General features: G+C 37.7%; 2 protein-coding genes across 2 annotated transcripts; both read left to right on the forward strand.

Moving 5' to 3' along the window:
* Positions 1–15,625: 15,625 nt before the first annotated feature.
* On the forward strand, positions 15,626–46,520 carry EPYC (epiphycan). Its single transcript, XM_023559545.2, has 6 exons — positions 15,626–15,817; positions 35,359–35,533; positions 38,916–39,074; positions 39,945–40,147; positions 42,092–42,187; positions 46,167–46,520. The coding sequence occupies exons 1-6, from the start codon at positions 15,653–15,655 to the stop codon at positions 46,335–46,337; spliced, it is 969 nt and encodes a 322-aa protein (XP_023415313.1). The 5' UTR covers positions 15,626–15,652; the 3' UTR covers positions 46,338–46,520.
* A 12,626-nt stretch (positions 46,521–59,146) lies between these two features.
* CCER1 (coiled-coil glutamate rich protein 1) lies at positions 59,147–61,081 on the forward strand. Its single transcript, XM_003405612.3, has one exon. The coding sequence runs from the start codon at positions 59,147–59,149 to the stop codon at positions 60,395–60,397; it is 1,251 nt and encodes a 416-aa protein (XP_003405660.2). The 3' UTR covers positions 60,398–61,081.
* Positions 61,082–72,089: the final 11,008 nt, after the last annotated feature.

A 72,089-nucleotide genomic window follows, 5' to 3' on the forward strand; every position in this document is an offset into this window, starting at 1 on the left:
TTTAAATGTTTTACTCTCTTCTTGTTTGCACGGTTTCTGAAAAAAAGTTGATGTAATTCTCATCCTTGTTTCTTTACGAATAAGAGTTTTTTCTCTCCCTCTGGCTTGTTTCAAGATTTTCTCTGTTTTTCATGTTTTGCAGTTTGAATGTGATATGTCTCAGTGTAAATTTCTTTCTTTATTCATTCATTCATTCATTTATTGATTGATTGATTGTTATTTAACCTGCTTGGTGTTCTCTGAGCTTCCTGGATCTATGGTTTGGTGTCTGTAAAAAATTTTGGAAAATTTTCACTGTCATTACTTCATATATTTCTTCTATTCCTATTTCTCTTTCTTATTCCTTTGGTATTCCCATTATGTATATGTTATGATTTTTTCAATTGTCCCATAGTCCCTAGATGTTCTACTCCTTCCCCCCCCCCTTATTCTATTTGCGTTTCAGTTTAGAAAGTTTCTAATGACATGTCTTCAACCCCAACAATTCTTTTCTTGGCCATGTTCAGTGTAATGATGAACCCATCAAAGTCATTCTTCATTTCTATTAGAGTGTTTCTGATTTCTAGCATTTCCTTTGATTCTTTCTTAAAATTTTCATCTCTCTGCTTGTATTGCCCATCTGTTCTTGCGTGGTGTCCACTTTTCTCATTAGAAACCTTAATATGTTAATCATAGTTATTTTAAATTCCCTACCTTACAGTTCCAAAATCTATGCCATGTCTAAGTATATTTCTGATGCTTGCTTTGTCTCTTTAGACTGTGTTTTTTCATGGTTTTTAATAGGCCTTGCAATTTTTTGTTGTTGTTGTTGTTAAAAACTAGACATGGTACATTGGGTAATAAGCACTGAGGCCATTATTAATAGGCTTTTATATTTGATCAATTTTTATTAACAGGCAATTATTATTAATAGGTCTTTAAAGTGAGGTTTTGTTATTCTGGCTATGACCTGGGTTATGTTTGATGCTTGCTACAGTTATAGGTGCCAGAAGTTTCAGTTTCCTCTAATTTTCTTTTCTACCCACCTACCTCCCCCCTCATTTCCTGTAGTCTTTGGGTTTTCCTAAGAATTCCTTCTTAAATAGAATGCATGTCTTGAAGTACTCTTAGTTTTAATCCACTGTTACTATACTGAAGTCCTGTTAATGTAAAGTGTTAGGGTGGGAAAGCTTTCTATATTCTTCAGATTAAATCTCAGATTTTTAGTGGGTCTGAGTCTTTGGTCACACAGTTTCCTATGGAGAGAAGGCCCTTGTTACTCTTCCTTTTGGCACCTTTCAAATCAGTTACTAAAAACATTAGTAGAGGAATAGTAGGCTTAAGAAAATACATAGAAAACAAAACTGACTGGAGCAAAAAATGATGGTGATGGAAAAATGCATAAAGAACTTTGTTGTTATTTTTAGATACCACTGAGTAGATTATGACTCATAGCAATCCTATGCACAGCAGAACAAAACACTGTCCATTCCTGTGCCATTCTCATAATCATTGCTATGTTTGAGCCCATTGTTGCAGCCACTGTGTCAATCTATCTCCTTGAGGATCTTTCTCTTTTTTTGCTGACCCACTGCTTTACCTAGCATGATGTTCTTCCCTAGGCACTGGTCGCTCCTGATAACATGTCCAAATTCAATGAGACTAGGTCTCACTATCCTCTCTTCTAAGGAGCATTCTGGCTGTATTTCTTCCAGAACAGATTTATTTGTTCTTCTGGCAGTCCACAGCGTATTCAATATTCTTTGCCAACACCGTAACTCAATGGCATCAATTCTTTGGTCTTCCGTATTCATTGTCTAGCTTTGCATATGAGGGAATTGAAAATACCAAGGCTTGGGACAGGCACACCTTAGTCCTCAAAGTGACATCTTTGCTTTTTAACACTTTAAAGAGTTCTTTTGCAGCAGATTTGCTCAATGCAATGCATCTTTTGATTTATTGACTGCCACATCCATGGGTGTTGATTGTAGACCCACGTAAAATGAAATTCATGACAACTTCAGTATTCAAAGAACCTTAGTGGAACATAATTATTATTTTAGAAAACTAATCACAACCAATTAAAGAAAATAAAAATTCAAAGTTACAATAGAAGAACTTTTTGCTGAAACTCAGAAAATAAATAATCTGCAAATTAAAAAAAATGGACACTCTTTCCCAGGTAAGACTGATATATAACCATTGAGATCCAGCCATCATTTGATGATGTTACCAATTTTTAAGGTCTGGTAACATCTTATGAGCCTTCAGAGAGAAAAAAACAATTCACCTACAGGGTCGAAAATAATTAGGCTGATTTCAGACTTTTCCATTGCAACTTTTAATGCCAGAAAACAATGAAGCAATGTCTATATTTTCTAAGGAAAATGTAATGTAAGACTATTCCATTAATAAAAAATGCATGCTTAAAGTAAAAAATTCACTGATATTTTCCATCTTTCAAGGACTCAGGGAATATGGAACATACGAGCTTTTATTTTTTGAAAAAAAAATGTGAAAAAGAGACAGAGTTGGGTTGGATCAAAATTGTACATCTGAAAAATGAGAATATATGGGAAGAAGAATAGCTAGTTAGTATTGAATACCATTGTGTATATATCTAATATCAAAAATCAGTGACACAATATTATTTAACGAGACCAAGAGAACAGTCTAGATCTAGACGTTTGTGTTACAATATCAGCTATGATATTTTTTAAAAATGCATGCATATGAAAGCCAGATGATGAATAAGGAAGGCCAAAGAAGAATTGATGCCTTTGAATTGTGGTATTGGTGAAGAGTATCGAATATACCATGGACTGCCAAAAGAATGAACATGTCTGTCTGGAAGAAGTAAACTAGAATGCTCCTTAGAAGCAAGTATGGTGGGACTGCGCCTCACACACTTTGGACGTGTTATCAGGAGGGATCAGTCCCTAGAAAAGGGCATCATGCTTGGTAAAGTAGAGGGCCAGCAGAAAAGAGGAAGACTCTCAACAAGATGGATTTACACGGTGGCTGCGACAATGGGCTTAAGCATAACAATGATTGTGAGGATGGCACAGGACCGGGTAGTGTTTCATTCTGTTATACATAGTCATAACTCATAGTCTATGAGTTAGAACCAACTTGATGGCGCCTAACAACATGACATTTTTTAGATGTGTGACCTTGGGCAAGTTAATAATAGTAACTATTTCATACGGTTGTCTTAAAAATTAAATATGATATGTAAATAAAAGTACAAAAGACATTAGAACCCTTCAAAAATCTTAGCTAAATTAAACAAACTGTGCATTCCATTTCTTTTCTCTGTTTATCAAGATGTTGCTTATTGGTCCAGTTGTGAGGATTTTTGTTTTCTTTAGGTTGAGGTGTAACCCATACTGAAGGCTGTGGTCTTTGATCATCAGTAAGTGCTTCTTCCCTTTCAGCAAGCAAGGCTGTGTCATCTGCATATTGCAGGCTGTTAATGAGTCTTCCTCTTATCATGGTACTCTGTTATTCTTCATATAGTCCAGCTTCTTGGATTATTTGCTCAGCATACAGATGGAATAGGTATGGTGAAAGGATATAAGCCTGATGCATACCTTTCCTGACTTTAAACCACACAGTATCCTCTTGTTCTCTTCCAACAACTGCCTCTTGATCTACATACAGTTTCCTTATGAGCACAAGTAAGGGTTCTGGAATTCTCATTCTTTGAAATGTTATACATAATTTGTTATGATCCACACAGTTGAATGCCTTTACATACTCAATAAAACACAGGTAAGCATCTTTCTGGTATTCTCTGTTTTCAGCCAAGATCCATTTTGGGTGGTAAGCATTTGGATTATTACTTTTCCTTTTTCTTAAATGTTATAGTCTTTGAATTATAATTATAATGACTACTATGTATGAATTAAAATCACACTATATATGATTACTGCATATAATTTTTAACAAAGCAATATACATTTTTAAAAGCAACATATGGTGAAAAATAATTTGGAATAAAAATTGTGATGCTAAAATAATCAATACTAGTGGCTATAATTGTCGAATTATGAATAGTTGTTAAATTGGTTAACAGTAAAATTAGTTGTTAAGCATGGGTGATGAGAAAAATAATATAAAAACATAATATACTGAAAGATGAACATGAAGTAGAAAATTATTAATATTACCATAACATCTTGTCTATCAATGATGTTGTATCCGATTCATTTGGAACAGAAGACAGCTAAGAATCAGAAATCCACAAAAGATGCCTCACCTCAGTCAAAAAATAAAAAATGTTTCAGAAAGGTCATGCACTGAAGTTCAAAGACTTTTACTACTCATAATCCATTCATTCTTCTTTCATTAATCACTACTGAGGAACCACTCTGCCCCTTTTTCAGTTCACTGCCAGCTAAGGAATAAAGCATTTGAACTAAGGTCAGTTCATTTCATTTATTCAACAAATATTTATTGAATGCCTAATGGGTGTTAGGGACTGGAAATAAAGCAACAAATAAAATAGATAAACTGTATTTTCATGGAGATAACATGCTGGTAGAGGAAATAATTAATTTTACTCTATGAAGTCGGGCAGTTATAAGTGTTATGAAGAAGTTGGTACTCTTTTATCTGGGACAGTTAAGAGAATGTCACTGAAGACAAGGTATTTGATCAGAAACCTGAATAAGGTAAATGATTCAGCCAATTAGGGCACTGGATTCTCTCCGTTCCAATTGTGCTTGTGTGTGTTTGCTTGTTTGAGTGAGTGATGAACACATGATTTGATCAGGACCGTTGACACAAGAGGAAAAGTTTACTTGTGTTTCTAGAATGAAGAATTCCCCTCTTCCTCTCTGCATTTTACCTAAAAAGATATAAGATATGGAGCTGTTGTGACCATTTCCTTTGTTTGGAAGACCATCTGAGAAACTTGCACTTTTCACATACTTGAGCCAACAAATTCACTTTGCCCTAAGCCAGTTTGATTTTGATTTTCTATACTTCCATCCAGAAGGAGTCCTAAGTGGTAGAGAAACTTCCTCATATTCTCATAAAAAATTCGTATATATGTGATCCAAGGAAATCTTAGCAGCAATTTGAAGTAAAACCTTGCTACAAGATGTGCATGGGTAGTAGCTTGAAAAGTATCACCTGACAGTTTGGCAATGAAACAAGGATGGTAACAAGTAATAAAAAGAAAAAAAAAATAGACACAGGGACTCATTTAACAGATTCATCAAAAGCCAGTTATCACAAGTGAAGTAGTTCATATACATTAGAATAACCAAAACAAATCATAGCAGCACAGTAAGTAATTATTTATTAATTAACTTGGTCCATCACTCATTGATTCATTCGTCCAAAAAATAAACTTGTTACCATTGAGTAGATTTTAACTCACAGCGATTTTAGGACAAAGTAAAACTGTCCTATAGGATTTCTAAGGCTCTAAACCTTTATGGAAGCAGACTGCCACATCTTTGTCCTGTGGAGTGTCTGGTGGGTTTAAACCTTCAACCTTTAGATTAGCAGCTGAGCTCTTAACCACTGCACCTCCAGCATTCCTCATTCAAAAAATATCAAGCACAAATTATGGGCCAAGGACTATTTTAGATGCTAAGGATACAACTGTGAATACGACCAGTAAAGTTCCTGCATTATGGAGCTTATATTCACTTGGGAGAGACATATAATATGCAAGAACAGAGAAATACAATAACAGGTCATGGCAACTGTTATGAAGAATTAAAAGTGGTGAGGTATTACATTGGAATGGGAGGGAAAAGGGTCTACTTTGATAGTGGGTCAGGGAAAGCCTCGTGGTATTGATATTTATGCTGAAACTTGAAAAGTTTCAAAAGTGAGCCTACCATTCTAAAATATAGGGGAAAATATTAAATGCAGTTCTTTGACAAAACAATGATTTTATATGATTATTTAAGAACAGAAAGGTAATCCATATGACTGTACCTAAGTGAGTGTGATGAAAGAAAAAAGAAGAAAGAGAACAAAAAGTTCTTAATAGTTCTTTAGAGGGAGTAACTGTGATCATGGTTCATTAATCTTAAGGATAAAGAGAGAAGTAAAGACAGTAGGAGATTTAACGGATAATGAAAAAGCTATGGGGTCTATGGGCTGAAGGACTAAAGGAGCAAAAAGAAAAATTACAACAGTGCTACCAGTAGGGTCCTGTAATTACTAGTGATGACAAGCTAGAGTGTATGACAATGATGGCAGACGGCTGGGTGAGAGGGCTTAACAAGGAGATTAGTAGATGACAGGGGAAAAGTTGTGGTTAATTAAGCCAAATGTCACAAATTCCAGAATAGATAAAGTTTTTGAAAGAGAAAAGAGATGAAAACAAATGGAAGAAAAAAATTAGAACAACAAGGACTCCTCCAAGAAAACAGCACCCCCCCTTTTAAAGGATCACAGCAGAAAATTTTTGTCAGAAGACAGCCAGATTCTTTTAAGGTAATGGAAGTAAATGGAAATTTTCTAAAAGAAAGTGAGGACAAAAGGGAGTTGGAAGATTTCAGATTAGACTTGAAAGAGTCTGAGGAGAGGTGATTGGGTAAGATTTGGCTATAGAGGCAACACAATGAAGTTGAGCTTCTGGTGAAGGTGGAAGGCCTAGCATCTTGGACATCTCTTGATGAGTAGAAAGTCTCTGAGACAATGTGTGATTTTTTTCTAATAGTTCTTTACAGGAAGATGCCTGTAATCGATTGAAGTGATGGTTTGATTTGTTATGGTAAGTTTCGTGGGATATCTACACTCTTTGGCAGCTTTTATGATGTGGCCATTTGGAGTTGAGGGAGAATAGTTGGGGAGTAGGGTAGGCATCGATGGGCTGTCCTCAAAGTGATGGCTGCTCGAAAGGCATTTGACAAAGTCCAACTCCCATTCATGATAAAAACTCTCAGCAAAATAAGAATAGAAGGAAATTCCTCAACATAATAAAGGGCATTGATACAAAGCCAACAGCCAACTCATCCTAAATGGAGAGAGTCTGAAAGCATTCCCCTTGAGAATGGGAACCAGCAAGGATGCACTTTATCGTCGCTCTTATTCAACATTGTGCTGGAGGTCCTAGCAAGGGCAATTCAGCTACATAAAGAAATAAAGGGCATCCAAATTGGTAAGGAAGAAGTAAAGTGTCTCTGTTTGCAGATGATATGATCTTATGCACAGAAAATCCCAAAGAATCCACACAAAAAACTACTGGAACTAAGAACAACAAACTATCAGGATACAAGATAAACATAAAAAATCAGTTAGATTCCTCTATACCAACAAAGAGAACATTGAAGAGGAAATCACCAAGTCAATACCATTTACAGTAGCCTCTAAGAAGACAAAATAATTAGGAATAAATTTAACCAGAGATGTAAAAGACCTATACAAAGAAAACTACAAGACACTACTGCAAGAAACCAAGAGACCTACATAAGTGGAAGAACATACCTTGCTTGTGGATAGGAAGACTCAACCTTCTAAACATGTCTATCTTACCTAAAGCAATCTATTGATACGATGCAATTCCAATCCAAATTTCAGTGACTTTTTTAATGAGACAGAGAAACAAATCACCACCTTCATATGGAAGGGAAAGAGGTCCTAAATAAGTAAAGCATTACTGAAAAAGAAGAACAAAGTGGGAGGCCTCACACTACCTGATTTTGGAACATATTATACTGCCATGGTAGTCAAAACAGCCTGGTACTGGTACAATAACAGATACATAGACCAGTGGAACAGAATTGAGAATCCAGACATAAATCCATCTACATATGAGCAGCTGATATTTGACAAAGGCAGAAAATCTGTTAAATAGGAAAAAGAGAGTCTCTTTAACAAATTGTGCTGGCATAACTGGATATCCATCTGCAAAAAAAAATGAAACAAGACTTATACTTCACACTGTGCACAAAAACTAACTCAAAATGAATCAAAGACCTAAATACATGGCATAAACAGTATACAAAAAACACCAGAAGAGACGCTAGATAACTGGGAGCTTCTAAAAATCAAACACCCATGCTCATCCAAAGACTTCAGCAAAAGAATAAAAAGATTACCTACAGACTGGGAAAAAGTTTTTGGCTATGAAAAATTGGATCAGCATCTGATCTCTAAAATCTACATGATACTGCAAAAACTCCACAACAAAAAGACATATAATCCAATTAAAAAAATATAAGCAAAGGATATAAACAGGCACTTCACCAAAGAAAACATTCAGGCGGCTAACAGATACAAGAGGAAATGCTCTCAATCATTAGCCATTAGAGAAATGCAAATCAAAACTACCATGAAATACCGTCTCACCCCAACAAGGTGGGAATTAATCCAAAAAACACAAAATAATAAATGTTGGAGAGGTTATGGAGAGACTGGAACACTTTTACACTGTTGGTAGGAATGTAAAATGGTACAACCATTTTGGAAATCGATTTGGCACTTCCTTAAAAAGCTAGAAATGGAACTACCATATTATCCAGCAATCCCACTTCTTGGAATATACCCTAGAGAAATAAGAGCCTTTACGCGAGCAGATATATTCACACCCACATTCATTGCAGCACTGTTTACAATAGCAAAAAGATGGAAGCAACCAAGGTGCCGTCAGTGAATGAATGGATGAATAAATTCTGGTACATTCACACAATGGAATACTATGCAATGATTAAGAACAAAGATGCATGTGTGAAACATCTCATAACATGGAGGAATGTGGAAGGCATTATGCTGAGTGAAATTAGTCGCAAAAGGACAAATATTGTAGGAGACCACTATTATAAGAACTCAAGAAAAAGTTTAAACACACAAGAAAATACTCTTTGATGGTTACGAGAGTGGGGAGGGAGGGAGAGGGTTATTTACCAATTAGATAGTAGACAATAACTATTTTAGGTGAAGGGAAAGACGACACACAATACAGGGGATGTCAGCACAACTGGGCTAGACCAAAACCTAAGAGGTTTCCTGAATACAACTGAACACTTCAAAGGCCAGAGTAGCAGGGATGGGGTTCTGGGGGCCACAGTTTCAAGGGGACATCTGGGTCAATTGGCGTAATAAAATGTATTAAGAAAACATTCTGCATCCCACTTTGGTGAGTGGTGCCTGGGGTCTCAAATGCTAGCAAGTGACCATCTAAGATGCATCAATTGTTCTCAACCAACCTGGAGAAAAAGAGAATGAAGAACACCAAAGACATAAGGTCAATATAAGCCCAAGAGAGAGAAAGGGCCACATAAACCAGAGACTACATTACGCTGAGACCAGAAGAAGTGGATGGCTACCACCTATGACTGCCCTGACAGGGAACACAACAGAGAGCCCCTGAGGGAGCAGGAGAGCAGTGGGATGCAGATCTCAAATTCTAGTAAAAAGACCAGACTTAATAGTCCGACTGAGACTAGATGGATGCCAGAGTTCATAGTCTCTGGACCCTCTGTTAGCTCAAGACTGGAACCATTTCCAAAGTCGTCAACTTCAAACAGGGATTGGAATTGACTATAAGACAGAAAATAATACTGGTAAGGAGTGAGCTTCTTGGCTCAAGGAGACACACGAGACTATGTTGGCAGCTCCTGTCTGGGGGTGAGAAGAGAAGGCAGAGGGGGACAGGAGCTGATTGAATGGTCACGGGGAATTCAGGGTAGAGACAAGGAATGTGCTGTCTCATTAGGGGAAGAGCAGCTAGAAGTACATAACAAGGTGTCTATACATTTTTGTATGAGAGAGTGACTTGATTTGTAAACTTCCACATAAAACACATTTAAAAAAAAAAAAGTGATGGCCACTCTGCTCATCACTGCTGCTAAACATAGGTAGGACAATTATTAGAAGATGGCATTTTGTTTAAAATTACAGGGAGTCCCTGGGTTATGAATGTCCAACTTATATACAACCTGTAGTTACGAACCAACCCCCATAAAATCTATTATATTAAAAATTTGAGGTTCATAATAACAAATGTGTGCTACTTTAGTCATGCATCAAAACATTATTATTAATGTATTATAATGTCAAAGATGTTTTAGCTTATCTGAAAGTGTTTCTTGAAATTTTTTTATGCATAGGAAGGTACACTGTATACTAAGACAAACATTTGACTGACGTTATATACAAACCGTACCTAACTATTCTAATTTATGTACAAGTTCGACTTAAAGACAAATTTAGGAATGGAATTCATTCATAATCCAGGGACTGCCTATAATTATATTTAAGTAAACAGGATGCTGTTTAATTTTGTGAAGAGTTGTAGCCAAAAGGATTTGTAAAATGTTTTGGAGATTAAAGGGATAAAGTCCCAATTATTAGAAAACACACCTAGTCATAATAAATGATCCTCTGAGAGTATCTGGTAACCAAGCTCAGGCTCTATTAAAAAAATTATCATGAGAGTAGAATTTATTTACCAAGTACAAAAGGCTGGAAGAGGTAATTAATCCTTCTTCTCTGTTCAGTGAGATTAGGTCCTCATGAGAGTGTTACAAATTTGAGCTCCCACAGTTCAAAATACATTTTAAAATACTGGACAGGGTCTAAATAAGACCAAGAGAAATGGTTAAAGAAATTGTCCGTTTTCATAGGGAAAGGTAAAAGGTTTATTTAATTGGAAGAAGTGAAGTTTCAAAAATGATAACTTCTGCTTTCAAGAATACACTAATACAAGTACTTTGCTTATTAAGTTGTCACAAAATGGGACTTCAACTACATTAGTAGATAGAGTCCTGAAGACTAAGGAGGATACCATTTCGATAGCAATAGTTCATCAATGGATAGTGTGAAAATGTTGTTTCTAAAAATAGAGTCTTACAGGTTTACCAAGTGCGCCCCAGAAAGCAAAGGACCAGATCTTACCTCTGTGACACCTGACAATATATGTAGAATACTGGATTAAATAATGCAGAAAAAGGAAGAAATGTTAGGTATTTCCAAGGATATCCTATTAATCTATTTTCATTCTGTTATTAGTTGCTGTCCAGTCAGCTCTGACTCATGGAGGCCTTATGTATAACAGAACAAAATATTACTTTGGTCCTGTGCTGTCTTCATGATCATTGGTATGTTTGAGTCCATTGTTTAGGCTCTTGTGTAGAGCCTTCCAACCTAGGGGGGCTCATTTTCCAGCACTATATTGGACAACATTCAATTGTGATCCATAAAGCTCTCATTAGTTAATTTTCAGAAGCAGATCATCACTACATTTCCTTCTAATCTGTCTTAGTCTGGAAGCTCCACTGAAACCTGTCCACCATGTGTGACATGTATTTTAAATAATGGTGGCATAGCTTCCAGCATCATTGCAATATGTAAGACATCACCTCAAGACACTAGAACAACCAGAAAAAAAAAAAAAAAAAAGCCTAAAATGTAGTTACGGATAAATAACACTTGAAACAAAATCTCAGGAACTGAGAGCTACCACCAGGCCACCTGTATTCCTCAGACATGCCTCATTGATGTCTGTGGACGTAATCCAGTTCAGTTTTCTCTTTCTTTGTGTCACATGGGATGTTGAATAGCTTAATATCTGAGTCCCTTTTTTCCCATCTGTGAATAGTGATAACCACTATGCTTAAGACTTGTGTTAAAGAAAATTAAGAATATTACATGAAATCACCTAACATACAATGTGAGGCATTGTTCCTAAAGACAGCCAGCTTGGGAACTCAGATTCAGGCTTTTTCCCAAGATACTTCTGAAAGTAGCCTCCCTGTGATATAATGAGACTGAACAGATGAAGGAAAGGAGCCCCTCCTCAAGAGATGGCCTCTCAAATTTTTGAAAGGTCTTGACAACTTCAGATCTTATTAAGGTCGCTTTTTCTTGCCCAAATAAATTTTGCCCCAAGAAAAATAATACACACTGAGAGCAAATCATTTGGAAGCAGTTTTGGACGGTGAAGACGATGAATGAGAATGCTTTGAATAAATTGGCAAAGAGGTTTTCTGGGGAGGAAAGTTGGGGAGGCAACAGGAAGGAGAATGGGACGATCCTGAAGACAGACTTTTTATTTTCTCAGCAATTCGTGCAGGACAAACCCAGCTTTCCAAAGATTAAGTGCCTGGCTGCTAACTGAAAGTCGGGGATTCAAACCCACCAGGGGCTCTGTGGAAGAAAAGACCTGGCAATTTGCTCCCTTAAAGATTGTTGTCGTTGTGTGCCCTTGAATAGATTCTAACTCATAGAGCCTGTACAGGAAACCCTATGGGGCAGTTCTACTCTGTCGTATAGGGTCGCTATGAGTCTGAATCTACTCGAAGGCAATTAACAACATTTGTACCTGGTCATGGAGGAAAGAGGCCTTATGCACAGGTGAGATCCAGAGTCGTAGATTTATGTAAAGCGTACCAGAATACATGATGCAGGATTCATTATTCTCTAGAACTTTTACAGTATAAAAGCAAGGAATGAAAATTTAATAAATATATACTTTTCCTAACTGTAAAAAAACCCGATTTCGCAAACTGTGTCAAGTATCAAGAGCCTAAACAAATCTTGTCTTCCAGAAGAAAAAAAAAAAGCAATTTGATTTGTTTGGCTCTGATAGATAAGAGAGAAATAAGAGCCTTTCTTTCAAAACACTTTGATCCTATTTAAGCATTATTTCTGAACATATTTTTTGTAGATTTTCATGCAAGAGGTTTATTGTTTCTTTGCTATCAAAGCTTTCCAAGTGATCCAAATAATTTGAGTACCTCTTTTTACCTACCCAACATTAAACAGGTAAGGCTTTTGTAATATTTACTAAATTTCAGTTAACATTAATGAAAAGTGAGGAAAGCAATTCAAGATATGCAAGGTTTGGAAAAATGATTTCTCATAAGAACTTTCCTATAGTATCACTGCATATATTAATTGTATTTCTTAATCAATGCATTTGTTATAGATGAAATATGTTAAAGCCAACTTTTGCCATTTTAAAAAAGTTAAAGTGAGGCATTGACAGTTCTAACTATCTTAAAATAATTTTGAAAGCTTTATATACTATGTAGTTTGGATTCTACTGCTTAGCTTGGGTGACTATAAAATAATTTGAGGTTTTTAGGAACTGAGAAGCATTTCTCGAGGTTAGCTTTTCCAAACAGAAAATTGAGTGTGATAAATTCCACCTCCCACAGACCCAGAATTCACATCCATTGGTCAGGGGCAAATACCACTGGCTCTGCGTTCTCAGTCAGTTCATGCCATTTCACCAAGTAGGAGCCAAAGGTAAGTTTTTACACTTGCTTTCTTGTTGGGTTAGAGACTTTTTTTTTTCTTCCTCGACTATAACAACCTTTAAAAGATAATTCGACTTGCTTTAATCTCTCTTGGTGAGCTTTGATTCAATCAGGTTGGTTTAATTTTGCTATTGACTTTATATTTATATTATTCTTGGAAAATCCAAAATCCTGAATTAGCTTAGGAATTAATAACATACAGCAACCTAGTTGATCTTAATAGCCATGACAGATGCCAATAAAATTACAGTAGTTTCCAATATGCACCCTAAATCAAGGGCACGGACGCAGACCACATCCTTTGCCGGTATAGACAGGCACTATTGATTTCTATTGATTGAAAGATTATGCAAAGGGAGAGAAGGTGAGGCTAAGGTCTTTACAAATATTCTGATGATCATCTGGCATTATGTATGTAGAATGTCTTTTTTAAAGTTTTATATAAGCATACATTTTAAAATGTTATTAAATGGAGTAAAGTGGAGAAAAAATTTCAACAAAGGAACTACATTGAATGCTAATATAATTACTCAAAAGAAGGAATCTCACTTTTATAACTAAACAGAGGTCAGCGCTCTTCACATTTCTAAGGTTCACACATCTGCCTCATCACTGGTAGCTTTAGGAGACAGGCCAAACTCAAGGAAACCCAGGTAAGTAGCCATTTGTAATCAAACGTAGAGTAGGAAGTAAGGAAAAGCACCAGCAAGTACATGCTTTTTTTGAATAATGAAAGCTGCCAGACATACACAACAAAAATGTATTTTTTTTTAGGTTAGTAGTGGCCACTGTCAATGCTTTCCATTTGAATTTGCAAGAATGGTTCCTGGAAGGCTTGCAAATTATACCGTTTTATTAAGTAGGACTTTGTTGGTAATTGCCTAGAACAGTTCCAAATCCGCAATCTTTCAACGACCTCTGCAAAAAGGCAAGTAAAATAGAGGCTTAGTTTATCCCGTGTGAATAAAAAGTTTATTTGAAGAACGCATAGGAGGGGATCAAAATGAGCTCCTTGTACTGCTTCTTATTCTCAGAGGAACTGCATATCCTTCTGCCTAAACCTGCTTCATAAAGACTTTCATTCAAGTAACTGAAGGTCAGCTTGTCTGCCAGTGTATTCAAGTAGACGAGCAACATTTATCATGAATTCCTTTTTATATGTGTGCATAGGCACAAACACCATATGCACTGTTCTTCAAGTAAAACCAAAAAGAGTATCTAAAACACAAAACCTTTTTAAAATTACAAATGCTGGATAAAGAATTCTGTAATACTTTGCATGCTAATAAATGACCACTAGGTAACATATATCACTAGGTAACATAGAGGGTGGCTATGAGTCAGAATTGACTCGATAGCAGTGTTTTCTTTTTTTTTTTGGTAACATTTTAATTATTTAAAATTAAACTTGAGAATTGTTTTTTTCTATACTGATTATATCCAAAGCATGCATACAAATCTAAAATAGTTAAAGTTATAAGATCTTGACTGAGCGCCCCAAAAGCATCATGTTATAATGTAAAATAAGAATTGTGTTTATTAAAGAACTATAAAACAAAATATTATTCTAATCTTACATGTGCCCAAATTTCTCCAAGTAATTCTTGCCATATAGTGCCTTTTGAAAGTGTATTCCTATTAGCTCTGAGTTCAAACCTTAGGTAGCTGTTAAGAATTAAAATGAAAGAAAGAACTAACGGGAAAAGTGCTTTCTTTTCTGCTCCATTTAGTTAAGAACTTTGTAAAAAATGTGTGCAATACATTAAATTATGTGTGTATTTACGATACCCAGAGGTAACAAAGCAGTAACTGGAAAAAACTAATTCTTTATTATATTGTTCTGGAAAAACTCTGGCTTGAATTCACAAGAAGCATTTATGAGTCCTGTCTCAGTTTCCTTATCTGTAAAATGGTACAGCAGTCTTGGTAATCTTCACCATTATCATCATTATCATCATCATTCCTATCTCCCAGAGCTGATGAAAGGATCAAGTGGAACTTAAATGCTTATTAATAAGTGAAAATTTAGCTAATACAACGGCTATTGTGAGTAAGCATATCATCTTTCTGCATCCTATTTTCTCCATTGTTCTTTATAAAATGTCTCCTTCTTTAAAAACATTGAGATGTTTGTGAATTAATGTGCACATCTGGCATCAATGGTCCTCAGATATCATGTAATTTCATATTATGTTTGTAACTTATCCATATAAAGAAAGCTACCAGCTTGAGTTTCTCAGTGTTAGCATTGATTTATCAATTCCTATTGAGCACACTGATTGTGAGGGTGGCGCAGGACCAGGCAGTGTTTTGTTCTGTTGCTACGAGCTGGAACTGACTCAATGGCACCTAATGGCAACAATGAATGCAAGCTCTTCATGAGTTATCATCAATTAGATGTTTATGCATTTTAATATTTTATCATCAGGAAAGTTTGAAAAATGAAAACCTTTGCAAGGCTTGTTCTGGGACTTGTCATCTTGGATGTTGCTGTGGCTGCTCCCACTCTAGAGCCCATCAACTATGACTCGGAAAACTATGAGGCCACCTTGGAAGACCTGGAAAATTTGTACAACTATGAAAATGTACCCATTGATCAAGCTGAGGTAACTGATTGCTTCCATTCTTAAGACTTCTAAAAGTGATGTATGAGAGCTGATTTGGGTTTGTTCTCTTCGTGTACATTTTGTTTATATATAAGTAGAGATGTTCTACCTTAATAATTTCATATTAACATTTTCTCCAGAGCATGTTCACTATGTTTAAGTCTAATTTGGGGACAATCTTTGCTTTCTTACAGTTTATTTCATTTCCTTAATATCTCCTTATCAAATAGAGCAAAGTTTGAGGGAAAGGCAATCAGAAAAGAGTTAAAATAGTAAGCAATACAGAAATTTGGAGTAAAGGAGAAAGAAGTGAGATTGAAATAAATTAGAATAAAATAAAATATAGTGAAAAGACAGTGGTTTGGAACTTCACGGAATCCCAAGGGTGAACATGCTTCCTAAATGACTGATTATCTTTCCAGCAGTAATGTGGGCGGTAACAAGGTTACAGTCCATGACATAAATCTGATGTGACATGTTCATAATTAAGTGCTAAACTTTTTACATAACTAAAGGATACAGACTAATTTTTTCTGAAACGGAAAGCAAACAGACCTTGAAATCCTGGAATGAAATTAGTGTACAACATTGGCAGAACTAATTAACTATAAATAAACAAAAGGGAAATTACATCACTTTTACTGGATCGTAACGTATTTTGAGCAGTCTTTCAAGTGTAAATCTTCTTAGAATAACTACTTCTGAAAACCAGGAATATGAAATATTTAGGCAAAAGCATATATTTAAATTGTGTGATTTACATGTATCTTTATTAAGAAGATTGTAAATATTTCCAATACTGTTTATGCTACCTTATGAAATAGTCATATATTCATAATATGTTTTCATAGATCTTCTCTCTCCCCTCAACCCCCTTTGTCTTTCTCTCTTTGTTTTGCCTTCACTTCCTCTCTGCCTCTCCCTTTCCCTCTTTTTAGTAACTTTTCAGGTTCCACAGAAGATGGCTTTTCTTCCGAACATTGAGTTGTGACTCCATTTTCTGTTAATCTTCATTTTTTGATGCACTTCACTGTATGGCTTCTATTTTGTTAAGGGGAATTTCCATTGAAAATTTTTGGTTATTAACACCAATCTTCTGGAAACCCTGGTGGCGTAGTGGTTAAGTGCTACAGCTGCTAACCAAAAGGTCGGCAGTTCGAATCCACCAGGCACTCCTTGGAAGCTCTATGGGGCAGTTCTACTCTGTCCTATAGGGTCGCTATGAGTCAAAATCCACTTGAGGGCAATGGGTTTTAACACCAATTTTGCTCTATGTGACCTCTACATCTTCAACCTAATGCATAAATGTGGAGTATAAGAACGTTTTCAGTGCTTAACACATCTGTTCTCTTCCTCTTTCCATCTTCCATTACAAAAAAAAAAAAAAACAACTATTGGTGCATATCTGCACTTATCTACCGAATAAAATGATTTTAATTCAAACTTATTCTGCCATTCCTCCAAAAATATTTCATACAATGACAAATTCAATGATTACCATAAGCAGATAGTCCATTTTGAGTAGGAAGTGGAGGAAAAGGTTCCTTGCATTCCCTTCAGAAGGCCAAAAGCACCAAAGAGGGGATACTGTTTGATACCAGGGTTGCCCTAGGCAAAATTGTCTAGTAGATAGGCTTTATCTGCAGGACTTTTTTAACCCATTCCTCCCCTTCCAGGATCCTTTTCACTGTACCAAAGGCCCTAAGATTCTCATGCGGTTCTAAAATTTGAAGTCTGAACTAATACTGAAATTTATATTTATGTTTATACATTTATATAAAGATGATTTAATATGCAGCTTTTCCTAGTATTTACATATCCTAGTATTTACATTACATATTTACACTTACATTTAACAGCCTAGCTGCAAGTAAAAAAAATAAAAAAAATAAAAAAATACATGGTATTATATTCCGTCACACCCCCTGCTCTTAGCCCATGCAATCATCTCTAATTTTCCACAGAATTCTTTTGCGCTGGCCTTGACAAACTCAGAATCCTTAACAACTGAGGGCTCTAGGCAATCACTAGCAATCATTTATTGTTGATGGAAATCTATTAGTCACTCCTGACTTAATCTTTTGGGGCGATACCCTCATCAGAAAATCCATTTATGGATAGATGGATGTAACTGTAGGTAAAGATATAGATAAGGACATTGGTGGTTCAGTGGTAGAATTCTCGCCTTCCATGTGGGACACCCAGGCTGAAGTCCCACCTAATGCACCTCAAGCGAAGCCACCACTTGACTGTCAATACAGCCTTGAGTGTTGCTTTGATCTAAACAGGTTTCAGCAGAGGTTCCAGGCAAAGACAAACTAGAAAAAAAGGCCTGGAAATCTGTTTTCAAAAAAAATGTCATCCAATGGAAACCCTATGGATCACAAAAATCCTGATTTGCATGGAGTTGCCATGAATTAGGGGTCAAGTTCACCACAGCTAACAACATGTTATGTTGTTTTGTGTCATCGAGTTGATTCTGACTCAGAGTGACCGTGTAAGACAAAGTAGAAATGCTCCATAGGGTTTCCTAGGTTGTACAACAACATATACAATGATAATATATTTGAAAAAGTAAACTGTACATAATTAAACAATATTTGCAAGGTTGGTCCAACCCACCTACCACCTACCAAAAAAGCAATAAATAATAATAATATGGTATGAAATAAATAAGATGACATGAGAAATGAAATTCAGAAGAGCTTTACCTCAGATCTTGACAAATTTTTAATATAAAGTGCTTCACAAACACACAAACAACCCAAATACCTAGTGTATAATTCCATATGGGAAGGCTTGAAATAAAGCCAATAGATCCAGTGATGTGATGGATTCTAGAATATAGTTACTCATGACATGAATGTTTTGGATCCAGCCTTGGAAGTCCAGATTCTGGTGACTCCTGTTAAGCGCACATGTCTCAGATGTTCTTAATTCTATGTGACACTTCCTTGCTGAACATTTGTTACACACCCTTATGAGTTAGAGTTGATGAAAAATTCATGCCAACTAAAGTACATGGCAAATGGGTGAAATTAGATTCTTCAATTTTTTACCTTTAGTGCCAAGGGTGTGGTTCTGCCTGTTTTAGCCTTAAATTTATCTTGTCTGTAGGAAAGGCAACCTTATATCCCAAAACTGTAAACTTATAGGCTAACTGAACAATGCTTCTACAATACCAACCAGTTTGTTCCTTACAAATTATATTGGTTTAGTCTTTGACTGATTAATTCTTAAAATCTTTGACATGTGCGATAAGACATCCCTTAAGAGAGCCATCTCTTGGTATGCCCGTGCCTTATATAATTCTTGAAAGCATGAATGTGTTGGGATATTATGCCTGTGATAAAGTTATATGATATGGCACATTTTACCGTAAGACAGGGAGATTCTCTAGGTGGGCCTGACCTAACCTCATGAGTCCTTTAAATTAGCATCTTGAGGTCAGGGATGAGATTGAAATGTGAGAGAAATTAAATACAAGGGAAATTATCTGTTTCAGGCTTTTAAGATAGACGGGACCAGGCAATCAGTAATGCAGGTAATCTCTAGGAACTGAGAAAGGCTGATAGTTAGCAAGAAAACTATATGATTGTTTTTACATAATTGTACCTATGGTGTATCTACGTCATCAATAAAAACCAAAACAAACAAAACCATTGTTGTTAATTCCTACTCATGGTGGCTCCATGTACTACAGAGTAGGACTGCTCCATAGAGTTTTCTTGACTGTAATCTTTATGGAGGCATATCGCCAGGCATTTCTTCTGCAGTGCCACTGGGTGGGTTCAAATCTCCACCCTTTAGGTTAGTAGATGAGTACAAACTGTTTGCACCACCTACCCAGTGCCCTCGAGTCAATTCCGACTCACAGCGACCCGTCCTGTGCCACTGGGTGGGTTCAAATCTCCAACCTTTAGGTTAGTAGATGAGTACAAACTGTTTGCACCACCTAGGGATCTCTATATCATCAATACACACCAAGAAGTGTTATACTACGAAGCTCTCTGGAGCTGTTGATTGTTTTTACAGCAGGAACAGTGTACAAGGCATTTGCAATGACACCACACAATGCTCTTTATGAGGACAAGTAGGAGGAATTTCTGTCAGGGCTCAGTGTCAGAATGGATTGCAACTTCTAAAGAATCTGTTTATTTTCTGCTCTCTATATCTTTTCGTTTTTTATATCTTGCAACAGATTGTATTTGTCATTTTTCCTTGCCTACTCAGAAACCTGGAGCCTAATTTTTGGCTCAGTTCTCCCCTACTTTCATATTATTTTCCCCATCTTTATGTTCCTGTCACTCTAAACTCCTTATGTAGTTTTATTGAAGTATTACCACACGTGCTTTTTAAAAATTACCTCATATCCTCTCTGGAATGAGATGGGGCATGCAATCATAAACAACAACAACTAATAAAAGATTATCAGTAGTAGGCCAATAGGAAATCTGTTCAATTAGGGATGTTTTCCTTGTTATTACCCCTTAAATGATCTTAAATTTGAGACCAATTCTTCTCTTTCATGAGAGAAAAATGAGTGACCACATTGTTTAAAATCATCTTCATAAAGAAAACTGTCATTGAAATAAATTAATTCAGCTCAGGGGGGAAAAAAGTGTTTAGTGATGAAGAAGCTGTCAGGTTTGTCAAAGGAATGAAATTTAATTTTGACAGAGTTTTAAGGAAAAGGGAGAGAACTCAATGGAAACAATTTTATCAATTAACAGTTGAGGAATGGATTCGTTTCACCTGTCATCTTGATAATTTGGTGTTACGCGGAATAATTTTAGAATGAATGGCCATGTCCCTGTAACACCAGAAAGCACTTAAGCAGAATCAAGCTAATTCTGGACCAAGGCTTCGAACCAGATGAATCACTGCTGAGAGTTTGTATTTCTAACAAGTTTCCTGTTGAGAATTTGCATTTCTAATAAGTTTCCAGGAAGATCTGAGGATTTTGTCAAACTATAGATTCTGATTCAGTATATTGGGGCTGGAAAGGCAAATTCTCAGCAGGGAACTTGTTAGAAATGCAAATACTCAGCAAGGGTTCAAACCAGAATGAACCAGTTCAAAGCCCTGTTTCTAGGCTACTTATGAAAATCCAAGTCCTCTTGATATAATGATATATAGAAAGGTCTTAAAATTACATTTTGTCAATATAATAAATCGGTATAGATCTTTGTTAATGCTAAAGGGTAGTTTGTCTCAAAATTATCTCTATGTTTTTGGAACACAAAGCATTTAAATTAGTAATATATGTTCTATTTATTTCCTCTGGTTGGGGATGGATTATCCAATAGGTAAGGTAAGCATGGTTCTTATGGTGCTTACCTTACTTACCAGATGATCTGTAGTGAACAATTTCACATTTTTTCACCACATCAAAGACTCTGCTTCTAAGTATGGCTGGCATCTGTTTCTCTTCGAAATCCACAGCACTTTCCTATAGAATCCAAGCCTCTTTTCAAATTTACAGTCCTTGACAGTGACAGGTGACCCAGTAAGCAAGGTAATCACAGCTTAGCTTACTTGTGTGTATTTATTAATGAAAGATGTGGTGAAACCCACGTGAAATTTTTCACACCAGATGATCCGGATAACCCACGCCTGCCTCTGGTGGCAATGGACATGACGTATAAAGATTCTTATTTATGACTGGAAGTATGTGTCACCTTTGCCACTTTATACATCCCGACCACATGGTTTGCATATAAAACAGCTCTTAAGGTTAAAAGAAACTTTAACTCAGTCAGTCTGAATATTCTTTTCAGAATATGGAAAAGTATATATATAGCTAATCTTCCCCTTCACTGAAGACATTCTAGAGGAAGAGAGGGAAGAATTTTTGCTGATGAGCCTTTAATATGGTTGATTGATGGACTTTCCATATGCTTCTTTTAAAAACAGTGTTAAAACCATTAATTCTTATTTAAGCTATTTAAAAACATCTTCAAGTGAAAGAAACAAGAAATATACAATTATATTGTATAAGTCCATAAGGAGAAGGAAAGGATATTGATAGTCTTTATGAGCAAATTCTTTGGTTTCATATATTATGAGATCCCAAACATAATTCTTAAAACTATCTCTTGAAAAAAGATATGATTTTATCCATTTAATAAGAATAATGGAAAATCATAATCTTGCCCAAGGTTATTCAGCTAAAAAAAGTTTTAGAGTAAAATTTTAGCTGGGTTATTTTAATGCCAAAACAGAGAGGCTTTGGCACAAAAATCTTCCAGGGTTTCTCTACATCTTTAATCTTTACTCCTTCAAACAGCAACTCATATTGAGGTGTCTTTTCTCTGAAATGAAGTAATTTGATTTAAAAAAAAATCAGAATAATAATTTTCAAGTGATTACAATCAACACACTGTCTAAGCATCTCTTTTAGCTGTCAAAGTATTTAAGGGAGGGAGAGGTAAGATGATCCTTTGGCACTGAAAGCTGCTTTGGCAGAAATACAAGGGTTGAGCAATCTCTGCCAAACACATTTCTTCCTCATCCATTTTCAAGATAAAATACAAAATAAGATATAGCTTTTATTGCCAGGTGTTCATGGTCACATTCTTTTATATAATTAATATGATCACTTTAATAAATTTGAGCACTAGGCTCATGTTTAAAGCAGAATTACATCTCTCTTAACATACCTAGATGCCAGTACGTGAAACCCATAAGAATATGTCTTTAAGAACTCAGGCTGACAAGCTCAGGGTCTTTTAACACCTTTGGAAGCCAAAGTAATGACAAAATAACTTCAAGATTTATTGTCGAGTATGTAGAAAATTTGAGGAGAAAAATAAGTTTAAAATTCAATTTTGTTTAATAGAACCTCAGTGCTTGAGTGAAAATCCAAATACCATCCTGGATTTCAAATTAACAAACACACACGCAAAATAGAAACGAAGACCAATCTGTAATTATATATTGTCTGCTGAAGCCCTGGGGTTGCTGGACAGGGCTGACAGGCACCATGTGGATTGTTACTGAGTGAATAATTTGGGGAGGACCTTTGCTTCCCAGCTGCCTTTGTCCAGGTGCCTAAACCATTAACACACATAAACACTACAGCGAATGGTGGGAGAGACCATTGGATTAGGGTGTTGTTTATTTGCCTATTTCATTATCGGAAGGCAGTTGGTTACTGTGTTGAGCAGTACAAGCTCTGGAGTCAGACTCCCTAGATGTCAATCCCAGGACTGCCACACCAACTGCATGGCTTTGATCAAGTCATTCAAGACTACTAGGCCTCAGTTTCCTATGTATAAAATACCATGTGAGGGTTACCTAAAGTAAACATGTTAGCTGTTTAACACAGAGCCTCTCACTTGGTAAATACTGAATAAAGGTTAGTAGTTTTACCATCAAATCACTTAGTCAATTAACAGCCATTGAGGCTTATGCACTGGTGATCAGGGAAGCTTTCATGGGTGGGATGGGATTTTTGGTTATAATAAAAATTAGCCTGTCCATTGTGCTTGGGTTCACTTTAGGCCCGCTCACCAGGCTTTTTTTTTTTTTTGACATCAAATCCATTTTTAATCATTTTCTTCCAATAGGGACAATAACCAAAACAACATGAAACAAAAGAGTTCTGTCAATTTAGTGGTTGTTTTCTTATATTTTCCTAGCCCAGAGAATATTCTGACGTTCCATTGATATAAACAAATCTGATCATAAACAATCAGTAAGTAGGTCCTAGATTTAGTTCTAAATTAACAAAATCTCATTTACAGTTATGTATCCAAAAAAGGTTAACAAAAAAACAAACGAACAAATCCATTGTCATCAAGTCTATTCCAACTCATAGCGACCCTACAGGACAGAGTAGAACTGCCCCATATTGTTTCTAAGGAGCTGCTGGAACGCACTAGTCTTTTATTGAAAGCCAGGGATTGGGACAGTTAAAATTAGGCCCACTTTCAAGTACCTCCCAGTCTAGCAGTCTTATAAACAATTTCAACAGAGTAGAGCTGCTAAATTTTATTACCTATTAAAGATAAGTAAAAGTAAGATCTATAATTATCTATTGGGATATAGCTTGAAGGGTTGGAATCAACTTCTTTCAAACTCCTATTAACGTTGATAGTTTGACCTTTTCCTGTGAATTACAATGTTCTTAATGGCATCTGGAATGGTGAATACTTTCCAGATGGTTTTCAATTTACTTTGCCCAAATCCATCAGAGGAATCACTATCTATGGCAGTTATAGGCTTACAAAATTTATTTCTTAAATAAGAAGACTTAAAAGTCAAAATTATGCCTTGCCATGGGTTGCAGAATGGATATTGTGTTACCAAGCATGGAAACATATTGATCTCTTTGTATATCTCCACCAGAGCTCTTGGGTGACCAAGTTCATTGTCAATGAACAGTAATATTTTGAAAGAAATCTTTTTTTTCTGAGCAGTAGGTCTCAACAGTGGGCTTAAAATAGCCAGTAAACCTTGTTGTAAACAGATGTGCTGTCATCCAGTCTTTGTTGTTCCATTTATAGAGCACAGACAGAGTAGACTTAGCATGATTTCTAAGGGCTCTAAGATCTTCAGAATGGTAAATGAGAATTTACTTCAATTTAAGTCACCAGCTGCATTCAACCCTAACAAGAGAGTCAGTCTTTCCTTCGAAGCTTTCAAGCCAGGCATTGGCTTCTCCTCTCTAGCTGTGAAAGTCCTAGATGGCATCTTCTTCCAATATAAGGCTGTTTTGTCTACACTGAAAATCCGTTGTTCACTGTGGCCACCTTCATCAGTTATCTTAGCTCGATCTTCTGGCTAACTTGTTGTAGCTTCTACATCATCACTTACTACTTCACCTTGCTCTTCTCTGTTATGGAGAAGGTTTCTTTCCTTAAACCTCATGAACAAACTTCCGCTAGCTTCAAAATTTTCTTCTGTAGCCTCCTCACTTCTCTTAGTCTTCATAGAATTAAAGAGAGTTAGGGCCTTGTTCCGGATTAGGTTTTGGCTTAAGGGAATGTTGTGGCTGGTTTGATCTATTCAGACCACTAAAACTTTCTCTATATCAGCAAATAGGCTGTTTCGCTTTCTTATCATTTGTGTATTCCCTGGAGTAGAATTTTTAATTTCCTTCAGGAACTATTCCTTTGCATTCACAATGTGGCTAACTGCTTGGAGCAAGAGGCCTAGCTTTTGGCCTTCCTCACGAAACTTAATCATTTCTAGTTTTTGATTTGAAGTGAGAGATGTGCGACTCTTCCTTTCACTTGAACACATAGAGGCCATTGTTGGGTTATTAACTGGCCTAATTTCAATATTGTCATTCTCAGAGAATAGGGAAGCCTGAGGAGAGGGAGAGAGATGGTGGAACAGCCAGTTGGTAGAGCAGTCAGAACACATACAACATTTATATCTATTAAGCTCTCTGTCTTACATGGGCATGGTCTGTAGCACCCCCAAACAATTACAATAGTAACACCAAAGATTACTGATCACAGATCACCATAACAGATATAATGATAATGAAAGAGTCTGAAATATTGTGAGAATTACCAAAATGTGACACAGAGACACGAAGGCAACACATGCTGCTGTAAAAATGGCACCAACAAATTTGTCGGATGTAGGGTTTTTTTTTTTTTTTGTAGGGTTGCCACAAACCTTCAATTTCTAAAAAACGCAGTATCTGCGAAGCACAATGAAGGGAAGCACAATGAAAGGAGGTATGCTTGTATACATCATCGTCGTTATCATAAGTGAAAAACACTTCTATGGAGAGAAGTGCTACTGCTTAAAAAGCATGGTTTTCTGTGCTATGTTATAGTACTTTGTGTCTCTGTGAAGGCTGTGTTAGAAGAAACAATTTGCCATGTGTTGTGATGGGAAAAACTGAAACTTAAACAACAATAAAAAAAAAAACATTAAATTGCTCCATCAAAAAATCAATAGCTAGAGTTTGCAAGGTTCCAAAAATCTTGATTTTCATTTAAACTTCTTTGTTTTCAATTACTGTGACTGACTGCCTCTCTGCCTCCCTCCCTCCAACTCTAACCTCAAGAGATTACTGATTTCAGCCTACACTTAATTGCCCTTCTGGCATCCCTAGTTGGGGAACTAAGGGAGTGAGGGGAAAGGGAATACAAACTGGCTTTGATTTTAGGTAATGTTTCTAAATCCTTTGCCAAAGTTCCCTACTGAAATTATTTGGAGACATTCAATTAGGACTAGATGATACATTTTGTGAGAACTAAGATATTGGAAGCCTATGAAATTTCTGTAGCCTAAGGAAATGATGGTGAATACAGTCTTGAATAAGCTGAGATAAAACTAAGGTAGAAAGTATTTCTGACAACTGGAAATGGAATATTGCCATTTTCTGACAATTAAGAGAAAATGAGAAAATAAATATGGGGACAAAGAAAAAAATACTGAATCCCAGAGGACACACAGAATAGCAAGGGGTATGTTTGAAGGAAACATTTAAATAATCAGTCTTTGTTGTGTGTGTATGTGTGCTGACGTTTTCACTTAAACGTTACATATAATACAAAGAGGTATTTAATCTTTAGAGGTACGAATTTATGAAGAGTTACCATACATTGTGATAGAGGAAAAAAAAATACAAAACACGAAGGATACTCTACATCTTGGTTGCGTTGTGGTTAAGAGTTCAGCTGCTAACCAAAAGGTCAGCAGTTCAAATCCACCAGTCACCCTTTGGAAACCCTATGGGACAGTTCTACTCTGTTCTATACGGTCACTATGAGTCAAAACTGACTGAACGGCACCTAACAACAACAGCAACAAGAATACACCAGGATCATTCTATCGAGAGATTGAGGGAAGAGAACAAATGTGGAAAGCATACATTTGCTTTTCACTGGCTTGGACCAGACATGACACGTTACTTCTTCTCACATTAATTGGCTAGAACTAGCCACATAGCCCAACATAAATTTTAGGATAGTAGTAAATTTCAGGATATATTTTAGCTGAGTGGCCAAAAGAAAAATTAAACAGTTGGGTGAATACATAAAACTATGTCATCCATCATGTTTAACCAGGCTAAAGCTTCACTTTGATATAATACCGATTTCTCACAAAAATAGAGAAAATTATAATATATGCTGATTGGATTTTACAATCCAAGTTATAGGATATTCTTCACACTTGTCAATGCTACTATTAGGTCACATGGCTTTGGTATGGTCTTCAGCCTTCAGATCCAGGAACTAAATTTTATCAACACAATGAGTCATGATCAGACTCTAGGTGAGGAATGATGCCAATCAAAAATCACATGAGGCTTAAAATATGAATAAGAAAATCCCATTTATGAATTTACAAAGTGAATATGCATTTTCCAATGACCATAATTCTTACTTTTCCTATCCAGACTCCCTCTTACTTAGAATGAAGGTACCTAGGAGCTGGATTATTCAGCAGAATTTCACTTGGCTGAGAACAGAATCAAAATTACGGAAGTTGATTAGTCCTGTGACAGCACTGATTAGATTCAAATCCTAACCTTACTATTTAAAAGCTTAAGATCTATTTAACCCCTCAAACTTGTTTAAAAATCTTTCACATGTGCACAATTATTATACTTTCTTCATAGGGCTATTCTGAGAATTCAGTGAGAATCAATGGAAAGAGCATAACAGTTTCTCATGCACAATGTATACTCAATCCATGTCAGTTATTTTTATAATTAAGGGTATTTCATCTAGCCCATGGTAAGATCCAGTGAATTTTCTCTTCTTCCTGTCAGAGATGGTCCCTTTAGTGGCAGTATTGTTCATGTCCCACAAATTTAATATTTCTCTCCTCCAGATACTGCTGGTAACAGTAACAGACTTTTCTTCCCTGAATCCAATTTTTCTAGGTTGTCGCCATCTTCAATTTACTTATTCTTGCTCCAGTTGTATTATCATCACCAATGAGGTAGAGTCAAGAAGCTACTCCCAAAGACTTAGGAGGAATGATTGCCTCTCATTGTGATTTTTAATATCAGTTTTACATCATAAAAACTACCTCAAAATAACTTTAATTTCTTAAATTGCGTTGAGGGATGCCTCCATGTGACTATCCCTGACACACTATCCTGTGTATCTATATTAAAACCTTCATTATTTTTCCTATTCTAATAAAAAAAAAAATGCCCTCATTCTTCAGTGAATACCAATGAGTCAGCAAGGATCTCAATGTACACATGCATTCCCTTTCTATTTCTTCAGAGATTTCTTGGACTCACTTATTTCACAACTGCATATATGAGTAAAGGAAAGATTAATAAAAATGTTCCCATCTCAACCTAAAATGGGGCATCAAATCAAAATTGGATGTTTGGTTGAGATGAAGAGAAGCCTAAAATTCAGGACTGATTAATGGATCTCTTAAAACTGACAGATACTCATGTAGGGCTCTTACTCCAGGGAGCACCATTCATACAGAATTTTTCATAAATGATACCTTTCAGAGTTGTGCAGTGAACTGGCTCTAATTCTGGATATTTAATTCCATCTTTCCCTCAAATAGAGATCCAACCTAAGCAACATCCTAGGGCCAGCAGTAGATCCTAGGATGCTGGTTAGGTTGGCAACTACAACAAAGGTCTCTCGGGAAACATAGAGATGTTGGAGCTATAACATATATCTTTTTACAGCTGTTCTTTTATACATCTTTAAAAAAAATTTTTTTTTTAATGTTTTATTACTCTGATATCCAAAACAATCCCTAAATTATAAAAGATTGCCATTGTTTGTACTGACTGAACAGTTTTTATCAAGATGCCTACGAGGTGCAGGACACACTGGAGTAGGAACTGGGTACATAATGATGAAAACAAAACAAAAGTGAGATAGAGTACTTGTCCTTATAGGAAAACATATATTAATAAAATATTCACATGTATAACATAAAACCTGTATCAGTTAGTTTTTGTGGTATCAGAAACAACCTGAAATTTTAGTGACTTAAAACAATCATTTATTTAGCTCACAGTTCTGTAGTGGACTAATTTGGGCTGTGCTGTGCTTCTGGTTTGTGCTGGGCTCACTTACCTGCTGCTGGATTGGTTCAGGGCTAGCTGTAGTAGGTTGGCCTCCCAGAGGCTAGCCTCAGCTTGTTCATATGGTAACTAGGCAGTGTTCCTAAAGAGAAAATGGAAATGTGTTATGTTTCTGGAGAGCCTCAAAACTGACACAACTTCTACCACATTCTATTAAGTGAATCAAATCACGAGTCAAAGTCTAAATTCAAGGAATGATGAAGTAGTCTTTACCTCTTAGTTGTTGGAGCTGAAAAGTCATATTGCAAAGGGACTTGGTTGTGAGGGGGTGGGGGGAAAGTGCAACAATTAAAAAGAAATCTATCATAAATTCAATGATAGATGTTGCTAAAAGAAGCAAACCATGCTATAAGAGCCCAATAAGGGTATTTATCTAAGTTAGGTAGAAGATAAGTAGTTACCCTGGTGAAGCGACATTTGAAATGGATCTGAAGGATGAATAAAGAGTTAATTAGATGGGAAAAGGAGGGAATCCCAGGCAGGAGGACTAATGTATGCAAACAGAAGAAAGAGTAATGGGAACTCAGAAACTAAAAATGGCCAATGCAGCTTAATCAGACGCATCAAGTCTGAATCCTTCCTCTTACCCAATATGCTAAAGTGCTTCTGCAGGGCCATTGCTCTTGTAGTTCTTAAGAATTTGAAAAACTATTGAAGGACTTTAAGCAGGTGTCAACATGATCTGGTTTGTATTTTGAAGAGGTCATTCTGGAAGCAGGGTAAATATATATTGGAGGATATTCCAACTTCATAAGTAGACCACTGCTGCATTTCAGGCAAGAGATGATAGTAACCAGATTTGGGTAAATTTGAGAGAAAAAATAGTACTCTTGATAGGTGTTTAGAAATAACATTGACAGGTAAAATGGGCAGTTGATCTTGACTGAAGCATAGAAATTCAGTCTGATTGGTTACATGATCACATAATTATAAAGACTGGCAAACCTATCAATTTACAAACTCATTTATTCAGTGATTCTATGATTCATTCATGAAGGTAGAAATCTAATTGAAACAATTTAAATTCTTAAGTAGTATTCTTTTCATCTGACATTTCTTAGGATGGGTTCTCTAGAGAAGCAAAACCAGTAAAGCATATAAATATATGTAAAGAGAGATTTATATCAAGGAAATAGCTCACACAATTGTAGAGGCTGGAAAGTCTCAAGTCCGTGGATCAGTATAGAGGCTTCTCCTGATTCACGTAGCCACAAGGGCTGATGAACCCAAGATTAGCAGGTCGGTGAGCAGGGCTCTTACTCACAGGCTGTGAATGTCAGCAAATCCCAAGATTGGCAGGCAAGATCTGAAGGTTTCTCCTGATTCACATAGCTGCATGGGCTGGCAAATGCAAAATCAGCAGGTAGGAGAGCAGGACTCTTGCACACAGGCTGTGAAGATTGAGGAATCCCAAGATCGGCAGGTAACCTGCTAGCTCAAGTTCCAAGAACTGGACCTCAGCAAACAAGAGTCAGCTGCAGAATCCAGACAGGGAAAATGCCAGAACGTCCACTTATATTTGGATACAGGCCACACACCCAAGAAATCTTCCTTTCAATCGACTGGCTATTCACAGCAGATCCCTTCATGGGAGTGAGCACATATAAACACTGAGAATCATGGCCCAGCCAAGTTGATACACAATCTTAACCATCACACTACATATGTTACCTCTTCGTTGAGTTCCTCATTGGAAACGTAGCTGCAGATTAAGTACTGAAGGGTATTAAATATCAAAAAGACACAGTGAGTTCAAAAAATTCAAACACAATGCTTAATGACAACAGATGATTTATGACTGACAGGTATGATCACTAGCAGGGGGGTCAGCATGCTTATCAAGAAGTTTATACTGAAGGAGCTCAGTAGCTAACGAGGCAATCAGGAAAGAGTACAATGGCTGTTTTTTAACACACTATTTTTTTAATATATATTTTTTACTCTGAAATTAAGACAAATAAATTAAGTAGGTTTAATGGTAGAGATAGGGTTATATTGATCATGTAGATGTGCTTTTTGCTAAGGAACAGATGAATTTGATAAAAATTATTTTTAATGAAATTACGATCTTTTAAAATGCTGCTGAGTACTTTCATAGACAGACTGTTCTACAGACAATCTTGCTGATTATGACAGAATGAAAGTCTCCAGTCTTCTGCAGCAGAATTAATAACAATATAAATATTGCTGTACTTATGTATCAGTACACATAATCTGGTACAAGAAATGCCACTAAATAATTTTTTACTGAGAGTCCTTATTTCTCTGGGGAGCAGAAACCTAGTCTGAGACACTTCAGGGTCATTTCAGTCCCCTTTACCCTGGGATTGTATTGAGGGTCTGTGCTTCTTGCAAGGAAGGAAGGCTGTGTGGATTGCAGAGGCTGAGACAGGCCCGAGGACTCTTTCTTTGGGCACTGTAATTTCTCCAGGCTGACATCTACCGGGACTTCAGTCTACCAGATTACTGTGGGTGGGCTACGCGCTTGCCATCTGTTGTGGATTGAATTGTGTCCCTCCAAAATATGTGTCAACTTGGCTAGGCCGTGATTCCCAGTACTGTGTGATTGTTCACCATTTTGTCATGTGATGTGATTTTCCTATGTGTTGTAAATCTTACCCTTATGATGTTAATAAGGCAGAATTAGAGGCAGTTACGTTAATGAGGCAAGACTCAATCTACAAGATTAGGTTTTAAGTCAATCTCTTTAAGAGAGAAGGGAGCAGAAACATAGGGGGACCTCATACCACCAAGAAACAAGAGCCAGGAGAATAGTGAGTCCTTTGGACCCGGGACGACTGCACTGAGAAGCTCCTAGTCCAGGCGAAGATTGATGACAAGGAACTTTTATAGCCAACAGACAGAAAAAGAATTCCCCTGGAGACTTATAGCCTCCTAGACTGTGAAAGAATAAATTTCTCTTTGTTAAAGCCATGCGCTTGTGGTACTTCTGTTATAGCAGCACTAGATGACCAACACACCATCTTTGATAGAGATATATGCTTACACAAACACAGAATGTACTCCTAAGCACAGTTTATTAGGTCATAAATTATGTTCTAAGATCAAGTAAAAAAGAGACTAGAAATAGATAACTCACTGCAAACCAATCAACTCTAAGATATACTGTGCTCTGACTAGGTCAAGAAGATAGGTAAGTGCAATGACGCACAAGATCACAGGCATATGTAAGAATGACCCTTTGTATGTATTGTTTTTTAGAGGTCCATGATTTTTATTATGATGGCGCAGTGATTAATAGCCCAAGCTGCTAACCAAAAGGTTGGCAGTTTGAATCCACGAGCTGCTCCTTGGAAACCCTAACGGGCAGTTCTACTCTGTCCTGTAGGTCCTCTATGAGTTGGAATAGACTCGATGGCAATGTTCTTTTTTTTTTTGAGTGGTGCAAATGGTTAAGCATTCAACTACTAGCGGAAGGGTTGGTGGTTTGAATCCACCCAGAGATGCCTTAGAAGATAGGCCTGACAATCTGCTTCCAAAGGTTCACAGCCTTGAAAACCCTGTGGAGCAGTTCTACTCTGCACACATGGGATTGCCATGAGTCAGAATCAACTCTATGTCAATTAAGAATGACAAAGCTGTATTTTTAAACTAAGGGAAACATGATGAAAAAGTGGATGCAGTAGGAAGCATGTCAGAGTAAAATAAAGTATAAAGGCCAAAGAATGGAGGAAAACTCTAAGAGAATTAGTAGATATATCAGAGGCATAATTACATTTACATTTGAGTGTTATCAGCTGTAGCTTGGGGTAAAACATGAGTGGTGTTTTCTGGCCATTTATGTTATTGCCCAAATTCAGGTTTCTGCACCTTAAGTATAAAAGTTTACCACACAGTGAATCACGCGGTTATGTTTCTCTGGCCTCGTTTCTTTGCACGCATTGCTTCACACTTTCATATCCCAGTATGAAAACAGTTAAAAGAGGAAAAAAGACAGAAGCCTAAATCCCTTCCTTTTAATAGTGAGAATAAATGCATCCACAATGCAAAAGGCTCTGCAGACAGAGCACTTTGAGGTTAAATGTTCTGCAATTTTGCTGAGCTGAAAAGGCATTCCTTTCCCTTGGTTTTAAAAGTTGTTCAACAATCACATCTCGATAGCAAGGGAGCATGAGCAAAGCAGCGCCTGATAAACACACAAAGCTGTTTTTCCTCATTACATTGGATGACAAGTGAAATCATACAGCTTCACATCCAATCAGTGGAAAAACAACGATCTGGAAAACAGTATGTGCAAATATTTTTCCTGCAAAGCTAAAGATTCAAGGCAACGTATCTGGAATGTGTTTCTCCCTGTAGGCTCCCTCCGTTCCATGAAACATCTGTCTCAATTTCCGCTCTTCCTGGAGCCTCCTTTTCGTCTCCCTGCAAACCCATTCCTTCTTAATCTACCTCATTCTGACCCCACAGATGGGAACCGTATGTTTCTCTGTTTAAAGAGCTAGACCCATGATTCTCACCAGAGGTTTCGGGCCAAGCTTCCTAATATCCTCACGTATGGCTTCTGAGTGCACCAAAAACGGTGTGATCTGTTTTTGATTTGATTTCATGGTTTTATCTTTGATTCTTCTCAGCAAAATCTGTAAAATGAAGCACAGAGTTGTGAATTAGGTATGTTTTGGACAAGCAAATGAATTTTTCTTTTTTTTAAAGTGTACTCCAATAAGGACCTGTTGAGCGTCTATTGTGCCACAGCTTGTAGGTACGAAGATAAAAGACGCAACTCAGAGTTTACCATCAAATTGGTCTAGACAGTCAGGAAATGGTTGGAACTAAAACAATACAGTGTAAGAAGGCTTGAAATAGAGAGATGTAGAATGCCCCAGAAACACAGAAGGTACAAATGAGAAAAGCAAACTCACAAAAGAAATTGTAGTGTTTTTTGAGAGAGAGTTTTGATTCGTGAAACAATTTACTCAAATCTGTCAAAAGCATCATTGAATAATAGATGTATCTTTAAAATGTTATGATTAACTAAAACATCTTGAAGATGTTGTTGGTGTTAGGTGCCGTCGAGTCAGTTCTGACTCATTGCAACTCTGTGCACAACAGAATAAAACACTGCCTGGTCCTGCACCACCATCACAATTGTTGTTATGCTTGAGCCTGTTGTTGCAGCCACCAAGTCAGTCCATCTCATTGAGAGTCTTCCTCTTTTTCACTGACCCTCTACTTTACCAGGCATGATGTCATTCTCCAGGAACTGGTTCCCCTTGATGACACATTCAAAGTATGTGAGATGAAGTCTCACCATCCTTGCTTCTAAGGAACATTCTGGCCCAATTATGTACCCATTTTATATATGAAAGTAATAACTTGTGTATCATTTTGGCAATAAATAATTACAAAGTGATTTAGGTATTCTTTGCTTTTTAAATGAATGCAAGTGAAGAAGGGTGGAGAGGAGCAAGAGGCTACAGAGTTGTAGTTAAGGGAGAACCTGGGATTTGGGGGACGACATGAGGACGGCTCCAAAGGGTAGTCTCTGTATGTGGCCACCCCAGTTGATTTCGGGAAGACTTCCTGCCCAAGCCTACAAGGTCTTAAGGGAGATAGACATTTACTAAGTAATGCAAAGAAATTGACATTGAGACAAGGGAAGGGAGCTGAGAGTTAGGTGTTGTTCTAAACTCAAACGGTGTTCTTAGAAGCAACAACTCATTACTTAGAAGACGAAAGTAAGAAGGAAAAAAGCAAGTGTAATTTAAAATATGAGCTCTGAAAAAATTGTTGAGTGTTTTCTCAAACTTATAAAAGCCTCCTACTCTCTAAGCTGTCTAAAATGTCAATTTTAAGATACCAAATATTTTGTTGGTAATATTTGGCATTCAAAACAATACTGAAAATATGTGAGAAATGGCAGATGATAATCAAATTACGTAGTTGTTATTTTTTCATATATCGTAGTTTAGTAAAAATGACACTTTTCAGTAAAATGCCATTGGAGGAAGTATAAATGGGAAGGGTCAAAACATTTGAATCTAAGAAACCTAGGATTAAAAGGATTGGAAAATAAGCATCAATTTCTTACCAGTTATTATTATTATCTTTAAGGAGAATATGTTAGGGTTGGTTGGAGAAGGGAACTTTCACATTTTATTTTGAGTACTTCTGTGGTAATTTGAATCTTTCACAACCATAATGCATTTTTGCAATGCTATGTATTCGGAAAACAATAAAGGCGTTTTTCCAAATCTATGACATAAAAAGACACAGGACATTAAAAGGAGCAAAAAGACAAAAAAAAAAAAAAAAAAAAGGCATTGGAAAAGATTGCTAAGGCTTGAGAAGGCAGAAGTAATTAAAAACAATAACATAACAAGAACCATATGCGCCCTATCTGGCAAGCAGGCCATAGTGAGTTGAACTTCAGAACAGGAGTGCCCTCTTGTGGCCATTGTGGGTACATTTTAAATTTGTGTCACTGCCCCAGTTGGTGATGAAAAGGTTGCCTGATGAAACTGTGCTTCTCTCTCAGATTGAAATAGGGACTGTGATGCCGTCTGGGAACAGAGAGCTCCTGACTCCGCCGCCATTGCCTGAAGAGGAGGAGGGTGAAGAGAAAGAGGAAGAGTCCACCCCCAGGCTGATCGATGGCTCTTCCCCACAGGAGCCGGAATTCACTGGTGTTTTGGGCCCCGACACCAATGAAGGTTGGGTACATCAAAGCTGAATTGTAATTCAGTCCACTTAGCCATCCCTCAAAACTGCCAACCTCCAACTCCCAAGAGAACCTGCATGACACAAGGAAAATTTTGGAAGAAACTAGGTTTGAAGCAGGGGATACACATGCATTTTTTTATTCCAATATAAATTGGTTTTAACAATTCTGCTTTGGTTTTATTCAAATTATCAAAAAAAAAAAAAAAAAACTAAAGATTTTTGAAGAAAATATGTCTCTGGCATGCTTATTCAAAACCTTTTTGTGAAATGTATTCCTGGAAAACCAAATCAGAGTCTATGCCTCTGAGATCAGACCAAAGCAGTTCAAAGTGAAGATAAAGATGACGATTGTGATGATACAAATAATAATATTTTACATTGGCTGACTGCTTACTATCTGTGGGCCATAATACTCAGCACTTCACAAGATTACCTCATTTGGCTATTACAATCTCCTTATAAAGGAGTTAGTAATACTCTTTTCATTATCACCAAGGAAACTGTAGCTCAAAGAGCTGTCAGAGATCATATAGATATTAGTTTCACAAACTGGGTTTGAAGCCAGCCCCTTCTGATCCTTCTCTGTGTTATGTGATAGGCAACGGGCATCTTACTCAGTCCCAGGAAGCCGCAGAGAGAGGCAAAGACAGGAAAGCATTCCGTAACTTCCGGCTCCATTTTAAATGGCCCGAAAATTGATCTAAATTAGAGCCGTTTAGTTCGTGAGAAGGAATTCCTGGTGCTGGATGTGATTCTATGATTTACTATATTTCTTTCTAGAATTTGTCAGTGTCAGCCTTGAGGATACTCAGGCGGACTTACACCAGGATGAATTTACACACTGCAGAGAGGTGCCTTGAGGGGATGTAAAAAAATGAGCAGGGTTTCCGCTGCAAATGTTTTGTTAGTATCGAGTGTCTCTATACTCTAAATTCTGAAGATACAGAGATGATTTTAAAATGGCCACTGTTCTCAAGGATCTTTATGTCTAGTACAGGGAGTCTGACATGTAAACAAATATAGAGGCAATAATGTATTACAGGTATTATGGAAAGTCTGTACAGAACATACGGGAAGAAAAAAAGCAAGGGAAGAGCAAGATAACATAGGGCAAGACTAAGAGCACCCTTAACTGAAAGGTTGGCAGTTTAAACCCATCCAGCAGTGCCTCAGGAAAAAGGCCTGGTGATCTGCTTCTTAAAGATTACAGCCAAGAGAACTCTATAGAGCTCAGTTCTACTCTGTAAGACATAGGGTCGTCAGAATTGACTGGACAGCAGTGGGTTTGGTTTTGGTGTTTTGAACTAAGGGCAAGGGCACAGGAATCAAAACTGAGAGTCTCTTGGAGGAACCAAACCATCCGTATCAATCCCTTCCACTTGCCGCACATACAGCCTAGCGCAAGACATTTAATCTTTTTATGCCTCATCTAAAGAAATGGAATAATATAATAATAAAACCTACATCATAGATTTGTTGTGAGGATTAAATGAATGAATGCCGTGCCTGGCCCATAAAAAAACATAGCAAATCATAATTATCATCAATATTCTATTAATGGAAAAGTTCATTCATTTTAACTGCACACTAACTCTGAATAGTTCCAATAACTCTATGTCCTAGGTACTGTTTTCTCCATTTTATAGACAGAAAAACTGACTGCAACATCCTATAAAGTTTGTCCAGGATCACAGAGGTGGTACATAGTGGTGCTCAGATTTAAAGGTAGACCACTAAATCCTAAGACAGTATCTACTAGAAGGATAGACACACACAATATGATAAGGAAGTAATTATCTAACGGAAAACCTCCACAATAAGAAAACTAAAGATCCCAAGAACATTGTTTACTTTTACAGAATCTCAGATCCTTCAAGGATTGACTGATTTATTTTCTTTTTACCTTATCGAGAAACAACGGTGAAACATAACCCCCAATCTTTTAAATGAGATATATATTTTTTAAAGTTTTAGTTCAAATCATGGCTCAATAATGGCAGTTTTGAAATAATAAAAAAAAGCTAAGACTTTTTTTTCTTATTTGTGTCTCAAAAGTAATATGATGGTGAATAATGAAGTTAAAACTTCAATTCTCATGTTAATTTCCATATAAGAAGCACCTGCAGAAATTTCAAAATGAAATTTAAGTCTCATGAATTCATCAAAGTTAGGTACACTGGTAACATTCAGTACCTTAAAAATCAAAATACATTTCTATTAATAACACAGTTTTTTAAGAATATAGTCTTGAGTGAACAAACTAGAGTTAAATTACAACTGGTGTGAGTTTATAAAAATGACCCTAAGCAATTTTTGCTAAATTAATGAGGCTACGAATATGTAGAAGAATCAAATGCCTTACTTTTTAAAGTTTTATGGTAAGTGAGAAAGGTTAATTTATGACTGGGAGAAATTAGCAAGTATTAAATATTTTATAACTTCCCCTTAAAGAGCCTGGCATGCTCTTCCCTTCCGTCTTGCACAATTAACTCCTTCCCTTCCTGCAGATCTCGGCTCAATTATCACCTCCTCAGACAACCTTTCCATGGCTCCCAAAAAAAAAAAAAAAACTGGGTCAAATTCCTCTATTTTATGCTCATTTAGTTCTTATGACACTTATCACAGTCATAATTTTTATTTCCTTGTGTAATTGTTTAATTCACATCTATCTTAAATAGACATTGCCATCAAGTTGATTCCAACCCATAGTGACCCTGTAGGACACAGTAGAACTGCCCCATAGGGTTTCCAAGGAGCTGGTGGATTCGAACTGCTGATCTTCTAGTTAGCAGCCAAACTTTTAACCACTGGGCCACCATGGCTCCGTATCTTACATAGCAGGTTATGAAATACAGCAGTGTCTCTATGCTCACCACTGTTTAACCAGCTAGTCTGGTGCCAGTTACCTAGACATGATTAATGTATTGAGTAAATGAACGTTAATTAAAATTAGTTTTGCACTATCTTTCTCTTGCATCCGATTTTCTTTAAGTGGGATGTTTAAAAAGTGAGCCAAAAACCTAATTAAATATTACATGCAGTGTTTTAACTCCATAAAACTCATGATTTTAATATTCACATCTTGAAAACAGATTTTCTAATAAGTATAAAATTAGCAACAATACTGTAGCCACATCATAATGTAAAATACAATTTTAAAATATTACAAAGAATGTGCTCATTGTTGGGGCAGCTTTAATTGATACATTTGACTTAAATATTCCATTTACAGAAAACTATCTGAGACCATAGGCAATATACCACAAAGGTTTGTGTGAGAGTTTTATCTTATTTATCAAACATATCTAACCACATTCTTTCTTATAAACTGTTTTTGTTACTTACATGTAATTATCTGCCTCTACCTTTTAGACCTTCCCACCTGCCTTCTGTGTACTTGTATAAGTACCACCGTATACTGCGATGACCATGAACTTGATGCTATTCCGCCACTGCCCAAGAGCACTGCTTATTTCTATTCCCGCTTTAACAGGATTAAAAAGATCAACAAAAATGACTTTGCAAGCCTAAGTATGAATGACAATAATTAATATCCCTTTCTTCCTTACACACTTTCTGGAACTTTTTACAGTGTAAAATGTTAGTACTGAGAATGAAACTTAAATGCCAAATTTGGTTCAAGAATCTTTTTTTTTTTTTTTCTTATTTAGAAATTTGTTTGAATAATAAGAAAACATAACAAATAATTAAAAGGTTGTTACAAAACTAAGTGTAGTTGCTATTGCTTTTGATTTGACTATTTTCAACTAAGTAGAAATAATAAATAATTATATCTTTATGTGGCTAAATCTTATTATCACGTTCTGGCATTAAGAGTGAGTATAGCACAAAATATCAGTCATATAGTTGATAGGATTTGGCTTTCTTGAGCAAAGTTCAATTAAAGTGTAATTGCTTTATGATTGATGATGCACACCTAAATTCTAATTATACTTTTTGCCAACTAAAAAGAAGAATTTTGACTCTTTTATTTATTTTTCATAAAATATTTTATTTATTTGAAGATACCGTTAATGCCTATATCACTGACTATTAGAAAATACAACAATCTACCATCACTGAGAAAAATGTTTTAAAAAGTAAAATTCAGACAAAGTATATGAGAATATGGGGAAAATAGCAGCTGTTTAAATATAATGTGCCAATTTCTTTCGTAGAGTTACACTTTCTTATAATTATATACATACGAATACTATCTAGAGGAAGCAATGAATTTTTAATAAAGTAGTTTAAAAAATAATTACTTCATTAACTGTCCATTGCTAATTAAATTCATATTTATACTTGCTTTTACATGAGAAATTTTCTGTTGATATTTATTTTCAGGTGACCAAGTAGTATTCAAGAATACTTAAGTATTCCCTTCATTTTTCCTCCTAGATGACTTAAAAAGGATTGATCTGACATCAAATTTAATATCTGAGATTGATGAAGATGCATTCAGAAAGCTGCCTCAACTTCGAGAGCTTGTCCTGCGTGACAATAAAATAAGGCAGCTCCCAGAATTGCCAACCACTTTGACATTTATTGATGTTAGCAACAATAGACTTGGTAGAAAAGGGATAAAGCAAGAAGCATTTAAAGTAAGTTTTAAGTTTGGATATGAAAGAAGGACTTTCATTTCATTCCACTCACCGTCAATGAGCAGCCTTTTTATTTCTATAATTCACGTTGGTGAGATTTTTAACTTCTAAAATAAACCAGGTGGCCCTATTTTTTATGTTTGTTAAGAAATACTGTATCCTACTAAGTTCTGAGAGTAGTCAAGCCCCAAGAACAGAAAGCAGAGTTGGAATAAGAAGTAGGTGGCTACCAGGAGCACTCATCTATAAGAAGCACTTGAAAATAGTGTAAGCCAGAGAATTCATTTTTACCAAGAATTCTGCTTAGGGAAAGTATGTGGTTAAAAGGATAAGCCATTTGTACATGGTGTGGATAATGTCTTCAGGATAGAAGGCTCCTAAAGTAACTTGTAAGGAAGATAGCTATTAATCTTAAAGGATTTTGTTCTCTAAGTAGAGGAAGAAAGTATGCGGTCAGACTGACTTGCTTGAAACAACAGTATAGAGTCTGAAAACAGTTACCAGCAGGCTTTCTAACCCACTTATCTTCCATTCAAGCTGCCCCCTTAAGTACTTATTCAACAGACAGTTATAAAATACAATTTGAAGGAGTTGCACAGTATTCCCCCTGAGGCCACACGTCCTAATCTGGTTTGTTTGGAAAGGAAAAGAAAACTCAGGAAGGGGATGATATCCAGCAATTAAAAGGTTGGCTCCTGCATCTTTCCATGGCTGAGTCATCATGGGTGGAAGTGACAAGGACAAGACGGTAGTAGGCTCCCACCACATGGCTCTCACTGTTGTATTACCCACCATTACCATCAAAGTTATCATTTATGACAGTGTATTACACTTCATATGTTATCATAATTCTGGAGACGTTTATATTCGTATGTACCACAACAAGAAAAACCTGGCATATATTTCCAAATACATGTAGCACGTATTATGTGTGCCAGGCATTAATTGAAGCACTTCACATTTAGTAACTTTTTAATCCTTACAGTCACCTTTTGTGGTTGATATTAGTATTATCACCATTCTACTTATGAAAAAACGGAGACACAGAGAGATTAACTAACTTGCTCAGTGTCTCACATCAGTCAATGAGAAAGTCAGGGTTTGAACCCGTGTTTGTTCCAGAGCCATGCCCTTAAATCACTATACTATCTCAGTGTTTTGTTTTGCTGTCATTATTGTTTTGGTATTTTTTAAAGAAAAAACAAAAGAAGAGTCTCATTGTTGCTCCAGTGGGGTCATCTGAATTGCTAGATGACTTACTAGTTGTTTGTCCTTGAGTTCATTCATTCATTGCTAGGAGCCCTGAACCTTTAGGCTGCTGTTTAAAACCATCAGAATCAGGAACCTGCTTTCACCTTGTTTTTCTTGTCTATGTCGAGACTAGTAGCTTATATATTTCTTTCCTCATCTCAGCTCAGAATTTAAGTCTCTTTATCCAGCAACGCCTTCATGTGAAAAAACAGAGCTGTAGTATCTTCCTTTAAACCCAATTCTGACAAACCATAGTCTATAAAGTTCCTCTACAATTCCTAGCCCTGCTTAATCCCTGCGAGTTAAATCAGTTCTCATTTCTTCATACATATAAAATTGAAGAAAATTCTTGTGATGCCTCACAAAAATCTTCAAAATCCTACCCAAAAATGACTTCCATGGGAAGTAGCTGCCTTGCTTAAGCTGAAAAAGTTAGAGTGGACAAAGATTCTTCTAAAGATTGAGAAACAATTTTCATCTTCATGAAGAAATAGTTGCTAGCTATCAAGCATTCCAAAACTCATTTAAATTGTCTAGTTTTAGTAGCAGAGAGCATTAGTCTGCCTCAACTTTATGAAATAAGAACTGGCTGGGTACATATTACTTTACAAATAGTTGCGTGTGTAGGGAATAGAAAATACAACTGAGACATCAATAACTTCTACTGTGTCCCTATGTCTGGAATGTTCACAGGATATGTATGATCTCCATCATCTCTACCTTACGGATAACAACTTGGACCACATTCCTATGCCACTCCCAGAAAACTTAAGGGCCCTTCACCTCCAGGTAAGCTTTTACCAGTAAGATATGCTCCAGGGAACACTAATCAAACGAGAGGAGGTCTGGGACACAAACAATTGTTTATAATGGTGTTTTGACACACTATGACCTTTTTTCCTTCTTTTTCTTCTCCCACTTGTTCGTTCTCTCTCTCAATTTGAGTACAAGGTATCCTTGCATTCATGATTCTATCCACCCTGATCAATTTCTGACAATCATTGCTTTTATTTTCATTTTTTTGCCACATAATAATGTAATTATCTTGGAAAAAAAAAAAAAGAAATTCCACCTGCTGAAGAAATTTGTGAGGAATAGAATGGAAAAAAAAAGAGAGTAAGAAAAATCTAATTTAATTTCTAGTTTTTGGAAAAAAATATCAATTTCAGCTATTCATTTTAGGTTTGAAATAGTGAATTAAATTCAATCCTAGGACATTCCTATCTGCTGAGAAATGACAAACGCCCATCTCTCTGGATTAAGAAAACGTAATTTTTTTCTAAACCAACATATTTGAGAGTTTAGGTTATTTTAATTCTCATTGAACTACATCTTATTTTTGAAGTTATGAGTAAAAACACATTTTCAAAAATCTTGATCCAATATGTTTTATTTTTCATCAAAGTGATTAAAAATATGTTCAGCTGAAACAAACATTTTTGGTTGTTAAAATAGATGAATATAAATTATTTTTCATTTCATATGTAACTATTGGCCTACAGCTGTAACGAACTTTTTGCAATTTCCTCTGTTCTGTGGTATAAATCTGTAGAGAAGATATCCATTATAAGCTCAAATGAAAAAATATCACAATGGAATATTAAATTTGTTTAGCAAAAAAAGTGCAAATCATTACAAGAAGTGATATTACTATATAATAGGTCTCGGATTCTTGTGTTTTTCTCTGTAGAGTCTATAAATGTGTACCTCTGTGCATTTTCTTTTCTTCCTATGAATATTTATTCTTCTGTATCTTTTGGTGTCTTTTTGTGTATATCTATTTATGAGTCTTGGATAACTGTCTTTTTTTGTGAGTTTCTCTGAATACATTCATTTCAGAAGTGATGCCCTGTACTTCCCAGCCCTCATTCTGTTTCTGGATGCCTTTCTTTTGGTCTTTCTGTTTCTGGGGCCAAATTTCTGTGAGTATGTGTATTTCTTGCCTTGTTTGTGACTGGTTGGAGGGTTTTCAAAGGAATCCTCAAAGAAATTTTGTAACATGTGTTCCAATTATGAATTAAATTTCATTACTGTTTTCTGTGAAGATGCTGACCCTAAAAAGTAAACATGTCTCCCTCAAATTGTGTATTTTTAATGTTCATATATATATTTTTTAAATCCCCTCCTCTGATTTGTTTGAAAAATGTTTTTCAACATTTGTATACCAACAATGTATAGCAATTAAGAATGAGGGTGCTGCAGAAGCAGATCTCCTGGGCTTAAATTCCTGTTCCAACACTATCTAATGACTGGACAAATTTTGAAACCTATCCCACATCTAAGTTTCTCGTCTGTAACAAATGGATCGTCTGTTTCTTACGATGATTGGGAAGATTAAATAAAATAAAAATTTATAAAGCGGATAATTCAATTTCTGATTCATGATAAGCGCTTAAATATGAGGCACAATTATTATAAACTATGTGCACCTATTGACCATCAAAGGGAATGGTCAAACAAAAAGGCACCAAATCTGTATTATTCTTCTTCCTCATTAATATCTTCCTTGTGTCTTACTTGAGTTCCATTTCCCCTTTCTACTTATAGCTAGAGTTTTAAAAGGAATTTAGAGAGTAACCAGCTCATCCTCTTCATGCTTACAAGGAAAGGTCAAATGACTTCCTTAAGACCATGTAGAAAAACATTCAAGCCTTTATCTAGGTACGTTTGCTTTGCCAACATCCAAGCTAATGAAGCTTATATCTAGACAATCCTTGTTCATCTTTCAAGAGCCATGTATTTTTACATGTATGAGGCCTTTCTAAATCTGCACTCCCCCCCCAAAAAAAAAAGATCACGTCTGCCTTGTATTATTATTGTACCTGACAAATTTCCACCATGAAACATGTCTTGCTGTATTTCAACTATTTGTTTAAAGAGCTTGTCTCAACTAGTCTGTAAGCTATTAGAGTGCAGAACCCATATATTATTACTCATTGCACTTTCACAGCTGCCAAATGGGAAAACTGGGCAAAGAATATAATAGACTAATCCTAGAACCTCCTGTTTTTGCAAATTTTACAATCTTTTACACTCCTGCAGCTGTTCTTGGCTCCTGTCTGTTGTAAAAGACAACCGCATAAATAAATCATTAAAAAATTACTTTGACAGCCCTGGGGCAAGGGCTAGAATACAGGAGGGGACAGGAAAGCTGGTAGTAGGGAACCTAAGGTTGAGAAGGGAGAGTGTTGACATGTTGTGGGGTAGTTAACCAAAGTCATAAAACAATATGTGTACTAACTGTTTAATGAGAAACTAGTTTGGTCTGTAAACCTTCATCTAAAGTACAATAAAAATAAAACAAAAAAATTAGGCTGACAGGCTGATAAAAATATGTAATCATGGGGCACTAACAGTCCAAAGAAGCCCTGGTGGAGTAGCGGTTAAGAGCTATGGCTGATAACCAAAAGGTTGGCAGTTCAAATCCACTAGGTGCTGTCTGGAAACACTATGACACAGTTATACTCTACCCTATACAGTTATGAGCCAGAATCAAATTGATGGAAATGGGTTTGGGTTTTTGTTTTTTTTTCAATAGTACAAAGGAGGGAGAAGGTAAAGGAGGTATATTGGACCAAAGTTTTTGTACTCCATTGAATTAAGTTACCACTAATCCTGGTAGTACAATGGTTAAGCTCTCAGCTCCAAACCAAAAGTTCTGAGGTTTTAACCCACCAGTGGCTTCTTGGGAGAAAAGACCTGGTGATTTGCTCCCATGAAGATTACAGCCTAGGCAACCCTAGGGGGCAGCTCTACTTTGTCATCTGTGATCACTATGAGTTGGAACTGACTTGAAGGCACACAACAATTGCCTAGCAATCACTAAGAAAACAATAAATTCATAACATCCAGTTACAATGGAATTAAATTAGAAATCAACAACAAAGACAATTTGAGAAATTCACAAATATGTGGAAGCTAAGCCACACTCTCCTTAATAATTAAAGGGTCAAAGAAGAAATCATAAGGGAAATTATAAAATAGTCTGACACAAATAAAAACAAAAAACATAACACACCAAAATGTATGGGATGAAACAAAAGAAGCAGCTTTGAGGGAAATTAACAGCTTTAAATACCTATATCAAAAAACAAAACAAAGAAACAAAAAAAACCTCTCAACTCTATAACCTAATCTTCCACCTTAAGAAACAAGTAAAAGAAGAGCAAACTAAATCCAAAGCAAGCAAAAAGGTAGGAAATAATAAAAATTAAATGAAAGATAAATTATCTGTCTTGATATTTGCACTCTAACTCCCTCATTTCACTTCCACCACATGACCTGTTTTTTTTCTATTCCTTCAGCATTCCATGCTATTTTCCCAGAACCTTGGACTTGCTCTTCTCTGCCTGGGATGTTCTTTCCTTGGCTCTTTGGCTCTTTCCATGCCTATGTTTTCTTGTTTCTCAGCTCAATGGCTTGCTATTTCTTAAGATAAGTTTTTGCAGTTACTATCATTTCTTCATACCACTCATCACTTTGGGAAATAACCTTTCTTATCTTAAAGTTTTTTTTTTTTTTCACCTTCTACCTTATATTTCCCCAACTGAAGTATCAGCTCCCTAAGGGACGAGCATGCTTATTTTGTTAACTAATTTATTCCCATTGCTTAAAAGTGTTTGACAAATAATAATCACTTAATATGCATTTTTGAATACAAGAAGGAACAAAATAATAAAAACGGGTGTTAAGCAAAATGGATTAGGTAATTAGTCAGCATTACAGACATATTATATCTTGTTTTATACTTTATTTTCATCTTTTCTAGAACAACAACATTCTGGAGATGCATGAAGATACCTTCTGCAATGTTAAAAATTTGACTTATATTCGTAAGGCACTGGAGGACATTCGATTGGATGGAAACCCTATCAATCTCAGCAAAACTCCTCAAGCCTATATGTGTCTACCTCGTTTGCCAATTGGAAGTCTTGTCTAATTTCAAATAATGCTTAGAATGATCATGCCTACTATAACAAAATGATTCTTACTACTTTAAAAAACAAAACTCATCATGATATTTTTAAATTGTGTTCTGAAAAAAGGTTATGATTATGTAAAATACAACTAAGCATTTTATGATATGTTGACTATTTAGTAATCTAAGAAAATACCAGATAAATTAAAAATATACCTAGAAGTTGACCCAAACGGGCAAAACTAAATGATAAAACAATTGTACAGGTATAATTAAGAAATCACATGTAACTTGCATGTCCTAGGGAATCCCTATCCCATGTAATTTTAAACTAAATATATCAGAGATAAAAACTGAAAAATGAACACTTTAGGTACTTTTCCAAGGTGTAGATGTTTTTTATCCAACATTTCTATTCCTCTTTTTTTTCACTAAAGCATGTTCTTTTTTTTTTTTTCTTAATTCATGAACGAGCATGAGGAAAAGAATAAAAGGATTTGAAAATTACAATGGCCTTGTTGGGAAAGTATTCATTATGCTCACAATATGCAAACAACCATATCCAACAATACACATAACCTTCCATTTTTGAATAACATCTCCTCATCTTAAAGATCTGTCAATTCATTTTATATCTTTGCTAAGCTGACTAGTTACTTGGTGTATTTCTGTGTCGGTGGAGAAAAAAATATAGAAGATGATATGGTAGTTATGCTAGGGAAGAAGCTAAGGAATACCTTCTAAGGAGAGTTGGTCCTTTTAAAATATCCGATCATGCTATAGGCACCTGGTTAAAAATTGAAAGGTGACAGAGTATGGAATGCAAAGTGAGTTTCCGTCCAGCTCCAGACCCCAAGATCCCCTGACTAGATCGATGATTTCTTTTATATCTTCAGGAAACTTTTCATGAGAAACAAAAATGTGCGCATACTTAATTTCCCCTTTTCATACAAAAATGTAAGTGCATGTGCCCCATGCCTGTACCTGTTACCACTGTGCATGTATCTATACACGTAAGTACAGAATTTTTAAACACAAAAGATAAGTGCTACTCTCAGCCATGCTTGTTTCACTTAAAAATATTTCTTGATAATCTTTCCATATCAGCATATACATCTCTACTGATTTGGAAAACCACATATCCGTATATTTTATGGATGTCACACATTCCTTTTTTTATATTTACACTGAGACTGCAACGAAGAGTCTTGCATGAACATGAATACCTTTGTCGTACCACTGAGAGCATATTTATGGATAAACTCCTAAAAGTGAAACTCATAAAAGTCAAAGAACATAATATTTTAAATTTCAATAAATGTTATTAAATCGTCCTTAAAATGTTAAATCTACTAATACTCTCACTGCAGTACGAGAGAGAGCATCACTTTCTATAACCTCACTAAAATGGTGTCATATGCAATTTCCATCATCGCATCATCTATTTCTGGAGTAATATACCCAAGTAACAAAGCCAGGCAACTACTGGACAATACACACCCAACATTTGAAAACCACAATACATGTTTTTATTTTCAGCTCTTTCAAGCAAACACATTTCTTAGCCTAATTGTCTGATTTTTTTTCTCATTGTTCCGCATCATGCTCCATATATCCTGATTTGTAGACACAATAGCTAAAACCAGAATTTCTGAAATGTAGCAAATGTTCCAATGTGTCTCTGCTTTAGATGCATGAGTATTGCCTCATTTCGATTAAAATAAATAAATAAAACGCCAATAGATCTTAATAATAAAAATCCATGTCAATTTGTTGGAGAACTATGGAGAAAAACTAATCATGTATTCAATCAGAATTTGTGCACACCAAAATTTGAAAAGCTTGAAATTAAATAGCCATGAACTGCCACAAACTGGTGACATTTAAAAACTGATTGAAAGAGCTTTTGTTCTGGCTTTTTAAATACATTCCCTCATAACTAAAAATGAAATTTCATTTTAATGTTATATCTCTATATAGTTTTCTATCACTGCCTAATAAATTACCACAAAATTAGTGGCTTAGAACACAAAAGAAACAAACAAAAAATCACCCATTTATTATTTCTGTGTAAAATCGCACATGGGTCATCTGGGTTCTTTACTTACCAGAACCAAAAAACCAAACCCAGTGCCGTCGAGTGGATTCTGACTCATAGCGACCCTATAGAACTGCCCCGTAGAGTTTCCAAGGAGCACCTGGCGGATTTGAACTGCCGACCCTTGGGTTAGCAGCTGTAGCACTTAACCATTATGCCACCAGGGTTTCCGGTTCTCTACTTAAGATTTCATAGAACCGAAATCAAGGTGTGGCTCAGCTAGGTTTTTATCTGGATGATATGGGGAAGAATCCACTTCTAATCTCATTCAGTTTGTTGTCAGAATTCAGCTCTTTTTCGTTGTAGAACTGAGGTTCCCATTTCCTGGGTGTCAGCTAGGGGCCACTTGTATCGTCTAGAGGATGCCCACATTCCTCACTGGGTGGCCCTTTCATCTTCAAAGCCAACAATCGTGGGCCAAATCCTTCTTTTCTTTCTAATCCCTCTATCTTCCTCTTCTGTTGTTATCCAGAAAAAAAATGCTCTGCTTTTAATTAAAACATTCATTTGATAGGTCAGGACCATCTGGTTAACTGTCCTAATTTAAGGTTGATTGACTTGAAGCTATAATTACATCTACAAAATAATTTCACAGCAGTACCAATATACCAAGCAAGCAGTCATTAAAAAGACAGAAAAGAAGGAAAAGACCAAAACGGATGTCAGAAGAGACTCTGAAACTTGCTCTTGAACATTGAGTAGCTGCAGCAAATGGAAGAAATGATGAAGCCAAAGAGCTGAACAGAAGATTTCAAATGGTGGCTCTAGAAGACAAGGAAAAGTATTACAATGACATGTGGAAAGACCTGGAGTTAAAAAGCCAAAAGGGAAAAACATGCTTAGTATTTCTCGAGCTGAAAGAACTGAAGAAAAATTCAAGCCTCGAGTTGCAGTACTGATGGATTCTACTGGGAAAATATTACATGACCCAGGAAGCACCAAAAGAAGATGGAAGGAATACATAGAGTCACTATACCAAAAAGAATTGGTCATTGTTTGAACATTTCAGGAGATAGCATATGATCAGGAACCAATGGTACTGAAGGAAGAAGTAAAGATGGCAAGACTTTGTCTCCCATACTTTGGACATGTTATCAGAATGGACCAGTTGCTGGAGAAGGGCATAATGTCTGGCATAGGAGAGGGTTAGTGAAAAAGAGGAAGATCCTCAACAAGATGGATTAACACAGTGGCTGCAACAATGAGCTCAAGCATAACAAAGATTGTGAGGATGGCAGGACCAGGTAGTGTTCCATTATGTTGTACATAAGGTCGCTATGAGTTGGTACCGACTCGATGGCTCTTAACAACAAGAACATCAACAACCAATGTTAGCGTTTAGTTCAATAACCAGAGGACAGGAATTTTGAGGAGTCATATCTAAAATTCTGCCTACCACAATCTCCAAATCCTAGAAGTATTAAGCAAACATTGACTTACCATTGAGTATGTCCTTCCTTCTCTACCTTTAAATGTTTCCAGAAACACATAAAAAACGGTGGTGGTAGCAGTGGTAATAATAATAAAACATGAGTAAAGTTTTATGAAGTCATTTTAGTATTATATTTCTGAAATGAAACAGTTAATCTTTGGTTGTGTCTCCAGATTGACAAAGAAACAGAGTCACTGACTTTTCTAGTTTTGATATGTCAATGGGGTAACCACATGGGAGATCTGGTTTTGATTCCTTATCATAGATGAAGGAGAATAATTGCAATGGTTGCAATGATACTTAGCAAAATTCAGTTATTTTAACATATAAAAATAATTTTAGTCTAAACTATCTTCTAGTGTTACTTTTGCTTGCATTTGTGGGAAATATTGGGGAAATTATTACAATAAAAAATTTGCTAAAAAAAAAGATCATATTTAATATGCATTTTAATGAGGTTAAATGATTAACACTGCTAGTAGACAAATTAGCAGTTGCCAAAATGGCCATAGAGTTATTATGGCAACTTTCCACAATGTGAAGTTAATTAAAAACATGAACAGCTACAGCAAACAATTTGATATAAAATAGAATATGGTTAAACACAAGAGATTATAAGGCAGTATGCCTCAGTGGGTACTGTCAGAAAATCATTTATAGGTTTAAAGTTTGATTTTGAGGCATACTAAACGTTGTTTTAGAAACCCTGGTGGTGTAGTGGTTAAGTGCTATGGCTGCTAACCAAAAGGAGGGCAGTTTGAATCCACCAGGTGCTCCTTGGAAACTCTATGGGGCAGTTCTAGTCTGTCATATAGGGTCGCTATGAGTCAGAATCAACTTAATGGCAAAGGTTTGCTTTTTTTTTTTTTTTGGAAAATGTTGTTTTAAACTTAGTGCACACATACACACATTAATTATATTAGAAACCAATTCTTGGACACAACCTATGTGCCGGGAACTCTACCAAGGTGCTGTGCATTTAAATTAACTCACAACCATTGAGGATAATAATAAGTATCCCAAGTTACAGATCACAGACAGAGTTTCAGTAATTTGTACTGGATCGAAGACTGACTCCAAAATCCTGTCCTGTTTCACCCCACTGTTCTGCCTCATATACCACCAACCTGCCTTTTTCCTGTTTTGTAACGCAACAAAATGGTACACAGATTGGACAGAGATGCCAAGCTCAGCATTGTCTTTTTGTAGGTCGTGATGACTTCCAAATGGCCCTGGGCCTTCTAGCCATGATAGAGGAGACATTTTGGGGATCCAGAGTAGTCCCCCAGGTACCCGGCTTCTGGAAGATCAACAGAAAGATGGGCTAAGCAGCTAAGGGCCATGGGGGTAAAATGAGACTCTTGCAGGCATGGCTGACTTATTGCTTAAGCAGAGAAGGCACAGTGCCTGGGGCCCAGAATGTTTTTAGAGATCTGTGAAAATGTTTTATTTCTTTTAAAATAAAAAATTAAAAGATAAATATAAATATGTAATAATGAACCTAGGTTGGATTATATTCATCTTTACAGCAACACAGTCGTAAAGTATATTTCTATAGAGGAAGGGGTCCATGAAAGTCCAAATGAGACCCTGCCTGCAGGAACATAATTAGTGAACTCAGATCCCATAAAAGTGCCTCTCTGTCCTCACAGCCTTGTCAGTTCACCATCATTATAAAATCACTTTTGTTTTCTAGGAAAAAAATAGTAAACTAAAAGACTGGGATGCAAAGGAAAGGCATTATTATACAAAACATTACAGAGCCAATTAAATAAAGTACAGTGTCAGCGAAAAAGAGGAAAACCCTCAAGGGGATGGATTGACACAGTGGCTGCAACAATGGGCTGAAGCATTGCAAAGATCGTGGTGATGTCACAGGACTGGGAAGTGATTCGTTCTGTTGTACATGGAATCGACTCACTCAGTGGCAGATAACAACACTCACAAGGCTGCTGTGCAGATGTAATTCACCATAAACTCTAGAAGGACAAAATGCTTACTATAATTCTGAAAATGTGATAACACTATTTTAGCAATCCTTCTAAAAGTATCATATATACATGACATTTCCAGCACCATACATTCTAATTAAAGCTCTAATTCTAAAACTGACCCCTGATTAAATATGTATTTTTAATGATCTATTTTTTTTTCCTGTTTAGTTCTACACAGGTTTATTTTTTCTTAAATATCACGTTATTTACCAAAAAAAAAAAAAAACCCACTGATTTCTATTGCCCCAGGATATATTACATTTATAAAACTATTTATAAGCAAATATTTCCATGAAAAACAATTCCTGTTTAATCATGACTGGGTATAGGTTTTTTCCAAATGTCATGAAACAATATGTTGCATTAATCCTCTGAAAATCCCAAGATGCTATAGGACTAGTAACATTTTCAAAAGGTGAGAGCACTATTATGAGTTTAAAATTCACATGCTTCCTTCTCTTTAAATTTGTAGAAACGTTATCTTTGTATTTTCTCAACACCAAGTTAACATTCTTTTCATAATTTGCTTATATGATATGAGGACTTAGAAATGGACAAATACCTTTATAGTATTCCCTGGGCCATAACAAAACATCACGAATTTGCAAGCTAACCCCACAACTTCCCAAATTATCAAGAGAACCAACCAAAAAACCAAACCCATTGCCATCGAGTCGATTCCGACAGAGTAGAACTGCCCCGTAGAGTTTCCAAGGAGCCCCTTGCGGATTTGAACTGCCGACCCTTGGGTTAGCAGCTGTAGCACTTAACCACTACGCCGCCGCCGCCAGAGCTTCCATCAAAAGAAAGCAAGGGGTAATTTTGAGTCACTTTACCTTTTTTTTTTTTTTTTACCTTACCTTGGAAACCTTGGCGGCGTAGTGGTTAAGAGCTACGGCTGCTAACCAGAAGCTCCGCAGTTTGAATTCACAAGGTGCTCCCTGGAAACTCTACGGGGATTCTATGGGGAAGTTCTACTGTCTTATAGGGTCACTAGGAGTCGGATGCGACTCAAGGGCAACAGGTTTGGATTTGGTTTTCCGGTTACCTTACCTTTGAAAAGCCTGAAAGGTTTAGTACCTTGTGCTTAGCCTCTTTGACCACTAGGTGACGCCTACCTTTTTTTGTTTTAAATTGCCGTACGTGGATATTTTCAGGATGGAAAAAGACAAGTTTCTGAGAGTGCATAACATGTGCTCCATATATATTTTTTACATTGTATCCCATAGAACATTATTAGGTAAAAAATGTGGATTTCATTTTTCTGTCCAGATACATCAGGTATATCCAACTTCTCTCTGAAAAAGTTTACAAGTTTGATTAGCTAAGGTTTGTTTTCCAAAGGTCAATTTAAAAAATAAATAAATAAAATATAATTAATATACCTAATTTCACTGCAGTAAAATATAGGGTAATACTGACAACCTTATTAGTTTTAAAATGGTGTTCTCCAAAAAATACCAAACTGAAATATCTACGTCTCGGCTTGTTTTGCACAGGAACGCTTGCTGACTAAATATTGAGTGAACTACTACTGCCATCAAGTGTTGGAATTCGTTCTCTTCAAGCCATAAAAAGGCACAAAAAATAACACCAGGGTTGCAGTATGTTTTTCAACTTAACGACACAATGCTGTTACATAACAAAAAGCGTGGCATAACCCATTTCTATGCCATCATTATAGCACTTATTGGGATTTCAAAATGCCAACAACGTCATTAAAATTTCCCATATAAAGTTGTAACTAGTTAATATGATGGACATTTCTTACCGAAATTTACTTGATATCTGGGGTGAACAGACTCAGGTGGCATTCCTTCTGGTGGGACCTGTTACTTGCTTGTAACCAGTAAAATATGTAAAGATGATGGGATGTCACAAATGTCAAGCCCGTGATTGCATTATATATTAATGTATAGATTATATCTTAATACACATATATATACATTTTGCTACCATGCACTAGGGAGATTCTCCTTGCTAGCTTGATAAAGGGAGCAGCCATGTTGAGGACACTTATGTAGCAAAGAACTGTAGGCAACCACTAGGAATTGTGGGCAGTCTCTAAGGAACAGCTTGTGGTTTCTATGACCTGTGGGTGGCCTGTAAGACCTGCGGGTGGCTTGTAAGGCCTGCAGGTGGCCTTCAGCCAACAGCAGCAGAAAGGTGGGGCCTTCAGCCATATGGCCACAAATTAATGAATTCTACCAATACTATGAATGATCTTGGGAGCTGATTTTTCCCAAATTGAGCCTTTAGAATGGAATCCAATTTGATCGACACCTTGATTACTGCCTGGTAAGACTCTGAGCAAAGGACCTAGTTAAGCATTCTTGGACTCCTGACACCTGAAAACTTAGATAATAAATGTGTTTTAAGTCACCAAGTCTGTGGTAATTTGTTACACAGAAGCTAAAACAACATGTAACAACATGGTAAGTGTGCTGTGTTTTAATGCTGGATAAGAATATTTCATTGTGCAGAATTTAAAGAATATGGGTGGATTAAAAAAAGTGTCTTTAAAAATCTCTCAATTGGATATCAAAAATTGTGTTTAACAAATGCAGGTAGTAGTCTTTTTGGTGATTTACGAGTACAGGAAAAACTTGCATCCTAATGTCAATCTATAGAAAAAACTAAAAATCATACAGCATAATTTGCTGCTTCTTATAAGCAGCCAAAGAGTAGAAAAGACAATACTGAGTTAATTTTTTTTTAGTAGGGATAATGAATGTGAAAGATATATGTCTCACCATGTAAAAAGTGTATAAAACCAATATTATTTGGACATCAAAAAATAGTGTCCTTAATAATCTGTAATATGAGTTAGTCATCTTTCTAAAACAAACAAGAAACTGATAGGAATTTGTGATGGTTAAGATTGTGTGTCAACTTGGCTAGGCCATGATTCTCAGTGTTTTGGCAGTTGTATAATGTTGTGATCACTTCCCTGTTGAAATGTGATACGTGATCAGCCCCATGATGGAATCTGCTGAATTGCACTGGTGGGGGTAGGGCCTGTGGCAGCCCACCACCCCCTCAGCCTTCATCTTTCCACCTTTCACTTCCTACTTCCTTCCTGCTCACCTCGCAAAGGTTGCTGGCTTGTTCTGGATCCAGCAGCTGTCTCTTGTCTGACCTCTGGTTCTTGGGACTTCAGCTAGTAGCTTACCTGTCCATCTTGGGATTTGTCGATCTTCACAGCCTTTGAGCAAGAGTCCTGCTCCCTGACCTGCCTATCTTGGGTTCGCCAGCCCCTGCAGCTACATGAATCAGGAGAAACCTTGTGGTCTTGCCTGCCGACCTTGGGGATTCCTCTACTGTCATGGCCTGTGATCGGGAGCCCTGCTCTCTGACTTGCTCATCTTGGGTTCACCAGCTTCTGCAGCTCCACGAATTGGGAAAGGCCTGTATCCTGATCCAAGGACTTGGGATGTTCCAACCCCTACAATCGTGTAAGGTTTTTCCTTGATATAAATCTCTCTGTATATATTTACAGGCTTTACTGATTTTGCTTCTCTTGATAACCCAGCCTAAGACAGAATTCCACTAGAGAAACTTGATCATTTCTAAAGCTTTCCATCAAAACGCAGTATCTTCTACCACATATGCCCTAAGAAAAACAAATCTAGAATATCACCATTCCATTTTGAGTTAAGCAGAGCAGGAGGAAGGTAACTGCCAGATGTGTGATTTTACATCTAGAATCAGAAAAGGGGACACTGGAGGCTAAAAGTTTCAGCATAATGCACTTTGAGTCAAGCAGTCTTGTCTTCAGCAAACCACAGAGCAAATGAAATTGAATGAAGCCTGTGGTGTCTACAGGTCCCAAGGCAACTGTTGGAGTCCTGATCCAAGAACTCCCATACCATTCTCAATTTTCAAACAAGAATGAATCAATGACCTTTGCAAGCTTCAGGGCTTTTGCACATTCTGCTTCTCTGTCATTTAATGGAGGCTTGTATAGACCTGAGCTCCCAGCAGGCAGTGTTCCATTTTGCACAATTCCGCTCACCACAGAAAAGTAATAAAGGAATATACTCTGGGATGGTTATTTCTAGGATCAAACCTGGGAGGACTTGATTGATGTTTCTACAAAGTGGGACAAGAAAAGGACACAGGGGATGGCCTATCTATTTTTGTGTTAGTCACAGAGTTAGGTGTCTTTATATGTGCTGTATTACACCTTTTAAAATGCTTGAAATATTTCAGTATGACAATGACGCTAGTGAACAGTTGTTGAGTGCTCATTGTGTTCCTGTGCTAATCACTTCAATGCAGCATCTTATTAAATCCTTAAAATAAACCTACACACTGTAGTTGTAGTGTGCTGTTGAGTCAATTCCAACTCATAGCAACCCTATAGGACAGACTAGAATTGTCCCCACAGGATTTCCAAGGCTGTAATCTTTATGTAATCAGATTGCCACATCTTTCTCCCTAGAGCAGCTGGTGGGGTGAAGTGCTGACCTTTCGGTTAGCAGCTGAGCTCTTAACCACTGCACTGTCAGAGCTTCTACCTATGCACTAAAATACAAAAAACCAAACCCATTGCCATTGAGTCGATTCTGACTCATAGCAATCCTATAGGACAGAGTAGAACTGCCCTATATGGTTTCCAAGGAGCACCTGATAGATTCAAACCGCCGACCTTTTGGTTAGCAGCCATAGCTCTTAACCACTACACCACCAGAGTTTCCACCTATGCACTAAAAAAAAAAAAAAAAAAAAAAATGCACTAGGTACTATTATTATACTCATGTTATTGGAAACCCTGGTGGCGTAGTGGTTAGGTGCTACGGCTGCTAACCAAAGGGTCAGCACTTCAAATCCGCCAGACACTCCTTGGAAACTCTATGGGGCAGTTCTACTCTGTCCTAGAGGGTCGCTATGAGTCGGAATCGACTATGAGTCGGAATCGACTATGAGTCGGAATCGACTATGAGTCGGAATCGACTTGACGGCACTGGGTTTGGTTTTTTGGTTATGGTAAGGAGGATGAGGCTGACAGGATAATAACCAAAATCAAGAAACTAAACCTGTTGCCATTGAGCGGATTCAGACTCATATCGACCCTCTAGGACAGAGTAGAACTGCTCCACAGGACTTCCAAGGAGCAGCTGGTAGATTCCAACTGCCGACCTTTTAGTTAGCAGCCCTAGCATGCTGTAGCTCTTAACCACTGCACCACCAGGGCTCCAGAGGATAATAATCAGTATGTTAAAGCTGAACCATGTCTATTTATTCTTATTTATTTACATTCTTAACCACAATGTGACAAAAAGCTCCCAATGTATATGCCGTATGATGGGCAATGAAGAGATACAAGGAAAATCATAGTCAGAATATTTGTATTCTCTATTTTCAAGAACAAACCCACGGTATACAAACTGGTAATAATAGTGTTTGTTTAATCAGCAGAAATTTGTATGGCGTATTACAGTTTTCAAAGTGCTTTCCATATGTATTTCATTTACTCATCACAAGAGCCCTACTTAAGGTGGATGGGTATAGCAATGTCCATAGGAATTTGGGCTCTGGGTTCTAATATGCCTAGATTTAAATTGTAGCCTGAAATGTATTAACCCCACAACCTTGAGCAAATTAACCTCTCCGTTCCTTAATCTGTGAAAGGTGGTAATAATATACGCCTTAGGCTGGGTTCTCCAGAGAAGCAAAACCAGCGAAGCATATATACGTATATATGTCTATGTGCATGTGTGTGTATGTGTCTGTGGGGAGAGAGAGAAAGATGTATCTCAAGGAAATAGCTAATGCTGTTGTGGAAGTTGGCCAGTTCCCGAAGTCCATGGGCCAAGTGTCAGCTGGAGGCTTCTCCTGACTCATGTGGCTGCAGGGGCTGACGAACCTAGAATAGGCAGGTCAGACAGCAGGCTGCGGGTTCACAGGGCTGTATAAGCCAGCAAATCTCAAATTCAGCAGATCAGGAGACAGGCTGCTGGCTCAAGTCCCAAGAACTGGAGTCAGATGATGATAGTCCAGAAACAGGAGCCAGAGCAAGCAACTGGCCTCTGCCAAAATGTTTATATATATATATATATATAAAAATGTAAGTATAAATATATATATATATATATATTTGGCATTGGCCACACCCCCAGGGGAAACTCCCCTTACAAATGATTGGCTGATCAGATCAGATCACATCATGGACGTGATCATACTATATCATGAAATGGGTGATAATTACATCAGATCACAAAATGTAGGGTAATTACACAATACATAGTACCATGGCCTAGCCAAGTTGACACATCACATTAACCATCACACTACCTTACAGGACAAATGTGAAGATAGCACGCCATGAGCCACTCACAGGTGTACAGTAAGCACAAGTAATAAATGTTAGAGGTCCTTGCATTATGTATAATGAATTGCAGTTACCAGGAGTTAAAAGAAGGGCATGAGCTGTGAGGTAAGGAGTGGAGCCCAGGTTTTCTGATTCTAGAAGCTTTCTTTTTATCCCCTCAGAAGCTCAAAGGGTAAGATATATACTTTTCAATACCTAAATCCTCCCCCGCAATACCCTTGGTTGAGCTGAAGGCCCCTCGTCTTCTGTATCCCCTCCCTCAGGGTAGTAGTGGTACAGTGCAAATGAACTGCCCTAAGCGTTGCCAAGTTGGGCCGCAGACTTCAGCAGTGCAAACCCCAGCCTTGGCCCCTCTTCCGCTCCTTCAAAAACTTCGTCACAAGCCCTGTAAGAACGTTCACGGGCCACCTTGTTCCCGGCCAGAACCCGCCTCCAGGCACAGGGAGAACGACCTCGAACCCCATTGGCTGTTGCCCGAGGCAACCAAAGACGCGGTGGGCACGCGGGGGCCCCTGGCCAGTATTTAAAGGCTGCGGCGACCCAGCGCCACCTCAATCCGGCCAGGACGGCCACCGTGAAGCACCTGGGTTGAGAGGGAGCCCCAAGGTAACGCGTAACCCCTGCCTCCCTAGTTCCCAACCCGCGCCTCGGCAGAGGCAGGCGTGTGTGGGATCCGGGAGCGGGTCTCACTGCGCGTTGCCCACCAACACCTTCCTCCCCCACCATCCTTACCCAGCCCCAGTCCCACCCAACCCACCTGGGCAAGACAACCCAGGTGCGAAGGACAAGAGATTGCGACGAAAGAGCGGAAGAGGGGGACCTCCTGGAGAGAAAGGTGTGATCCTAGCGGCAGGCACGTGGCACTGAGTGGAGAGACACAGGTGACAAGACTCTCCTGAGGGTCGGATCTGGCCGAAGTTGAGGACAGCTTCTAGGACATTACCATTTAGATCTTTCAGGGCTTCCTGAACCATGAACCAGACCGTAGACACAAGGGAGGACCCTCTTAATCTGGGTGGCGGCTGGGCGTCCTCGGTCCCGTTACGCAACTGGTCCTCATCCCACCGAAGGCGCAGGAGCGCGTCGATTTACAAGCGGCGATACCGTTATGGCCCCAAGGCCGAATATGAGCCCCCGAGGAAACAGCCGAAGCAACAGCACGGCCCAGACCCTTGGGGCTACCCTCCTCGACAGCCCTATAGGGCCGTGTACTCCAACCGGGGGCGTTGGGGAGGTCCCTGGCATCCACCCCCAGCGGAATTCTGGAAGGCCCCCGGTCGGGTGCAAATGATCCGGGTGTACGGCCTGCAGCCAATCTGCCTTTGCTGCTGCTCCTGTTGGCACGGACCCCGGAACCCCAGCTGGATAAGGCCCTCTGGCAGGAAGAGGCGATGGGGCCGCAGGGGCCGCGGCCTGCGCCGCCCCCCTCGCCGCTCCTTCCCGAGGAGCCCGCCGGTGGATCTAAGCATGCTGCTGCGGCCAGTCAACCTGTATGGGTGGCGGGCGCCCGGCATGCGCGCGCCGCGTAACACCACCCAGTTCATCATGAACCAGATCTACGAGGACATGCGGCAGCAGGAGAAGCTGGAGCGCCAGCAGGAGGCGCTGCGGGCACAGCAGGTTCAGGCGGGCGGCCCGGCCTCCCCAGCGGCCTCCTCTGCAGGAGATGCGCCACCCAGAGGCGGCGAGGAAGACGCAGAGCTGCAGGAAATTTTGTACGGCTTTGTGCAGAATCCCTCTCTAGTGTTCAGACCTGCCCCCACGGAGGAAAACCGGTCTCCCACTCCGCAGCAGGTGGAGGAAGAGGAAGAAGAGAAAAACGATAATGAGGAGTGTGAGGAAGAAGTGTGTGATGAGGACAGTGAGGAGGAGGATGAAGAGGTGGAGGGTGAGGAGGGCGAGGATGAAGAGGAGGAGGCCGAGGATGAAGAGGAGGAGGCCGATGGTGGAGAGGAGGAGGCTGATGGTGAAGAGGTGGAAGAAGCTGACTATGAGGAAGAGGAGGGGGAGGAAGAGGAAGATATAGAAGAAGAGGAGAGGATGGAGGAGGATGACCAGAGAGAGGAAGAGAACCATTTGCCTCTGGAAATGCCTTTATCAATTCTAGTAGGGTCTGAAGAAGAAGGAGAGAACTTTATAAATTGTAATTATTTCAGCCCAAAGCAGATGAACCCCGAAGTGCCACAGGAAACCCTCTTCATGGTACAGGACATTAACTATTAGACACCAGGAAAGGGATTGAGGAGTGAAATGAGACTGAATTGAGGCTAAAATGGATTAGCAATTTATTAAAAACTAAATGCAAAAGTGAGTTCCATTAATAAACATACGTAAGCCCCTTCTTTGGCTATTATAAATTGTTCGAAAATTGATGTGTTTCGTTTATCACCATGGGTGGCGGAGGGGTTTATATTAAATATAATTAAATTGGAAATGATTAAAGGCCAACTATTTTATTACTAAATACAGTTTCAATATTTCTTTTTGGTATTTTCCACTCTATAGACACTTGAGGTTTTTGTTTTGTTTTGTTTTGTTTTTAATTCTGGCAATGCTGCAAAAAAAAAAAAAAATTTGTAACAAAGGTATACCTTATCTACTTATTGTGCTTGGAATCAACAGATCTTTTGACTGCCAAATGCTTCAGAAACACATGAAATGGCCCTTGAATGTCCTCCAGTGCTCTTGACGTTCTAGCTGAAGCCATTTGAAAATGCCTGTTTTTTTATTTTTTAATATATTTTTCCTTATAGGTTTTGCACCTTCAGAGTTCATTTTTGAGGGTTGTGTTTGGTAACCGCATTTGCAATCTCTTGTAGCATTGCTCATTTATATTCCTTGTTCCACAGTGCTATGGATCTTCCTCAGAAGAACAGGAAGTTGCTTCTGTGGAACTGGTTATCTGCCATGGCCTCAACATTCCATAATCCATGCATGGAGAGGATTCCCCATGGTCAGAAGTCAACCTGTACATCTAGTTAAAATCCAAGGTAACTGCAAACAATGGAACATTGCTTAGATTTTGAAGACCGGTTCCTGGATATATTCCTTGTTATAAATTCAGAGGAACCATAAAAATAGGTTTTGCAGAACGGATTTTTTTTTTTTTTTTTTTTAAAGATTGGCCTTTTGGGAGTAGAATATCCTATTTTGTGTGTTTCCCATTTTGTCTCCCTTGTAAAGGAGACTAAAACAAAGATGGGTGTGAGCCTGTGTGAGCTGGTTTTTGGTGAAGTTTAAACCATCACCCAGGGAGAATACATCATTCAAAATAATGCCTTTCCTACCAACATTTTTAGGAGGTAATAATGCATTTCTTTCTAGGAACTTAAGTCTCATAATTTGATAAAACATTCCATACATAGCATATTCCTGGAATATTCATACATGAAAAATTTGAACCTGCCTTCTCGAAAATTACATTTTGTGACAAACTATAGTTTGAATCACAACTTAGCATTTACTTCTCGAAGAGAAGACTGTAATGGTGATGCCTTACCTGGATGTTGAATTTACTCAAATATCTCCATATATGGCATCTTTTGAGGTGATAAGCTTAAGCTGTAAAATTAAAAAAAAAAATTGATTAAAATATTAACTCTAAGTATTCTGCTTCTTGTTTCTTATTTAAATATCAGAAGACCAATCAGCAATACCTCAGTGGCCAACAGAGTGAACAGAAGGGAGAAATAAAACTGACACAAACATTGTAGGAATTTTGAAATTGCACCAGACCCTCCAAATTATAGCAGTGAATAACCAAACGTTAAATTATACTCTAAGAGATCATTACTTACTACAAGATGCATTTCCGAGTGATCACAGTAAAAGTTTAAAATTGGCCATCCGTGAGATTCTGTTGCTGTTATAACACACATAGGTAAGAGGAAACCAAGAATCCTGTCCCTGATACAGATCAAATAACCCCTAGGTCAAGGTTAGCTATGTTCTTATTAAAGTCATCCTTTCATTTAGGATTGGGTGTCTTCACAGTCGCATGTGGACAATATGCAATTTGTTGCTGCAAACAATTCTGTTTTTAAATAAATTAATAAGTTCAGCACCCATTAGTTGACCCCATAGTTACAAACCATTAGCCCCTAGTCCTTGTAAAGGATAAAAACATGAGCAACAACTCAAGAAGTTTGCAGTCTAGTTCATAAATCCTTTTTCAACATATATCTACTGAGCCACCAGGTGCCAAGCACTGTGAATGGTATTGACAATACGGTGGTGAACAGGCAAAATCCCTACTCTTATGTTGCTTACAGTTTAGTAGAGAAGACCTTAAATGAAGAGTTAGGCAAATTAGTCACTACAGCTATTGTGAAGGAAACGTATTACTGTGAAGCATATCCCAAGGCAACCCGAGATTGAAGCTGGGGACCTTTACTGTGGGCAAAAAGCATCATGAATCTAAAAGCTCAGAGCTGGGAGGAACTTGGTGCTTTTGAGGAGGAACTGAAGTCAGAAGCACAAAGCGATCTGAAGAAGTGACCAGTGAGAAGTGAGCGATATAGGCAGAACTCATATCTGTCCATTCATGCCCGTGCTATCTATACCTTCTGAAACAGATACCAGCAAAAATTAATAATAGGAGAAAACTATTAGTGATTGATGGTTCTCTACCTGAACTCATTTTGTTAGCCAGACGTTGTGATGTTTCCTTTCTTTTACTAATATGAAATGAATAAGCCTGTCCTGGGACAGAGGTGGTCATTCTAGTACACCCATCATTACAATTTTAAGACAGAAAGCTCCCGAATTACTACCACATAGTAAAAGAGTTCTAGGGATTATTGTTTAGCATGATTGGAGCTCCATAGTTTTCAGCTCTTATGGAGAACCCCTGTCATTTATTCAGTCCAGTTTGATGATTTAGTGGAATTGAAAGTGTTAGTACAGCACAGAATAGACCCAGGCTTGGGTGGTGTGAATGGATAAGCACTCAGCTATTAGCCAAAAGGTTGGTGGTTTAAATGCATCCAGAGGTGCCTTCCAAGAGATGGAGCTACTGAAAACCTCTGAAACACAATGGGTCACCATGAGTTGGAATCCACTTGATGGCAACTGGCTCAGTTTTGGTTTTTAAGTTTTAGAGGTAAGTGTACATTTGGAGAAAACTCATGATTTTCAAAACTTGGTACCAGAAATCAAGCTGCAATCACACAGTTACAATGAGATGCCACTGAACCATTTACTTCAAGGGCAGAGGTATTTTCTTTCTGTCCCTTGTCAAAAAAGATTATAAACCTTAATGTTAAGACGGCCTAGTCTTGTTAAGCATCTTTGCTGTCTTTTCTGAGGTGTTTTTATACGTGGAGTTTCTGATATTTTCATCTCCTGGTGACTGACAGCATTTCTTGATTTGTCTTGATTTCTTTGTCTCTACAGTAATGTAAAGGGATTTTTCAAGGAAAATATTAGCCCTAAGGATTATAAATATCCTTGACATTTAGAGATCAACACTTAGTTCTGAGTACTCATTCATAAAATTTTATAACATCTGTATATGAAGAAGAAAGTGTTTCTAACATGTTTCACTCATTACAAATGAGTTACAAAAAAACCTACAGATTAGGGGAAGTAAATGATACAAATATCACACCATAGACAACCATGGGGCAGAAAAGTATATAGGACTAAGAAAATAACTTTACTTTTAGCAGCACAATAACTTTATATAAGCACCTAAGCTGTTTGTATTCAGACAAGTTCATTTTAATGTAATAAAAAAAAAATAACACTTGAAAATTACCCTTCATACTTCCAAATCACTTTGGCCTTGTTATCTGAATATTTAAAGCCAAATCATACTGTGGATGTGTCTTAGCTATTTTGGAACTAGCGTTCTGCATCTATTTGCTGTTTGCCAATTAATGAACCATAGCCAAACTTCAAGGTCAGCTGATGGAAGAGAGGAAAAGAGTTTAGGCATAGGGTGGGAGACCTGGATCCACGTCTTGGCACTCCTGCCTTGGAGCTCTGAGAAGTAGCCACTTGCCTTGAGTCTCTGTCTCCTCAAAAACGATGATCATACTCCATTAATTCTTGGGCCTATTGTGAAGACCAAGTTAGCCAATATTTAGGAAGACTTGTGTTATAGACAATAAATCACTGTTAATCATTATACACTTACTTACATTTTATAATCAGGTTTATGAACTCAGTTTCTGAATATTGGATAACAAAGCCCAGAGAAAACTCACCTCATGGCAATTTTGAGATGTCCAGATATTTTAGTTACAACTGAACCAAGCACAAACCAACGTGCCCTTGAAATGTTTCTTTGGTTTCTGGTGAAATAGTGTGCAAATGCAATGATCTGGTGTCTTGCTATTGAAAATATGGTCCATGAACTAGCGTTATAAGCACTACCTGAAAGCTTATTAGAAATACAGAATCCTAGACTCCCCCCAAATCTGGTGAATTAGAATCTGCATTGTAACAAGATCCCTAGGTGATACGCATACATATTCAAGACCTAGCAGCATTGTGGTTTAGAATTGGATTCATTGCAGACGTCTCATGGGAACTTAATGATAAAGACTGTGGTTTGTGGGCATTTTATTCCTCTCCTTTTTACCCCTTCAGTGAGGGAGGAACCCCTACCCTAGGGAATCCTTTATGAGGATGGCTCAACTCACAACACCTGACACTGGACAGATGAGATTGACAGCAGTTTATTAGTCACATATAATCACACACCATGGGAAGAAGACATAGCATGCTGCAATGTTGTTGCATTCAGCAATAGAGTGAGCAAGCAAGGGCTCTGGGAGGCAGACTGTGTAGTAACAAGAGGGTGGGGTGACCCCTGGTCCCAACTGGATGATGTGATATACTAATTTGAATAATTCTGTGAGATGGCAGAGTACCAAAGCCTCCTACTCAAGGATAAGCAGGCACTACACTTGTACCTCTGAAAAGGAGGATTGTTTTGACTAGGGACTCTTATCTAAGGGAGCAGAGGCGGAGGGTAACTTGTGGTTAGGCCATTCGAGGCCCTCCAGTTTTACCAGATGTCAAGGCAACGTTTAATTAAACCTAAATTTCAGGCCTTACACTGCAGTGGATTAAAAACTTCTATTACTTACTACTTGTGTGAACTTGGGTATGTTACTGAAATTTTGGCTTTTCATTTTCCTCTCATGTAGTGTGTAATTCATGGGCTTAAATAAGGTCATAAGGATTAAATGAGCCAATAGTTACCAAGCACTCAGAAGAGTAACATTCTGTAATTACTACTCATCATAGCAATGAAGCCTCAATGGCACAATGGTTAAGGGCTTGGCTGGTAACAGAAATGTCAGCAGTTCATGTTCACCAGCTGCTCCACAAGAGGAAAGACCTGTTAATTTGCTCCCATAAAGATTAAAGTCTAGAGGGGAGGGGGCCAAGATGGCTGACTAGGTAGATGCTACCTCAGATCCCTCTTACAACAAAGACTCAGAAAAACAAGTGAATCGATCACATACATGACAATCTATGAACCCTGACCAACAAACACAGATTTAAAGAGTTGACCTGAGTGACAGAGACCGAGAATGAACAACTACGGGGAAGCAGCAACCGTTTTCGGAGCGTGGAGCCAGCGTCCCAGTCAGGTAACCTTGGCGCCAGGCTTTGGACTGGGCGCAGGGGAGCTGAGCACAGCATCCTGTGACAGCGCAAACACGGGGTGCAGCCCTACCCCCCTGAACTGACCTCGGGAGGGGGACCAGCTGGTCAGCGCAGGTGGTGTGGCAACGCGGCTGGCAGGAGGAGAAGTCGCCGGGAGGCAGCGACTGGTTTTGGAGCCAGGAGTGCAGCGTCCCAGCCAGGGAACCTTGGCGCGGGGCTTTGGACTGGGTGCAGGGGAGCTGAGCACGATATCCTATGACAGTGCAAACATGGGGCGCAGCCCTACCCCCCCGAACTGACCTCGGGAGGGGACCCAGCCGGTCAACGCGGGCAGCGTGGCGAAGCGGCTGGCAGGAGGAGAAGTCCCCGGGAGGCAGCGACTGGTTTTGGAGCCGGGAGTGCAGCGTCCCAGCCAGGGAACCTTGGCGCGGGGCTTTGGACTGGATGCAGGGAGCTGAGCACCACATCCTGTGCTGGTGAAAACATGGGGTGCAGCCCTACCTCCCTGAACTGACCCCGGGAGGGGGCCCAGCCTGCCCGCGTGGGCAGCGCAGTGACGTGGCTGGCGGGAGGAGAAGTCCCTGGCAGGCAGCGACTGGTTTTGGAGCCGGGAGTGCAGCGTCCCAGCCGGGGAACCTTGACGCTGGGCTTTGGACTGGCAGCCGGAGGAACTGACTGCGGCTTCTGCGGGCTTGACCCTCAGGGGCAATCTCTATCCAGCCAGCACACACAAGTGACATGCCCATCAGGAATCTCAAATAAAACAGTCATCCCAAGCAAGATAAGTAACTTTGTCTATATTCCGGGGTGCTACTCTCTTCTGTTTTTCTGAACCCTCCCCTCCCCTTCCCAGGCGACTTCATTAACATTGGAATTTCCTGAGCCAGAGGGAGAACTGCTCCACGGTTTTTCTTCCCCCTTTTTTTTTTTGGTCTTTTCCTAACCCATTCTTCTGGCCTGAGAGAAGCAACCACAAAAAACCCAGGGACCAAAAATCCTTCCCTAATTGGACTAAAAGCACAGAACCAGCTCCAGCCAAGCATATGTGATCCACAGTCTCCGGCTTTCATCTCTACAGGGAACAAGGTGGCTATTATACTGCAAAGGCATTTCTGATAGGGATCTGACTGCATTTTTTTTTTTAAGGGATTTACTGGAAAGTCAAGTTTCCCAGGTCTGATATCCCTGTGTATTCAACAGAGCCCTCACTGACCCACAACAGGGAACTGAGGGCTGAAGCTCCCCCTGGACCACCTAGCCTCCTGCCTTAGGGGTCCAAAGAGGGTGACACCTACCAATCTGTACAGGTACTTGCATTGGAGGCCTAAGATACAGCAGCAGAGCCCACCTACCAAGGTGCTTTAGGAATAGAGACACACCTACCTCACTGACACTTGGGGGAAGCCTGTCAGCATCCTGCCCCCCCGGAGTGTGAACCCCAGCTGCTACTAGAATCTGGTGCACACAACTATCACCACTACTTCTCAAGGTGGATAGGTGACAGGGTGCATCACACACTTGATGACCCAAAATCAGATTCTACTCAAGAATAGTGAATGGACTCAGGCATATGTATCTGGTAACAGCCCAAACCAGCTGGTAATAGGTCATAAGTAAGTCAAGAGTTACAACAATCAAGACAGCACAATCTAGTAGCCCATCCACATATATTGAAAGAAAACAAAACAAGATAAGACTCAGTGAGCAAATGTAGAATAAATCACTACAATAACTTAGTGATGGCTCGGAGACAGCAGTGGATATCAAACCACATAAAGAAGCAGACCATGACTGCTTCTATAACCCCCCAAACAAAACAATCAAAATCTTTCCCAAATGAAGATACAATCCTGGAATTTTCAGATACAGAATATAAAAAACTAATTTACAGAATGCTTCAAGACATCAGGGATGACCTCAGAAATGAAATAAGGCAATCTGCAGAAAAAGCCGAGGAACACACTGATAAAACAGTTGAAGAACTCAAAAAGATTATTCAAGAACATAGTGGAAAAATTAATAAGTTGCAAGAATCCATAGAGAGACAGCATTCAGAAATCCAAAAGATTAACAATAAAATTACAGAATTAGACAACGCAATAGGAAGTCAGAGGAGCAGACTCGAGCAATTAGAATGCAGACTGGGACATCTGGAGGACCAGGGAATTAACACCAACATAGCTGAAAAAAAATCAGACAAAAGAATTAAAAAACTTGAAGAAATCCTAAGAATCATGTGGGACTCTATCAAGAAGGATTACTTGCGTGTGATTGGAGTCCCAGAACAGGGAGGGAGGACAGAAAACACAGAGAGAATAGTTGAAGATCTGCTGACAGAAAACTTCCCTGACATCATGAAAGACGAAAGGATATCTACCCAAGATCCTCATCGAACCCCATTTAAGATTGATCCAAAAAGAAAAACACCAAGACATATTATCATCAAACTTGCCAAAACCAAAGATAAAGAGAAAATTTTAAAAGCAGCCAGGAATAAAAGAAAGGTCTCCTACAAGGGAGAATCAATAAGAATATGTTCAGACTACTCAGCAGAAACCATGCAGGCAAGAAGGCAATGGGATGACATATACAGAGCACTGAAGGAGAAAAACTGCCAGCCAAGGATCATATATCTGGCAAAACTCTCTCTGAAATATGAAGGTGAAATTAAGATATTTACAGATAAACACAAGTTTAGAGAATTTGCAAAAACCAAACCAAAGCTACAAGAAATACTAAAGAAAATTGGTCAGAAAACCAATAATATCAGATACCAGCACAACACAAGGTCACAGAACAGAACAGCCTGATATCAACTCAAATAAGGAAATCACAAAAACAAATTAAGATTAATTTAAAAAAAGAAAAAAATGTTCAAAACAGGGAATCACTGAAGTCAATATGTAAAAGATCACAATAATCAAAAAGAGGGACTAAATACAGGTGGCATAGAACTGCCATATGCAGAGGGATACAAGGCAGTATAAGACAATACAAGTTAGGTTTTTACTTAGAAAAATAGGGGTAAATATTAAGGTAACCACAAAGAGGTATAACAACTCCATAACTGAAAATAAAAACCAAGAAAAACGTAACGACTCAGCAAACATAAAGTCAAATACTATGAAAATGAGCACAATTCACAAAGAAAAACGTCTCAGCAAAAAAAAGGAAGTGGAAAAATGAAATTGTCAACAACACACATAAAAAGGCATCAAAATGACAACACTAAACACATCCTTATCTATAATTACGCTGAATGTAAATGGACTAAATGCACCAATAAAGAGACAGAGAGTCACAGACTGGATAAAGAAACACGATCCATCTATATGCTGCCTATAAGAGACACACCTTAGACTTAGAGACACAAACAAACTAAAACTCAAAGGATGGAAAAAAATATATCAAGCAAACAATAAGCAAAAAAGAGCAGGAGTAACAATATTAATTTCTGACAATATAGACTTTAAAGTTAAATCCACCACAAAGGATAAAGAAGGGCACTACATAATGATAAAAGGGACAATTGACCAGGAAGATATAACCATATTAAAAATTTATGCACCCAATGACAGGGCTGCAAGATACATAAATCAAATTTTAACAGAACTGAGAAGTGAGATAGACACCTCCACAATTATAGTAGGAGACTTCAACACACCACTTTCGGAGAAGGACAGGACATCCAGTAAGCAGCTCAATAGAGACACGGAAGACCTAATTACAACAATCAACCAACTTGACCTCATTGACTTATACAGAACTCTCCACCCAACTGCTACAAAGTATACTTTTTTTTCTAACGCACATGGAACATTCTCTAGAATAAAGCACATATTAGGTCATAAAACAAACCTTTGCAGAATCCAAAACATCAAAATATTACAAAGCATCTTCTCAGACCACAAGGCCATAAAAGTGGAAATCAATAACAGAAACATTAGGGAAAAGAAATCAAATACTTGGAAACTGAACAATACCCTCCTGAAAAAAGACTGGGTTATAGAAGACATTAAGGAGGGAATAAGGAAATTCATAGAATGCAACGAGAATGAAAATACTTCCTATCAAAACCTCTGGGACACAGCAAAAGCAGTGCTCAGAGGCCATTTTATACCGATAAATGCACACATACAAAAAGAAGAAAGAGCCAAAATCAGAGAACGGTCCCTACAACTTAAACAAATAGAAAGTGAGCAACAAAAGAATCCATCAGGCACCAGAAGAAAACAAATAATAAAAGTTAGAGCTGAACTAAATGAATTAGAGAACAGAAAAACAATGGAAAGAATTAACAAAGCCAAAAGCTGGTTCTTTGAAAAAATTAACAAAATTGATAAACCATTGGCCAGACTGACTAAAGAAATACAGGAAGGAAACAAATAACCCAAATAAGAAACAACATGGGCCACATCACAACAGACCCAACTGAAATTGAAAGAATCATATCAGATTATTACAAAAAATTGTACTCTTAACAAATTTGCAAACCTAGAAGAAATGGACAAATTCCTGGAAAAACACTACCTACCTAAACTAACACAATCAGAAGTAGAACAACTAAATAGACCCATAACAAAAAAAAGAAATTGAAACGGTAATCAAAAAACTCCCAACAAAAAAACAGCCCTGGCCTGGATGGCTTTACTGTAGAGTTCTACCGAACTTTCAGAGAAGAGTTAACACCACTACTACTAAAAGTATTTTCAAAGCATAGAAAATGACGGAATACTACCTAACTCATTCTATGAAGCCACCATCTCCCTGATACCAAAACCAGGTAAAGACATCACAAAAAAAGAAAATTACAGACCTATATCCCTCATGAACATAGATGCAAAAATCCTTATCAAAATTCTAGCCAATAGAATTTGACAACATATCAAAAAAATAATCCACCATGACCAAGTTGGATTTATACCAGGTATGCAAGGCTTTTTTTTTTTTTTATGCAAGGCTGGTTTAATATTAGAAAAAACATTAATGTAATCCACCATATAAATAAAACAAAAGACAAAAAGCACATGATCTTATCAATTGATGCAGAAAAGGCATTTGACAAAGTCCAACACCCATTTATGATAAAAACTCTCACCAAAATAGGAATTGCAGGAAAATTCCTCAACATAATAAAGGGCATACAAACCCAACAGCCAACATCACTCTAAATGGAGAGAGCCTGAAAGCATTTCCCTTGAGAACGGGAACCAGACAAGGATGCCCTTTATCACTGCTCTTATTCAACATTGTGCTAGAGGTCCTAGCCAGAGCAATTAGGCTAGACAAAGAAATAAAGGGCATCTGGATTGGCAAGGAGGAAGTAAAATTATCTCTATTTGCAGATGACATGGTCTTATACACAGAAAACCCTAAGGAATCCTCCAGAAAACTACTGAAACTAACAGAACTGTTTGGCAGAGTCTCAGGTTGTAAGATAAACATACAAAGATTACTTGGATTCCTTTACATCAACAAAAAGAACATCAAAGAGGAAATAACCAAATCAATACCATTCACAGTAGCCCCCAAGAAGATAAAATACTTAGGAATAAATCTTACCAAAGATGTAAAAGACCTATACAAAGAAAACTACAAAGTACTACTACAAGAAACTAAAAAGGACCTACTTAAGTGGAAAAACATACCTTGCTCATGGATAGGAAGACTTAACATAGTAAAAATGTCTATTCTACCAAAACCATCTATACATACAATGCACTTCCCATCCAAATTCCAATGTCATTTTTTAATGTGATAGAGAAACAAATCACCAACTTCATATGGAAGGGAAAGAAGCCTCGGATACGTAAAGCATTACTGAAAAAGAAGAAGAAAGTGGGAGGCCTCACTCTACCTGATTTCAGAAGCTATTATACAGCCACAGTAGTCAAAACAGCCTGGTACTGGTACAACAACAGGCACATAGACCAATGGAACAGCATTGAGAACCCAGATATAAATCCATCCACATATGAGCAGCTGATATTTGACAAAGGCCCAGTGTCAGTTAATTGGGGAAAAGATAGTCTTTTTAACAAATGGTGCTGGCATAACTGGATATCCATTTGCAAAAAAATGAAACAGGACCCATACCTCACACCATGCACAAAAACTAACTCCAAGTGGATCAAAGACCTAAACATAAAGACTAAAACGATAAAGATCATGGAAGAAAAAATAGGGACAACATTAGGAGCCCTAACACAAGGCATAAACAGAGTACAAAACATTACCAAAAATGACGAAGAGAAACCAGATAACTGGGAGCTCCTAAAAATCAGACACCTAT

Source organism: Loxodonta africana, chromosome 4, assembly GCF_030014295.1.
Source record: "Loxodonta africana isolate mLoxAfr1 chromosome 4, mLoxAfr1.hap2, whole genome shotgun sequence".
In the NCBI taxonomy this organism is placed as follows: Eukaryota; Metazoa; Chordata; class Mammalia; order Proboscidea; family Elephantidae; genus Loxodonta; species Loxodonta africana.

Bases quoted from the DNA above. Each gene is read 5' to 3' on its own strand.
- EPYC (XM_023559545.2), top strand. From the start codon at position 15,653: ATGAAAACCTTTGCAAGGCTTGTTCTGGGACTTGTCATCTTGGATGTT. The intron at 35,534-38,915 runs GTTGGGTACATC...TCTACCTTTTAG, and splicing joins GGGCCCCGACACCAATGAAG to ACCTTCCCACCTGCCTTCTG. The intron at 42,188-46,166 runs GTAAGCTTTTAC...CATCTTTTCTAG, and splicing joins TAAGGGCCCTTCACCTCCAG to AACAACAACATTCTGGAGAT.
- CCER1 (XM_003405612.3), top strand. From the start codon at position 59,147: ATGAACCAGACCGTAGACACAAGGGAGGACCCTCTTAATCTGGGTGGC.